This window comes from Helianthus annuus, chromosome 9 (assembly GCF_002127325.2).
Source record: "Helianthus annuus cultivar XRQ/B chromosome 9, HanXRQr2.0-SUNRISE, whole genome shotgun sequence".
Taxonomy (NCBI): domain Eukaryota; kingdom Viridiplantae; phylum Streptophyta; class Magnoliopsida; order Asterales; family Asteraceae; genus Helianthus; species Helianthus annuus.
The window spans coordinates 180718249-180788917 of record NC_035441.2 but is presented as its reverse complement, the minus strand read 5'-3'; the positions used below and the strand labels follow the sequence as shown (position 1 = coordinate 180788917).

Genomic DNA, 70669 nt, shown 5'->3' with positions numbered 1-70669 from the left:
GACAGGTGAACTAATCATCGAGAAGGCGAAAAAGTTCATGAAAGATATGTATCCAGTGGATACTCCAGACTTTACTTTTTCTATTGGTTGGCTTGGAAAGTTCATAGCAAGATATAGAATTAAAAATTTCCGGCGTTTTGGAGAGAGTGGATCTGTTGAAATGGAGGGCATGTAGGACAAATTAAAATCCATAAGAGACAAAGTTGATCAGTTTGAAATGAAAGACATCTTTAATATGGATGAAACAGGTTTGTTTTGAGAACTCAGATGAAGGTGGTGAAAGCACTCAAGAACTCCAGAATTTGATCAAAGAGTTGGGTTATCGCAATGCAATGGATGTCGAAGATGTTCTGACTCACCTAGAAGAAAATGTAGTTGCACAGTTGTTGACTGATGAAGAAATTATTGAAAGCGTTATTGGAATTAATAAAGATGATATCGATGAAGAAGATGATGAAAATTCTACAATGGAGCCCCCTTCGCGAAACGAAGCTATTAAAGCGGCAATCACATTGAACAATTTCTTGTTGAGCTATGAGAAAACAACACCAGAAGTTCTTACCATGCTAAGGAAAATTAGAGACGAGATTCAAGGGGAAATTGATTTCAACAAAAAACAAAAGACAATTGAGTCATTTTTCAAGAAACCTTCATAAATCATTCATATAATATGCTATATATAAGGAATTATTAATTTATATTTTATATGGGGTCTAAAGAAATTATAAAAAATGTATTATCTTATAATTTTAGCGAATTATTAATTTAGCACCCTATCCCCGAGTCGGGACTGGCAAAAAATATTATCTTAGAGAGTTTATTAAATAATCGAGTATTAATTTATCGAGTTTCTACTGTATTATAATACCCAGGTTTTATAAAACCCGACCCGGACCCTACCGGGACCCGGGTATATAGGGTATATATTTTTTTGTAGAAAACCCGGACCCGGACCCGATCCGGTTTTTAAAAAAAACCCGATTTTATAAAACCCGATCCTACCTGAAGGGGTATGGTCCCGAAAAGCCGCGCAGATCTTCTTCCAAGTCGCGCACAGGACCATACTCCTAAGTCAGCAAGATCTTCAATCTTAACCTCACACAGGTTACTTCACCAAAGATTGACATCGCGCGAGGTCTAACCAAGAAACAACATTAAGATCAACACTTTGCATTTCTGATAAGAGTCCTCAGTACCTATAAACCTGCGCAAGCTAGTTCAGTGCTCAGCAAGGGTCCAATAAAGGTTGTAGCGCATGACCAGATTTAGAAGGTACAAAAGGTACAAGTGGCAGATAATAGGAGCCAATCCGCATCCTCCAAGCTCTGCTCAATCGTGCTCCACGATCGTCTGACGTACAGGAGACGAAAAGTACCTAAGGACGCCTACGTGGCACCAATCAAAGGGCAGAGACACCTGCCCCACGATCTCCACTTGCCTGCTGATGGCAGAACAAGGCCGACATCAGCGACACGTGGCTCCAATCAAGGTGAACCAGCGCCTGAGAACTTCTAGAAGCCACTAACGGTCGACACCAGTGAGACAAAGAGCATATCCGCTATGTTGTCGCCTTCTGGCCCAAGGCCCATCAGCCCACATCCTCTTACACCTCTCCGGCTATAAATAGAGACCTCACTTCACCAGTTAAACATTCCATTCCCTCTACTCTCACTCTTAATACTTAATTATCTCCCCCAAAGCAGTCGCTTATTCTCACGCCGGAGCCCGGTTAAGAGGGAAACCCCCATATTCCCCTCTTAACGAGTAACGGTGTTCTGTTTTGCAGGATTAGACGTTCAGGACGAAGCTCAGAAAGTCATTAGAAGATTAACCTCTATGGCAGGAACATAAACCCAACTGATTAGTCCCATAATTAGTTCCGTGTTTCTTCATTGGCGCTGGACCTTCAAACCCGGCTTCACCTCAGAACGTTTCGGCGCTATTAGGGCTACCAAAGGGCGAAACTCCAGCCTCGTGGTACGCCAAAAATATTGCCACCATTAACGCGGCGTATCAATCTCTGATCGCACAGCAAGCAGTCTTAACGGCAGAACCGTCCTTGGTTACTCCCCAGGGACATTGTCAGGGAGCGCGCCAGATACCCCCACAACAAAACATCCAAGGCAGAGCTAATAGACCTCCCCCTACCAGACTTCTAAGCGTGCATGACACGCGCGACACACGGGGAGAGACAGAAAGCTACTATGACTATCCATCACACCTTCAAAGAGGTCCAGTTCATAGCCGGCTCACGCCGCGCAACATGAACAATGAATGGGATGATACTGACCCGAACGATCTAACTTGGCAAGATGATGAGGGTTCGTTAGTCTTCAATCGCTTGCAGAGGAACCATGAATACTACAAACCAATACAACACGTCGGGTACACTGAAGAGGCGGAAAGAGACTTTTGCCTCGCTTATCGACCAGCTGAAGCTGCAGAACATTCAAAGTTCATTCCAAAAATTGCGTTGGCGCCACTTTCAAGAGAGAAGTTACCTCCGACAGTTGGAAAGTTTAACGGATTGACTGATCCCGATGATCACGTCAGAATTTTCACAAGCGTAGGTTGCATGGGAGGATGGAATATGCCTATGTGGTGCCATCTGTTTATTCAAACTCTTACAGGGGCTGCTCGCGCCTGGTTCGACAACCTTCCTCCGGGAAAGATCAAGTCATGGGTGGATTTCAAGACGCAGTTCTTGAGTCACTTCAGTCAACAGAGACGTTACCAGCGCGACACAGCCGAGGTAGAAGACATCTGGCGCAGAGATAACGAGGGTTTGGAAGATTTCATCACTCGCTTCAACAAGGAGTGCTTGGAAATCGGTGGCGTAAGTGAACAACTCATGCGTTGTCACTTCAAGAAAGCCATTCGCTGTGATAGTCTCATCAGAACTATCACCGGGAAAGATGGAATGCCCAAAGAATGGGATAAACACATGGAAGCCGCGAAAATAGTCGCGCAAACTGAAGAGTCACTCGCCAGAAACAAGAACCATTATACTAAAGACCGATTTTCCAAGGGAAACTCGCGCGATCACAACAAGCGCATCAAGTACAAGGGTAACGACTGGAAATCCGGAAGATCAAGGGGCCATGAAGAGAGGCCGCACTATAGAGAAGATGCGAGCGACACAATTGATAGAATCGGCTATCGGAAAGCAGTCAGGGATGGTAACCGAGAAAAGCACTGGACTCCGCTCATAAAAACACCAAAGGAGGTGTTGATGACGGAGAATCATGATTTCAAGGCTCCAAGGCCTATGACAAACAAGAAGGGGCAAGACCCCAACCTGTACTTCGACTTCCACAAAGATACAGGGCACCTAACAGATGATTGCTTCAGTTTACGTCAAGAGATTGAGAGAGCGCTAAAAAGCGAGAAGCTAAGCCACCTGGTGAAAAACGTGCGGAAAGAAACTCGGCAGATTCAACGCCATGATGAGGGGAATCACAAGAAAGTCCGACGCCTAGAAACCCATATGGTCAATGGACCAAGATACAGCGCGAAAGAGAAAGGCAAGCGCCCTTACGAACCCTCATGGAAAGAGCAACAGGTCATTTTCCCGGTAGTGCGCGGCGGCCCGCGCACCACTCGACCCGTCGTCATTACCGGTATCATCGGCCATTATGAAACGGAGTATGTCTTCATTGACCGAGGAAGCACGACTGATATTATCTATGAGCAATGTTTTAATCAGTTTGACGAGGATGATAAAGCGAGACTTGAGCCAGTTGATTACACACTGTCTGGATTTTGCAACGAAATGGTCTTCCCGCAAGGCCAAATCAGCTTCCCCGTCACGCTCTCTGACGGGAAGCATTCAAGAACAACAAACGTAAACTTCATGGTGATGCCTGTCAAATCAAGGCATGATGTGTTGATTGGGAGAGAAACCCAAGGCGAGCTAAACATGGTAACTTCCACACCCCACTCAACGATAGGGTTTCCAACCAAGACGGGGGTGGCGATCATCTATGCCAAGAAAGAAGTGATGTCAACAGAAGAGATGCGCCCAACAAAAGCGCCGGAGGTTTCAACAACCGAGCCAGAGAAATGGGTGCTAAACCGCAAGTACCCAGAGCAAACGGTGACGATAGGCCATGCAATCTCACCAGATATCAGAACGCATCTAAAACAACTCCTATTCAAGAATATGGATATCTTTGCCTGGACCCCGGCAGACATGACCGGTGTCCCGCGCGACATTAACGAGCATTGTTTAAACACCTACCCCTCTGTTGAGCCGAAGGTCCAAAGAAGGCGCAGCTTAGGGGCAGACAAAACCAAAGCAATGAACGAGCAAGTATGCGAACTACTCAAAGCTGGAATCTTGCGAGAAGTACGTTATCAAAGTTGGGTCGCGAGCCCAGTAATGGTGGAGAAGTCTAGTGGAGGATGCCGAATGTGCGTTGATTATACTGATCTCAACAAGGCATGCCCTAAAGATTGCTACTCTTTGCCTGAGATCGACAAAAAAATAGACTCCCTCGCACCATACAGATGGAGATGCTTCTTAGATTGCTACAAAGGATACCATCAGGTTCAAATGAAGCTTGAAGACGAAGATAAGACAGCTTTCCGGACCGTTCTCGGGATCTTCTATTATACGAAGATGCCATTCGGTCTCAAAAACGTTGGCGCCACGTACCAGCGCCTGATGGACAAGACCTTCGCCGGGGATATTGGGAAGCATATCGAAGTTTACATCGACGATCTGGTGGTAAAAAGTCCTGAAGAGGACCAAATGTTGAAGGACATCGAGAAAACATTCAACTCATTGAGAAGCGTGAATATGAAATTAAATCCAGCCAAATGTTCTTTTGGTATGGAGGAAGGAAAATTCTTGGGCTTCATAGTCACAAATGGCGGATTTAAGGTGAATCCAGAAAAGGTCCAAGCAATAGAACGGATGCTATCACCAAGAACAATCAAAGAGATGCAAAGGTTGGCCGGCCGCTTAGCCGCGCATAACCGCTTCCTGTCAAATCACGCCGCGAAGTCATACCCTTTCATCAGCACTCTGCGCAACTGTGTGAAGAAACAAGAGTTCAGGTGGACGCCTGAAGCAGAGAGTGCTTTTCAGCAAATGAAGGAGTGTTTGATCGAACTCCCAACCCTGACTGCACCGTTCGAAAAGGAGCCGCTCATCTTGTACTTGTCATCATCAGACAAGGCAGTGGGTTCGGTATTGCTTGTAGAAAGAAATGGAGTTCAGACTCCAATCTACTATGTCAGTAGAATGCTCACAGATCCAGAAACGAGATATTCAACGATGGAGAAACTGGTACTGGCACTGCTACATGCCTCCAGAAGGCTGCGCCGATACTTCACAGGCCATGTCATCACCGTACTCACCAATTTCCACATTGGGACGATATTGCAGAAACCGGAGACATCTGGGCGATTAGCAAAGTGGGCGATCGAGCTGGGGGGCCACAACATTTTGTATAGGCCGCGCCCAGCCATTAAGGGTCAAGTCCTTGCAGACTTTATCACAGAAGTCCCAGCGGAAAAAATCAAGGATTGCGAGATTGTCGAAACTCCCACGAAAGATACATCTGATGAGTTATGGTTGCTATACACAGATGGGGCCTCAAACGAGGACGGCGCAGGAGCCGGATTACTCCTTGTGAGCCCTGAAAAACATGAATTTACGTACGCCATCAGGTTGGATTTTAAGAATACCAACAACGAGGCGGAGTACGAGGCATTTCTGGCAGGCTTACGCCTTGCCATAAAAATGGGAGCTAAAAATCTGCAAGCACACGTTGATTCACTTTTGATCGCCAGTCAAGTCAACGGAATCTATGATGCAAAGGGCGACGTTATGGCCTTATATTTGGATCAGGCAAAAGAGCCGCTTCAGAAATTCAAGTCATACAAGGTAGTACACATCAATCGTTCCGAAAACAAACAAGCAGACGCCTTAAGCAAGCTCGCTTCAACTTCCTTTCAACATCTCGCAAAAGAGGTAAGGATTGAAGTACTCAAGAACCCATCTGTAACACCTCGGAAATTCCTGTCCAATAAAATAAAGACACGTGTCATGAGAGACAAACATGTCAGGAAAACCGGATCAAATAAAAAGATGTATGGTAGGATTTTAAAAGAAAGCGCGTCATGTTATTTAAAAATACATCTGAACGGCCCAAGGGCGACATGTTATTAAAATACCTCTGAGCGACCCAAATTTATAAATCCCAAGATCCTCAAATCGTTTGATACACATCTTATATATTAACCGGTTGTTTCTAAATAAATAAAGTTCCATCTTTTATATGGAATTTGCATTGTTAGGATTGTTACTACTAAAATACTGAATAGAATCCTTGTATAAAGGGAATTGAAAGTAGTTAATTAGTTTGTTCAACCTTTAAGAGAATCCAAGATAAATTCTTGGTATTTTCCGTCAAATTAAAGCCTTCACAAGATGCCAAAGTTTCAAGAGCATGCTAGGCATGCAAAGGCTGAGCAAAATGGTCCCTACATTGCAGAATGTCATAAGAATTCGGACTTGTAAAGATTGCATGGTCAATGCATGGAAGTTCACAAAATTTTTGGTTCTGGTCATCGGTTACAGACCGTATGGCCCTAGGCTTACGGTGCGTAAGGAGGGTACCTGGGAGATTTCAGCAAAGGTCGGTTACGGACCGTAACTGTATCAGCATACGGTCCGCAAGAGGAGCTTACGGACCGCAAGGCCTTAAGCTTACGGTCCGTAAGGCTGTCGCTGGCAGCAAGTTTTGGACAGCTGCCTGTTCAGCCTGTTGCACCGACTTAGAATGGTGATTTTCGAAACAAGGGTCTTGCTAGGCAGTATTTAGCCACATAGGGACATCTGGGATGATCTTGTAACTATCCTAGACTACCTTGGCATGATCTTGAGCCTCTTGGTTCACTATAAAAGGGACTTGAGTTGTGACTATTTTCCTTGCTCACTTACATTACACTCAAGGCATTCTCTGGAGCATTTCTGGACAGCAAGCAAGTTCTCACTAAGTCCCTAATCCTATTTAGGATCTTTGTAAGTGATCCTAATCATCCTTAATCCCTTTTTGCTTAGTTAATTAGCTAAAAGTCAAACTATCGGAATCAAGGTTTGACTTCGAGATTAGTCCATAATTACTCAGTAATATCTTGAATTAAAAATACCTTTAAGAAGGTAATTATGTGGGTAACAAACCCTTAAAAGGATATTTCTAGATTCCCACTCTAACCATGTTAATTGTCGAGTCAAAGTATACTTTAAAAAGTCAACAGAATGTTTAAATCCAAATAAATGCATAATTAGCAATGTAGGATACATGCAACCTGTTTGGTCATTAATATAACATGGTAACCAATGTAAGGGATCTGTGGCATCCATGCAGGACCGCGCATGGTTGTCGCGAAGATTATGAACGCTGGATATTATTGGCCAGGGATGCATGTCGACGCCCTGAAGGAGCTGCGCAAATGCAACTCTTGTCAGCGGCATTCTCCAAAGACCCTGCGCCCAAAAAATGATCTTATCCCAGTGTCCACTGCTTGGCCTTTTCAACAGTGGGGGATTGATATGGTGGGACCTTTCCCAGACGCTCCGGGAGCCGTGAAGTTTATAATCGTGGCCGTTGACTATTTCACCAAGTGGGTGGAGGCAAAGGCTCTCGCTTCAACCACTGCAATGATGGTGCGCAAGTTTATCTGGGAGCACATCATCTGCATATTTGGTCTTCCACTCAAAATCGTCACAGACAACGGTACCAATTTTGCTTCTGAGGATCTTCAAAATTGGATGAAGGAAATGAAGATCGAGCATACCTTCCCGTCCGTTGCGCATCCTCAAGGCAACGGTCAAGTGGAAAGCATCAACAAAAGTATCGTCGAGGGGATAAAAGCCCGACTGGGCACAAAGAGAAGAGGCTGGGTAGATGAGCTCCCAAGCATCATGTGGGCTCATCGAACCATGCCGAAGACAAGCAACGGCGAAACTCCTTTCAGCCTAGTATACGGCTCGGAGGCAGTTATCCCGGCGGAAGTTGGACTCCCCTCACCGCGCTTAACAGCAGTCAACACGGTTGATAATGAAGCAGAGCGCCGTCTCGATTTGGATCTCCTGGAAGAAAGACGCGAGATCGCGCGTATGAAAGAAGCGAAATACAAGACACAACTGGAAAGGTACTACAATGCGAGAGTCCGCATTTGTACCTTCACTCCAGGAGAATACGCTTTCCGAGACAACGAAGCTTCAAACACCGAACGCCTAGGAAAACTAGCACCCAAATGGGAAGGCCCATACTTGGTTCACGAAGTGCTAGGAAAGGGGGCATACAAATTGCGCACATTGGATGGACACATCATCCTGCGCACATGGAATGCGCAACAATTGCGCAAGTGCTATATGTAACTACTCTAGGCCATGCGCCATTTCTCTCATGTTGGCCACGCGCCTGCTTAATTTCCTATGTTGGCTAAATGCCCTTTATGTTATTTATCCGCAACGTATGATTGGCCTAAGCGCCTATTTCCCAATTAATGAAAGCATACGACATGTTTTCTTTTTATCATATTGCTTCTTGAGTTACAAATGCATGTTAAACTTTTGATTAGCACGAAAACACTTCAGTGAATTACGAGCTCTTGAGTTATGCCTACAAGGTCCTCCGCGAACATAGCGCGAGACCGAGCAGTTACACTTACACAAGAGCTACACTTACATTTATTCGCGCTAACTTAACCAAAGTTTCTAACAACAGTGCAATAATTGTAACAAGACAGAATAAACATAAACATCATATTCAAATAAGCGCAAACGCGCAACGGTTACATAAAGCCTATCATTCATTTGATCTAAGTGAAGCGCAACCGCGCGACACACCATATTCAAAAACTAAACAAAAATTACAAGGCACAAAGCCTTCAACACCATCTATTCAACGCCATCACCATCACCATCATCGTCATGCTTATCGCCTTCACCATCATCATCGCCATCATCACCTGCAGTTTCCTCTTCATCAGATAATTCACGGTCTCTGGTGGGTCAAGAATAGTCTTTAGCCGGTGACACCAATCATCATGCTTCAGCGCTTCAGTAACCAAATCCATCACAAGTAGGGATAAATGGTCATAACCATGTTCAGCGCGGGTTAGCTCAGCCTCAGCTTGATCAGTCACTGAGCAGTGACTAGTGTCGAATTCTTGTCCAAGCATCTCTGTAGCATGTTTCGCACACTCAAGATAACCTCCACGATGGCCAACGGCGCGGGAAGCATCAATTAGAGCAGCAACAGCTTTGTCTAGATCCCCAGCATTCAAGATGGAGTTGGCCATCTACAACGAAGGCAATAAATAAGACACTAGCTTCCAACAAATATAGCCAAAGTCAAGAAAAATCATACCAGAGCTATTCCTCTGCCGCGAAGCCACTCAGCTTTAGAGACCAAAGTATCAACAACGCCTTGAGCTTTGGAGTAATTGTTTTGCGCCACATTAAGAGCAGTTGTGCTAATGTCTCGCGCCTCCTCAGCTTTTTGTTTGGCCTCTTCAGCAGAGGAAGCCTTACCCTTCTCGGCTTCAAGGTCAATTTCCAAGGACTCGCTTTTGTCAACCTGTTCTTGCAAGCGGCGCTTCAACTCCGCAATCTCGGCGTCCTTGGTAATCAAATCCTTGGCTTTATCAGATAGTTGCGCCTTCACCTCGGCCAGCTCAATCTACAAGGGATAAAAGGATCAGTTAATTCAGCCAACAAAAGCATAAACTAAAAGAGAAGTTTCTCGAACCTCAGCCTGCTCTTTAGCAGCTTGCGCAGCTTGGGCATCCTCAAGCTTTGCTGTCAGCTCAACAACTTTGCCTTCAAGCTCAGTAATCTTATTACGAGCCGCGAACACGCGTTGGTTATCTTTCTCGCATAACCTCTTAAACTCAGCTTTCTCCTTTGCTAAGAGGTCTTCCGCAGCGCGAAGCTTGCCCTAAGGCCTTCACGACCCCACGGCTCCGACTTCCTGTCAGCTTCGAACTTTGCCTTCTCTTCGTCAAAGGCAACTTTCAATTTTTCGAAGTCATCAACACGCCTTAATATCCGCTCGCGGTATTTAGCACGGGTGTTGGCCTCGCCAACAACATAGGTGTGATACAACCCACTGTGGGTTCGCGCCCTTTGACGGTCAACCTCGCCAGGAGGAATGGAATTCAGAAGCCAGTCGCGACAAGGCACGAACTCAAGGAAAGTATCTTTTTGCTTTAAACCCCATGGTGGTTGATGCGGAGCGTCACCACGGCTCTCCTCTGTATAAGACTTGTAATAAATTTCCCCCAAAGTATCCCGGGGGCCTATTGGAGAATACGGCGGTGCGCCTTGTTTTCCGGAAGCAGCAGAGCTTGATCCCCTCGTACCAGAGGTTGTTTTAACTGATTGCACCACCTTCTCAAATTCAGGTTCCTTCCTTTTTTCATGATGGGGCCGATCAAGCCCCGCAATATGCACGGTCCCGGACCTTTTCACGTCATCTCCAGAAGGTTTATCAGACGCTCTTTTCCTCTTCTCCTCCTCGGCTTTCTTTTTCCTCTCTTCCTCAACCTTCTTCCTCTTCTCTTCCTCGGCCCTCTTCTTACGCTCCTCCTCAACTTTGCGCTTGTCTTCCTCGGCTTTCTTCTTTTCCTCAGCTTGTCTCTTCTCAGCCTCAGCAGCTTTCGCCTTCTCCGTCTCAGCAGCTTGTTTATCCTTTTCAGACTCTGCCCCAGCAGCCTGGAAAGGTTTGATAGTAACCTTAGGCCTTTTCTGCACCGGCTCTGAAGGCTCTATAAATACGAAACCCTTCTCAGGCGTCTTCTTCTTGGCCTCTGCAAAAAGCTAAGTGATTAAGAGGAAACAACAACAAAAAGGAAGAGAAAATAAGGAAAAGCTTACCAGGAGAAAACCTATAAAGAGAGCCCAAGCTGCTCTGCTTCCCGATAAAGGGAACCGCACCAGCCTTCGGCGCAGTAGACACACCAGCTGTGGTCTCACTCCTATTTCTTTTCCTGCTGACTAACTTTGTAGCAGGCTCCTCCTCCTCTTCTGCTTCTTCTTCCTCCTCTTCATGCGCAACAGAGGAAGGAGTCGCACCAGCATCCGGGTTGCGAGAACCCGCGCTCCCTGAGCTCTTTGAACCACCTGCTCCAGTTTTCTTCTCGCCTATACGCGATAAACCTTCAAATGCATCACTGATAATAACGTAATTCTCCAAGTTACTTTGACGAAGGCGGAGAGTACCTTTGTCAGCAGCGCCAGCGGTTGCGCGACTACTCCCAGCTCCCTTCAAATGCATCACTGATAATAACGTAATTCTCCAAGTTACTTTGACGAAGGCAGAGAGTACCTTTGTCAGCAGCGCCAGCGGTTGCGCGACTACTCCCAGCTCCCTTGCTGGTCACCTCAGGATCCAACGTGATAACCTTCTTCTTTCTCACAGGTTTTTTCTTCTTATCTTCAGGGTCAATCCCCAAGTCGCGCAACACACCTGCAAAGATGTCAGACCACGAACTTAGCTCTCCATTTGATGATCCCACAGACTCCCCGCTGAAAAGATAGACAATCTATTTCCCAGCAGAAAACACAGAGCGCAAGGGACGAGGGTTAGGTATATGCGCACCTTCAGTTGCGGTAGGTGGATCGGCGAATGCATCAGCAACTGGGTACAGGAAATTAACCTTAATTTGTTCATACCAGCATTCTTCTCCGGCCCGGAGCGGGCGCACGCCCATGGACCCACAAAAGGTGGAGAAGGCAGCTTGATACAGAGGCACCTCTACACGTCAAATTATATAAATAAACACAAGTTACGAAATGGGAAATCAAAGAAACTAAGGAAATTACTAACCTCTATCGTCGATCATCAAAATGAGAACTTCCTCGCTGTCAGACAACCACTGATCACTCATGCGCGCAACAACGAGGACATTCTCTCCAAATACTCGGTTGGGGGTTGGAGTAAGCTTCTGATACCACGCATCATTCTTCGGAACCGTCAAATCCTCCTTCACAATCGGCTCAGACCAGACGCGAAAAGTCATGACGATGGGAATCACCTCTTCGCGAATGTAAAAGAATTTTGGTTTCCAGTCGTGGAAACTCTTGGGAGGGTTAAGAAGTATCTTCTTTGCAGCCCCTCGGCTACCAAACGAGTAGAACCCCATGTTTCGGATCAACGGGTAAAAGACTTTAAATCTTTCCACGGTAGGCTCAATGTCATGAGATCGACAAAGAAACTCGAAGTGTCGAACCCTGACCATCCCAGGAGGACTCAACTGTAAGATATGGAACCCATAAAACTGCAAAACATGGCCCAGGAAGCTTGTCGCCGGCAACCGGAAGTTGCCTTGATGGAAGAAATCCTCATACAAGTATACAACGTGATATACCCCGGTGGTGCGTCGGCGACCGTCTGATTCTGACCGGGGTACTTGGCATCCCATTCTGGTGGGAACCGAAAGCCACGTACTATCTGCTCAAAAAGACCTAAATCCCACCGGAGAATGGGAACAGGACCTTCTTCACCAGGTATGTCTTCACGAGGTTCTTCAGCCATGAATATTCGTCACTGAAACCTGGAATATTCAAGAAAGAGCTTGAAGATATAAAGAAAGCAACTTGAAGACTTGAAGATTCAAAGAAGGTGAGTAGAGAAAAAGAGGTAAAAACAGTGGAAGACGTGAGGGTTCTCCCCATCTCATCGGATATATACACCCATCGCATTTAATACGATGGGTAAACGTGCTGAATTCGCCGCGCACGTGACCAACCAGAAGACGCCACGTAAGGCGTGAAACCTGGAGTGACGGTTACCACGCGCGCGTGGGCCTCACTCGCCTGACAAAAGCCGAACCGTCAGAAACAACTTGATGACAGCCGTGTCAGCAGTCAACTCAAACGTCGCAATCAACGACATTTGCACCAACCCGTCAGAATTCAAATTTCGAGAGTTTTCCCGCCCAAAGTTACTACAAACTTCATGCAGAAGCTACTAAGGCCGCGCAGATGCGCCAATTACCCAATAACCCTGCGCGCCTGCGCCCAAAGAAATTTACCCACTTTGAGCCATATCTGGTAGTTGCGCCGTAGTAGCCAACAAGCAATAACATGCGCGCCACCTACCAAAATCAAGCAAGCATTTTTTCACTAAGCACTTCTTTTTTCTAAGTCCAGAGCTCCAACCACTCACTCCGCGCACGGTGCAGCACTGGACTGGGGGACTTGAAGGGGTATGGTCCCGAAAAGCCGCGCAGATCTTCTTCCAAGTCGCGCGCAGGACCATACTCCTAAGTCAGCAAGATCTTCAATCTTAACCTCACGCAGGTTACTTCACCAACGATTAACCTCGCGCGAGGTCTAACCAAGAAACAACATTAAGATCAACACTTAGCATTTCTGATAAGAGTCCTCAGTACCTATAAACCTGTGCAAGCTAGTTTCGTGCTCAGCAAGGGTCACATAAAGGTTGTAGCACATGACCAGATTCAGAAGGTACAAAAGGTAGAAGTGGCAGATAAAAGGAGCCAATCCGCATCCTCCAGGCTCTGCTCAATCGTGATCCACGATCGTCTGACGTGCAGGAGACGAAAAGTACCTAAGGACGCCTACGTGGCACCAATTAAAAGGCAGAGACACCTGCCCCACGATCTCCACTTGCCTGCTGATGGCAGAAGGACACAAGGCCGACAGCAGCGACACGTGGCTCCAATTGTCACACCCTGGCTTTGCGGAAGCGTGGTTATTTTGGTGTGACTTCTTAATACCATAGCTTAACCATAACAAAGCTATATGAAATAAAACCATGCAAGATCATCCATTAAATTGAGTTAGAAAAGTAAAATACCATAACATTGTCTTAACGGAAACACATCCTAACAACATAAACAGTGTTCAACAGACACAACATCAACATGACATAACACAGTTTAAGAACTGTGACTCGTCCAGGAAAAAGTCACATCCCTTAAACTCGGATGACCTCGTAACTAGTGCAGCGGGAAAACGTGCCATACCGTGCCAGATCCTTTTAGTTCCCTAAAATACATGTAAGTTGAAAAATCAACAATAATGTTGAGCGAGTTCATGTGTAAGTGAGTAAATAAACCTTTGTAAGTATGTAAAATCCTGGTATGTAGCAAATAAGGAAAAAGAGATCACCAATGGTTTGCAAGGCCATTGATATGTGTGAAGTGCAAGTAGGAAGACTCAAACCTAGCGGATTTATGCGTTGGGCACAAAGTCACCCCAAGGTCTGTACTGTTGGGCCTGGGGCTGGGCTCGCTACACCCAAGTAGATCTACCGCTCCTGTCCCTCGGTCCTACCCTGAGGATTAATGGCCTCAAGTTTCCGCCTACCCACTCACATGATCTAAGTAGTAAACCTCCTTACGCTAACCATACCATGTATAAAGTATTCGTAATCAAAGTAACATGTATTTCACCCCCGCAATTTAGAAAACTGAAAACAGTTAAGAGAAAAGGGGGACATGAACTCACAGTGGTGCGTTTCTACCAAGTATATCTCCTGATCAAGCAGCTGTGCGACGACCTACACGTACTAATTCTATTAGACGGACGGCCGTGCCTTAGCTTCATGGTTTATGTTTTTGGGAAATAGTTAGACAACTATTTCGTGTTTACATTTTGTAAATACTTGGTAATTATTTTCCTTCCCAAGGATGGGGGATTTAATACACGTGTGTTCGTATAATTTCAAAATATATTATTAAGTCTCACTTAAAATATATTTTAATCCTTTCTCCAAAATATAAATATTTTTCTCAAAAATATTATATTTTAACACATATGATTTTCCCAAAATAATACTTTGACAAAAATACGCGTTTATAAGTATTTTCTTAAAATGCGTAAGTTATGTCTTAAAGATCGGGTGGTATTAACTATACCGTCGTAACTTAAATATTTATCGTAAAGGCGTTAGTATTATTTTGGAATCGTTAACACGGTAATATTATTTTTACCCTAGAAATAATATTAGTATAGTTCACAAAATAATCATAAACACATAACAAGTGACGTTATGAAAATTATATACTAAATATATATTTACCAAGTTTTATTTTGTGAAATCCCACCTCCGATATTTTGTAAATAAAGTCGTGGCGAAATCTATAATTCGAAAACAAGTCAAAATGTATTTCTAACACTTGTAGTGAAAATATTTCTAAGTGTTAGGTTTTTGGAAAAATTTCGCCAGAGTTTCCCCTGTAACTGGAGGTGGCCACGCTTTCAAGCGTATCATTTTCTTTTAAAAATTCAATTCAACAATTTTCTCATTCAACCAAAACAATGTTCAATGCATCAAACCAGTCAAAATATATATAAATCGCATAAATTACATGAACTTGTGGTTTATCCAAAAATATGAAGTAAATCCCATTACTTTTAGTGGATCTTTGTATGTATCAATCCGGTTTCGTAACAACATTGCTTTTAAAGAAATTCCATCTTTACAACTTCTTGTAAAATTTGACAAAACTGGTTCTTTGTCGAAACTTAGTGTTACACAAGTGTTTACACACTTGTGTGTTTAAAAATCATTCTTGTTCATGTAAGATCCGGCTTTAGAAAAATATGATTTCTTTGACATTTGGTCCTTTGAAAATACCGCTTGTAGATCCGTAGATCTACTAGTTTTAAACACTATTTCGTAAGTAAAATCGTTTTTACACAAGTTCAAGTTTCTTGTGTGGTAGAGTTTCATCACTTAACCCTTGTTACACTTAAACAAGCTCTATGTCATGATCCATGATCATGACCAATCCGGGTTAAACGATGATCCGAGCTACCACAACATAGATCGGGCCGAAATAATTACACAAAACAAATTCTACATGATTTACACAACAATCTAGCTTTTAACCATCATTTTTAGCATTTTTAGTAGACCTTTACGCATCATTTTGTATGTTCACGAGTTTTAACCGTCATATATCGTTTTAACCACTTTAAAATAGATCGAGAGTGTGATTATAGTAACTTACTACTAGCTCGAGGCTAGGGAAGATTCTAGACGCAAAATGAGTGGATAAAAGCAATGAGATGAGGTCCTTCGCCTTCTGAATGCACCAAGCCTCCTCGTATGTGATCCTTAGCACTTGTAGTCACTTGGAATAGCAAGATCAAGATCGAATGATGGATGGTTGAAAGAGGGGTGTTCGGCCGTGAGTTTATAGAGAGGAGAGGGAGAGTTTTGTTGAGAGCTTAAGTGTGGGAATGTTATGTTGTGCCAAGTCTTGAACTTATAGACCATTCACAAGTTCATTAACCATTGGATGTAATGTCTCTTAGATATTAGACATAAGTGAATATAATAATCAAGATTAGGACAGAGTGGGGTCACCTAGTGACCGATTCGGTTGGGGGGGGGGGGTAATCTAGTTAGTTTTCAACTATTTAGTTAGTATATAGTTAGATTAGTTAAGTTAGTTTAGGGATTAACCCGGTTATTAGTGTGTTATGCATTACAGTGGGTGTTAGGGTATTCAGGGACCCTAACTGGCTCAGAAAAAGATAAACAATGTAAATGGCAATATTTTCATGTTCCGGGTAAAGTCCGGTTGTTTGGTTGGATAGTAATCCGTTAAAGCGCTTAACAAAGCTTTAAAGTGTCGTTATTATTAATTTTAGTGACACAACTTATTCCCGACACTTTGGAAAGTGTCTAGTAATATTTTCCTCATGTTTTGGCACTTTATTAGTTAACCAATTGCTGAATTTTTAGTTAAAGTGCTGAATTTTGTGCTTAGAGTACGTTTCAGGCACATCCTGTCACTGTAACTTATTCCTAGAGACGCAGTTCTACACCCCCTGTATCTCTACACTCACTATTAGTGTAGTAAACTATCTCGGGCTCATACAGGCTTTAGAGGCAGTGTCTGCCTGATGCTGGCTATATCAGCATGTTCAGTAGGTTATCCGTTCATTGTGCTACTGTGCTTTTGTGCATCATGTTTGTCACTAAGGTTCAGCATGTAAATAATGTAGTGACAGTAAATAAAGTATGATGCAGGTATGTGCATGTATCAGTAATCAAGTAGCAGTTTATCCACAATTTCAAGTAAGCACAGTAATTAAGCAGTAATTAATTATTAATTAAGTCGTACGGATACCTGGTTTAGTGAGGGTTGTCACACCAATCAAGGTGCACCAGCGCCGGAGAACTTCTAGAAGCCACTAACGGTCGACACCAGTGAGACAAAGAGCATATCCGCTATGTTGTCGCCTTCTGGCCCAAGGCCCATCAGCCCACATCCTCTTACACCTCTCCGGCTATAAATAGAGACCTCACTTCACAGGTTAAACATTCCATTCCCTCTACTCTCACTCTTAATACTTAATTATCTCTCCCAAAGCAGTCGCTTATTCTCACGCCGGAGCCCGGTTAAGAGGGAAACCCCCATATTCCCCTCTTAACGAGTAATGGTGTTCTGTTTTGCAGGATTAGACGTTCAGGACGAAGCTCAGAAAGTCATTAGAAGATTAACCTCTATGGCAGGAACATAAACCCAACTGATTAGTCCCATAATTAGTTCCGTGTTTCTTCACTACCCGAACCCGGTTCCATACCCGGAACTGGTTTTTAAAAAACCCGATTTGTGCACCACTATATAGTATATGTTCAAATGGTGGTTTAAATGGGCTGGGCAAAGTTGGTTGGGTTGAGTTAGGTAAGGTATTGCTACAAGATTTAATATTTGTGGATATGATTATTGATAAGCTTCTGATTCAATATTCGGCCATTGATTTATTCAAATCCCAAGTTCAAAAATTGAGAAGGGAAAAAAACCCTTTTCTCCATGTTCTCAATTCTCAAATAAGATTATTTGTAGGAGTTTAATTAACTAAAAATTTTAAAAATTTTTGTCATGTTAGTAACATATAGTTAATGAGCTTTTGCCACTTAGGGTAAGTGGAGTGGCATCAGTAATGTGCGGTAAATTTGGTTTACCGAGTCGGTAAACCACTGCCATGACCAACTTTACCGATTTTGCTTTGGTTGTTCGGTGAACCTACACCGATTCAGTGAGAGGGGGGGGGGAGATGGGTGTGTTGTGGGGTTCATTCCTTTTCAACCAATCACACATTTTTCCTTTTTTTCAAAAAAAAAAAAAAATAGTTCACCCATTAGGTAAACCACCGGCAACGTTTTTGAGCATTAGGTAACTTATTTAGGTGAATAAGTGAATTGACATGGCAATATGTAATTGGGTGAATTAGGAGTTGACCTATTCCAAATGTTTAACCACTCCCTTCCCCATTAGGTTATAGTCTACTGGTCAAGAGGAATTATATTTTGTGAGGAGACCAAAGTTCAATCCTTGGGAGGTGTAAGTATTTAAGGTGAAAAATTAGCCGTTCAAAAAATAAGTTAATAAGCTTTTAACTAATTAAACCCTCAAAAGTGTGTGATGCTTTAACTAAAAAATTAATATATGATAAAAAAGAAAGTGAATGAACAGTGTTTCACTTTCTTTTTTATCATATATTAATTTAGAATGGAATACATCATTAAGAGATTAGCAAATGGTATTGGGTATAGGTACCGGTCTTAAAGTTATCAAATCGGTGTATTTTCGGTACCGGTTCTGCACAGTTATTCACCGGTTTTTACCCTTAAATACCGGTGTCGTACCAGTATTGACCGGTACCAAACCGTACCGTACTAGGTATATTCGGTACCGGTACCCACTTTTGGGGATTTCGGTAACGGGAACAGTGCTTTATAATTTATTTTTTAAATTAAAATTAGAATGGAATACATCATTAAGAGATCAACAAATGGTATCGGGTATAGGTACCTGTCTCATATTTACCAAATCGGTGTATTTTCGGTACCGGTTCTGCATAGGTATTCACCGGTTTTTACCCTCAAATACCGGTACCGTACCAGTACCGACCGGTACCGAACCGTACCATACTAGGTATATTCGGTACCGGTACCCACTTTTGAGGATTTTGATAACGGTATTTTTGGTACCGGTTGGTACCGAGCACATCAAATCTTGTAGCAACGCAGCAATGCAAGTAATTACACCGTTTTGATTACTTTTCATACACACAGTAAGTAACTGTATTTCGTTTGAATGAGGTTTTATATATACAACAACTTATTTTGCTTTCTTTTTTGTCTTTTTTGTAATGAATGAATTATAACATGTAAAATTAACTTGCATATTTAGAATATTGATGAGCAAATCGTATCAAATCCTGTAAGCGAATCGACATCGTATCGGTACCAAATTTACTATACCAAATCATTTTCGGTACCAATTTGATACCCACCTTTGGCGTTTTCAGAATCGTTACTTTCGGTTCGACACCGGTCTAGCACCATACCTGTATTTATTGATTTTTACCTTCAAATACCATATCGTATTGTACCGAGCATTTTCGGTGCCGGTACCTAATTTTGATGATTTTTCGGATCGGTACTTTCGCTGCCGTTACCGGTACAGAGCTCATCCATATTTTAACGTGTTAGCACCGTAATAACTGAACTGAAAACAACCGAATTTCCAACGTGTAGGACGTGTGGATCCTATTATTATATATTAGGTTATTTAAAATTGTTTTTTATGACGGAGTGATTATCCTTACCACGTCATTTTATTTATGTTTTGATATTCGGTATATGTTTACCGTTGCTGACACGCCTTTTGTAGTCATTGGGTCCCGCCGCAACGCGCGAGCGGAAAATAACTAGCTAAATAAAAATAAACAAGTTGATTGTGTGTAATTTGGTGATTGGCTAAAAAATTTTAAAAATTTGTTTCTCCTCTCTCTTGCTCAACTCTCGTTACCACCACATATCCCTTCACGCTGATGCCCCTATAACGGTGTTACTACGTGGCGTGCCAAGTGTGACATCCGGGTATGGTGAGGTGTCAGTGGGGTAACACCGACTACATAGGGTACAAGGGGCACCGGTCGGATACTCCTTATAGATATTGTGGGTTTCTTGGTTACACCGTTGCAAGCCCAAACCCGCTAGCAATCGGGTAGCCCAAACAAGTATCATAACCCGCAACGGTAAGATACAGTTGAATGTTGTGTGGAAGACACGCTGGGGACAGGTTCCTGTGGGTTCACGAGAACACTGCTGTAAGTGGACGCGGGTTCCGATGAGTTTAAATCAGGATGAGATGTCACATGATGATTGGTTTATTGTATTTGTAAGAAGTTGACCAAGGCTGGTGGCTTCTGGAATATATTTAATAATTTAATTTAAAGAAGGGGAAATGTAAAACCCCAAAGGCCAAAACAACTAAATCGTGGGTGGGGTATCTATCAATCCGATCAAAATCCCCCATTCATTCCAATTAATCTCCAATCCTAGGGTTCCTTCCTTCCTTCCTTGTGGCTGGTGCGTTTTCTTCGTTGACTAATCGATTGGTAAGGATCCTGTTCATGTAATACTTGATCGCTCCAATATTCTTGGACTTTCATTTATTTACTATCATGTAGTTTTATGGTTTAATTGATTGATTGAAAGAGTATAGTATCATCAGCAGGAGGAGGTTGGGATGACGATTAACGAGACGACGACGACAGGTGCTTCATCACGAAGAAGTGTGGTATTGCCAAGGAAGAGTGATTCTTCACGAAGATCTCTTTCTTCTACTCCTCGTCCCACGTATGTTTTCTTTTTCTTGCATCCCTTAGTACTTTTTCGCTTTCATTAACTTCACTTATACGTAACCAATAGAATAAATACGTTGACCACAAACAATCTTCAAAACCACTTTTGTGCCTGCCTCCACCAATGATGGAAGGAAGTAGTAGGTTTTCGTTACAAATTCAAGTAAACTGTCTGTAGGTGAAAATAAGCAATAAGCCATTAAGTGTGCTGATTGCAGTATGCAATTTTTAAACAATCTCTCTGTTGAACCAGTATGCAAATTTTGTAGTTTAGTTTGTATTCCAAGAGTATATAAGTAGTGATCATTGAAGGTGGTGGTGTATCATGTATGATAATTTCTTATGTACATGGTCCAATTCCCTTGGATATATGTATCTTTAAGACTGCGGTATGTTTCTAAATATGTTTTGGGAAAGAGGGGGTATTTTATTGTTTCTGCTTATCTTGTACAGTTAAAAATGTATACCTTACTGCTTTTCGTTTTAACTTCATCTGCGCTAAGGACTTTTTGTTTTGCAAACGTTATGAAAGTTATCTACTGACTAATTGCTTATATTGTTCACAAAGCTTGATTCACTAATCAGTTGTTGTCATCTAACTCGTAACATAACACTCCAATTTTCATTTACTGATAGTCGATATAGAAAACACAAATCTGTCCCCAAGACAGAACAGTAAAAACTGTTAGAAATTTTTTGTATGCAGCAGAAAGAAATGCAGAATCTGTACAGCTTGACCAACCGTCTTGTCTTTAATAGCTAGTAGCTACCTTTGTGTTTTAACTAGTTAAAACACCTTGGTGCCCATGGATTGATGGCCTAGTGGCATGACTGGCACTAGGGGGTGGGATAAGGCTTTGGGACCAATAGGTCCTGGGTTCGGGGGTTTTTCCCATATTTATTGGATTTTCTCCTGAATTGGTGTATAGGCATTATGCCTAGTGGAGATGGATATGATCGGGTGGTTCCACTGGTGGCACGATGATAGTGGTCCGTCAATGATCCAAATTTGCTGTTCAAAAAAAAAAAAAAAAAAAAAAACTAGTAAAAACACCTTGGTCAGTAATCTATCTCTAGTTACTAGTTATATACTTAGTGTGTTCACGGTTCCATTATTCATGAACATTCTGTCCCCTGGTTTTGAACATTCAAGCGTAAAAACTAAAATATTTAATTTCTTTCGTATCATGCTTCTTTCAATCCGTTATTTTTTTCTCAAATTGCGCAACACATTCTTCTCTCATGACAATGCTTTTACATGCTGCACATTCTTACTTGCAGTCACGGTCACTTCTATGATATATTTGACCTCAAATCACCGTTACATTTACATCTATCAAAAACTTCTATAATCACATAACATTCACAAAGAATTGTTTCAAACTTTTATCAATGCATTCATGAAGAATCGCGTTCAGCTTCAATCCATACGTTTTTAAAGAACAATTAAAAAGTTCTATCACACATGTTCACACAAAAAACTTATTTATTTCTCTGTGTATTTTTTCAAGCACATTATGTTAGTGCATCAAAAAATTAAATTCATGCTTCAACAATAATCAGAAATTCTTGATTTTACTGTGATGCTTAAAATAAATTTGACCAACTTTGCAGATCAATGTGTTCATCAATTTGGCTGACAAAGTTTTATTTATTTATTTATTTATTTTTTTAATCAAACAGGGCCTTAACAGGAGAACGCACCGTGAAGCGACTACGTCTCTCAAAAGCCTTAACAGCACCTGAATCTACAACCATTAATGAAGCCTGCCGTCGCATGGCTGCTCGCAAAGTCGATGCTCTTTTGCTCACCGATTCAAACGCATTACTTTGCGGCATATTAACCGACAGGGTTGGTATTTAACTAATATTTTCGCCGTATAACACTGATTATTTAATATCATTTAATCACTAACCACCTTTTCGCAAACTTTAAGGATATCGCAACAAGAGTTGTCGCTCGTGAGCTTGATCGTGAGACCACTCCTGTTTCAGCGGTTATGACACGGAATCCGATTTTCGTAATTTCCGATACTCTTGCAGTAGAGGCCTTACAAAAAATGGTTCAAGGTTTGTATTAAACTATTAATTATCACAACAAAGTTTTATTCTTTTTTTTTCCTTCTGAAATGTGGAAATATACGAATTTGTTTTGTAGGAAAATTCAGACACTTGCCGGTTGTGGAAAACGGAGGGGTTGTTGCTATTCTTGATATAGCAAAATGTTTATATGATGCAATTGCGCGGATGGAAAGGGCTGCTGAAAAGGGGAAAGCGATTGCAGCTGCCGTTGAAGGTGTTGAGAAGCATTGGGGATCCTCTGCTTCTGGTTGGTTGACATTTTTTTAAATTATGTTATGAGTAAAATGTCATTTTCGCCCCTCAGGTTTGGCTAGTTTTGTGACTTTCGTCTTAAGGTTTGTTTTTTGGCATCTGGATCCAAAAGGTTTGAAATCTTGCCATTTTCATCCGGCCCTTGAACTCCATCCATTTTTCTATGTTAAGTCAGGGGTATTTTTGTACATAAAGTGAAAAAGACCGAATTGCCCTTTAAGTGAATACTTGTACATTATGCTAAATACTTGTACATAAAGTGAAAAAGACCGAATTGCCCTTTAAGTTAACAAAAAAGACGGAAATACCCCTGACTTAACAGAGAAAAATGGATGGAGTTAACGAGCCGGATGAAAATGGCAAGATTTCAAACCTTTTGGATCCAGATGCGGAAAAACAAACCTTTGGATGAAAGTCGCAAAATTGGCCAAACCTCAGGGACGAAAATGGCATTTTACTCTTGTGTTTTGCATGATTACGTGTTATTACATGTCGAAATACATATATGGATGTTTGGATGTCAGATGTCTTAACTATATACTAATTACTTATCATTAAAATAGGTTCCAACACGTTCATTGAAACACTTCGAGAGCGACTGTTCAAGCCCTCTTTATCGACCATAATCTCAGGAAATCCAAAGTAGGTAATAGTTTTACTTGCATATAAAATAATACGTTTGTTTGTTTTTAGGCTGTTTTCTTGATGCATTACACAGAGTAATAAATAAATTGGTTATTTTTTAAAATCTCAGGCTTGTGACTGTTTCACCATCGGACACAGTGCTAATGGCAACAAAAACGATGTTGGAATCTCACACTAGCTCCGCCATTGTAACAGTTGATGGCAAACCACGGGGGATTTTAACGTTAGTGTCTCAGTTGTATATTATATTTGTTTGTTTTAGCTAAATATATCATAAAAACATGATTTTTATGTATAATAGCTCTAAGGATATCTTGATGCGCGTTATAGCACTCGGTCTTTCTCCTGAATCTACCATAGTGGAAAAGGTGAACTGAGTTTTATCTTTTTTGTTTGTTTTTACTTTTTACACTGTTTTTTGAATATTTTCTAATGCTTCGTTTATTATTCAGGTGATGACTCAAAATCCTGAATGTGCTGCGGTTGATACACCGATCGTTGAGGCCCTGCATATTATGAATAAAGGAAAGTTTTTACATCTTCCTGTTATTGATAAAGGTAAACGTTACATCATAATTAAGCTTTATTTATTTATTTTTTATCTGGTTATATTCATTCTTCACGAGCCTTAATTTGTGCAATTCATATGTAAAAGTGGCTTATTTTTTTGTTCAGATGGAACTGTCCTTGCTATTACTGATGTACTCCAGATCACTCATGCAGCTGTAGCGTCAGTAAGTTAACATCTCTCTGGGTCGGATTCAGTTTTTGAAACGTCTGATAAACACTACCTTGGTTTTAAAAAGCGAGAGGCGCACAAAAGCGACAAGGTCTAAAATTGAGGCGCGAAGCGCAAAGCGCAAAAGCGGTGGGCTTTTCGTACCCGAGGCGCAAGATGTTTATATAATTTTTTTTATATATCTCATACATATCCCATAGGTTTTTAGCTTCTTTTAACCAAAATATAGCTATAAGTAAGGCTTTTATACCATTTTAATTACATGTACAAGTCAAAAAACCCAAGGTACAACATTTTTATGCATTAAAACGCCTAAGTTACATGAGGCGCGCGCCTCAGGCCAAAAAGCCCACAAAAAAACATCAAAAAATGCGCCTTTTGGTCGCTTCCTGTAATTACACAAGGCGAGAAGCAAAAAAGCCCCAGGCCCTGCGCCTTGTCGCGCCTTGCGCCTAGGCGCGCCTAGGGCGCGCTTTTTAAAACGAAGAACACTACGTTGATTCATGTTCACAAACAAACATAAACAATAATGTTGTTAACTTTCTATTGCATGAATTAGGTTGGAAGTACCGCAGGAATTGATAGTGATGCTGCGCATTCAATGATGCAAAATTTTTGGGATTCTGCCATGTCCGCACCACCTGCAGACGATGATAGTGATACCCGAAGGTAACTATTAACAGGCCATGTATGCTGTTATTATGTCACTATGATTTTGACTTATTGTTGGTCAACCTAAACATAAACGGTGATATTGCAGTGAGAGTTCGTTAAAATTAGCATCTGAAAGTGGGACGGATATTGGAAAAGCTTTTTTTCCGTCACCTACACTACCAAATACGTTTGCTTTCAAGATACAAGATAGAAAGGGTCGAATGCATAGATTTATGTGTGGTACGTTTTGTTATTATTTTTATTTCTACTACAATTATGATATAGTTTGACGTCACAATGGTTAATTTGTTGTTTTTGTGTTGTGGTTAGAAACTCATAGTTTGACGGAGCTTATAACTGCAATACTTCAAAGAGTTGGTGGTGAGATTGACCGCAACAACCTCCCGCAAATTCTGGTATTTCTCATCCAATGAAGTGAAAATTTTCATGATTGTTGACTTTGACTTTTAGGATTAATATTGGTTGTGTATTTTGTAGTATGAAGATGAAGATAAAGATATGGTGATACTTGAAACAGATAGTGATCTTGTTGCAGCTGTGGAACATGCAAAATCAGCTGGTTGGAAGGTGTGTGTGCTATCCCTCGTCCTTTATTTGCGTGTTGAATGGGCGGGATTGGGCTCACCCAGTGGCGAACATAGAAAATCCTTATAGGGGCAACGTTTCAAAAAAAAGGGGTAACGAAATTGAAAAAAAAGTCAAAAATTACACTACCATTGGCTACCCCTATTTACAAGCTATATCCGCCCCTGGGCCCACCAGCTGTCACCTTTTGTTTATTATTTCCCTTTAAAGTTTATATTTTTAGTGATATGCCATTTTCGTCCCTGGGGTTTGGCCAGTTTTGCGACTTTCGTCCAAAGGTTTGTTTTTCCGCATTTGGATCCAAAAGATTTGAAATCTTGACATTTTTATCCAACTCATTAACCCCATCCATTTCTCTCCGTTAAATGAGGGGGCATTTCTGTCTTTTGGCCCCCATCGTCTTTTTTTCTAACCATTTTGGCCCCTAAAAGTAAATGGATGGGGTTAGTGTTAGGAGCCAAAAGGGTTAGAAAAAAAGACGTTGGGGGCTCAGATGTTAAAAGATTCATTTTTGGGCTAAAAGGTAAAAGTGATGTAACCAGAGGGGCCAAAATCGTAATTTACTCTTATTAAAATAAAAATAAAAAACACTATAAGAAATAAAGATCCATCTCTGTTGACTTTCTCCCCACCCAAACCCTTTAATCATCACAAAAATATGTCTAAAAAGACAAAAATGCCCCTGACTTGACGTTAAAAAGTGGATGGAGTTCACGAGTTGGATAAAAATGGCAAGATTTTAAACCTTTTGGATCCAGATGCGGATAAACAAACCGTTGGACGAAAGTCACAAAAGTAGCCTAACCTCAAGGACCGAAAATGACATGTTCTTATATTTTTTAAGTAAAATGATTCAAGATAAATATAACATGTCAATGAATATGAACAGGGATTAAAGTTGCATCTAGATTACTCAGGGATGCCTAGAAATCGAAAAGGTTCATCACGTGGTGGTGGTCTGGAGCATGCTCATGCGGATGCATGGGCATCGGCATACAGTTCGGTTGCAGCCGGAGCTGCATTAGTTGCTGGTTTAGGTGTGCTAGCCTTCTTAAGAAGAGCTGGCAATTGACACCTTGTGTTCCTTAGTAACCCTTAAAGGGTGACACGTCACAGCGAACATTTGAGTTAAAAGACTCGAAAACATTGATAATGTCGAAAATTTTACTAGTATACATGAAAAAACAAAAACAAGAATGTTATTTGAGTTGCTCTCTACTTGAGAGTTGAGAGTGTGTATTGTATGTATGATGATTGATTCATTTCGGGTTTTATTATGGACCAACTATTTATTGTAATAATTTTTCACATATGTAACAATTAAATAATGTATTTTCTAGAATTTAATCATATATGTGTTGCAATGAAGACCACAAGTCGGTTGAACTTTGGATGTAAGCATGTGGGCCCAACGATGAGGTGTGCAATGCATGTCGGTGTTAGTGTCGGTGAGGATCTACTGGGCCTAACTTTTACGTAAATGTCACCATGTGACATTGTTTCTGATCATTAATTTTTATTCCAAGAGTCAATATGTTCACTCAAGGTGTTGGGTAATGATGTATGGAGCAATGCTAATATGATATATATTTGGTACTTAATGTAATAATTAATAATATACATAGAGTACGGATTAGGATCAAATACAAAGGATCCTAATTGTAAGAAGTGTAAGAAGGATTTATAGAGTGACAAGTGTCCAATAACCTAAAAAAACCCACTACACAAAAAAACCCACTACAAAAAAAAAAAAAAAAACCTTAAACATTCACCACCACCAAAAACCTAACCCCCCCCCCCCACATCACCCACCCATTTTTTTTTTTGCCGAAGGGGTGAGGGTTGGGGGTTTAGGTTTTTGGGTGGGGGTGGGTGTTTAGTTTTTTTTAGATTTTTTTAGGTTTTTTGGGGGTGGGGAGGGGGGGGGGGGTTAGGTTTTTTTAGGTTTTTGGGGGGTGGGTTAGGTTTTTGGGGGGTGGGGGGGGGGTTAGGTTTTTCAGGGTTTTTTTTGGTGAGGTATAGTTTTTTTTGCCCGGGGGGGAGGGGGGTTAGGTTTTGGGGCGGGGGGGGGGGGTGGTTTAGGTTTTTGGGTGGTGGTGGGGTGGGGGTGGGTGTTTAGGTTTTTGATGGTGATGTAATGGGTTTAGTTTTAGCTTATTGGACACTTGTCACTCTATAAATCCTTCTTACACTTCTTACAATTAGAAGCTTTTGTAGAATAACTTGACCCCATAGAGTACAATATGAAACTAAAAAGTTGTTTTGGATGAAACTGGTAAACATGTTCAAACCTCATGGACGATTTTGACAATTTACTCATATAATATAACGTAATAGAATTCGTGTTACTACTATAGTTCTTTGGCTTTGAATATTACTAATATAATTCTTTGTTCTTTGGCTTTGAATATTAATTATTTTACAATGTTGTCAAATTATTTATTATCTGTTTTGTTTGTTTTGTGAAACTTATGTTGTTGATATGGAATTTTGCCAAATTCTTTGTTTGCTCATCTGGAATCCAAAATATTATTTGATTTATACCTACCAATAACCAAAGTTTGAGCACACCACTATGACTTTGTCCGTCCATCATCCACTTCCAAAAAATATGCATATAAAGTATTTGTCAAGTTTTTTTTGTATAAATTTACTGAAATGTATGCCGTGTTACATTACTTGTAATCGCGTTTTCTATAAACTGTGAATTCTAAAATCAGTAACACGTGATGATCGAAATTTTGGGGATTTGTTTTTGAAAGCGTTATAGTTACTTGAATGGTTGTAAAACAACGTTTTCAAGGCCAAGTACTCCCCAAATAGACGCTACATGGTAGGCTGCCGAGGAGACTTTCTTCAACACCGCCTAATTACTTGGAATCGATCAAACGCGGTCAACCTCGCCCAGAATCGGATCTAGGTCAACTCGGGCCGAGTACGACTTAGAAAAAAAATAAAACATAATTTCTATGTCTATCATATTAAAGAATGAATATCATTTTCACGTATCTTATTATAAATATTTGTAAATTTATGTTATTTGACATATATTTAATTTCTGAAATTAATTTCTTTATAATTTAACATGTCCGAGTATTCACCGAGTCCTCTGTGCCTAGGCCGAGTACTCTCAACTCCCCGGTTGACGGACTATGGAGCGCCTAACTACTTTTGCAACCATGGTTAATTGATTTATTATATATTTAAATACTAGGTCAGAAACACGTGTATAACACAAGTTTAATAAATGAAATATTACATAGTAATGAAAATTTATAAATTATAAAACAATATTTTGAGATAAGATATGATAATTAAATTTTGTAAGTTAAAAATTAGAATACGAATTGGTGAAATATGATAAACGAGAAAAAGAAGTTTGTGTTCATAAAATTGTGACATGTGATGTAACCAATTACTTTTTTTTTTTGGAACAACAAATTTCATTAAATAGAAAAAGAGAATCAGTTACTTATATATTAGATATAGATTGTGAAGTATTTATTTCACAGGAGACTCTTTCCCAGTAACTCTTTATTATGATAATTAATGTTAAAAACATGAAACGCATTGTACAAAAAAAAAATCTCCATAAGTATCCAGTTTTGAGGCTAATGGTTGTTTGTGAGTGCAAAAAGTCCAAAGTGTTGTATCATGTGTAGGTTTTGTGTGCATACGGCAGCCTTGTTGTCCGCAAATGCTTTGTTAAAGTGAGGGAGGGATACACAAATCATTTATTTATTTATTTATTTGTCAACATTTTCACACTCACATGCATACATACATCCATTTTCTTCAATTTGCACTTGTGATCATCTTTGGCCCCATTTCATGTCTTTTATTGCCTTATAAAAGTTAAAAAATAAAGGCCATAATTGTGCCAATCCAAGGGTAATTTTGTCAAATTCACACACATTCTAATCAAAGTAAATCTTGAGTTATTATACAAACAAATAAAGATTGTTTCATGAAGTTATGAGTGTGTTTTTGTATAATATAAGATATTAATAAAGATCATTATTTAAATCTCTCCCTCTAAAATTAAAGCTTCCAATCACTCTTTCCACTTCTTTAGCTTCCATCTAGAATTAGTGATAAAGCTTCAATCTTTACCAAAAACTATCAAAAACCCACCATGGAAACAGCCAGAAGAACTTCATATGCATCCATTTTCTTCATCTTTCTCACTCTTTCTTGTGTTCTTGACCCGACCCGTTTAGTTCAAGCATCGGGTCAAGACAACCAGCAGCAACCCATCAAGAGGATTGTAGTGTTGGTTCTTGAAAACAGATCTTTTGATCACATGATAGGGTGGATGAAGAAATCAATCAACCCAATAATCAATGGTGTCACAGGTAACGAATGCAACCCATTTTCAACCAACTTGACCCGGAAAAATACCCAACAAACACCACAAGAATCATCCATCTGTTTCACTGACGATGCCCACTATGTGGATCCGGATCCGGGTCATTCTTTTGAAGATGTGGAGAAACAGGTATTTGGGTCCAACCCATTTCCTTCAATGACTGGTTTTGTTGAACAAGCATTATCAGTTTCAACAAACCTTTCCGAGACTGTTATGAAAGGTTTCAAGCCTGAAAATGTGCCAATTTTTGCTAAATTGGTTCAGGAGTTTGCAGTTTTTGATAGATGGTTTTCATCTATTCCGGGTCCAACCCAGCCCAATAGATTATTTGTTTATTCAGCCACTTCTCATGGGTCAACAAGCCATGTGAAAAAACAGTTAGCAAAAGGGTATCCACAAAAAACAATCTTTGATTCACTTCATGAGAATGGTAAAGATTGGGGGGTGTATTTTCAAAACATACCCACAACTTTGTTTTATAGAAATATGAGGAAGTTGAAATATGTGTTCAAGTTCCATCAATATAGCACCTTTAAACAACATGCTAAACAAGGTAAATTACCAAACTTGAGTGTGATTGAACCAAGGTATTTTGACATAAAGGGGTTTCCTGCAAATGATGATCATCCATCACATGATGTGGCAAATGGGCAGAAGTTAGTGAAGGAAATTTATGAGACATTGAGAGCAAGTCCTCAATGGAATGAGAGTCTTTTGGTGATTACTTATGATGAACATGGGGGGTTCTTTGATCATGTCAAGACTCCTTATGTTAATGTTCCTAGCCCCGATGGGAACACGGGTCCAGCTCCGTCGTTCTTTAAGTTCGATCGGTTGGGTGTTCGGGTTCCTACCATAATGGTCTCTCCTTGGATCAAGAAAGGCACAGGTAAAATGCAAGATAAATATAACATGTCAATGAATATGAACAGGGATTAAAGTTGCATCTAGATTACTCGGGGATGCCTAGAAATCGAAAAGGCTCATCACGTGGTGGTGGTCTGGAACATGCTCATGCGGATGCATGGGCATCGGCATACAGTTCGGTTGCAGCCGGAGCTGCATTAGTTGCTGGTTTAGGTGTACTAGCCTTCTTAAGAAGAGCTGGCAATTGACACCTTGTGTTCCTTAATAACCCTTAAAAGGGTGACACGTGTCACAGCGAACATTTGAGTTAAAAGACTCGAAAACATTGATAATGTCGAAAATTTTACTAGTATACATGAAAAAACAAAAACAAGAATGTTGTTTGAGTTGCTCTCTACTTGAGAGTTGAGAGTGTGTATTGTTATGTATGATGATTTATTCATGTCGGGTTTTATTATGGACCAACTATTTATTGTAATAATTTTTTCACACATGTAACAATTAAATAATGTATTTTCTAGAATTTAATCATATATGTGTTGCAATGAAGACCACAAGTCGGTTGAACTTTGGATGTAAGCATGTGGGCCCAACGATGAGGTGTGCAATGCATGTCGGTGTTAGTGTCGGTGAGGATCTACTGGGCCTAACTTTTACGTAAATGTCACCATGTGACATTGTTTCTGATCATTAATTTTTATTCCAAGAGTCAATATGTTCACTTAAGGTGTTGGGTAATGATGTATGGAGCAATGCTAATATGATATATATTTGGTACTTAATGTAATAATTAATAATATACATAGAGTACGGATTAGGATCAAATACAAAGGATCCTAATTGTAAGAAGTGTAAGAAGGATTTATAGAGTGACAAGTGTCCAATAACCTAAAAAAACCCACTACACAAAAAAACCCACTACAAAAAAAAAAAAAAAAAACCCTTAAACATTCACCACCACCAAAAACCTAACCCCCCCCCCCACATCACCCACCCATTTTTTTTTGCCGAAGGGGTGAGGGTTGGGGGTTTAGGTTTTTGGGTGGGGGTGGGTGTTTAGTTTTTTTTAGATTTTTTTTAGGTTTTTTGGGGTTGGGGGGGGGGTTAGGTTTTTGGGGGGTGGGTTAGGTTTTTGGGGGGTGGGGGGGGGTTAGGTTTTTCGGGGGTTTTTTTGGTGAGGTATAGTTTTTTTTTGCCCGGGGGGGAGGGGGGTTAGGTTTTGGGGCGGGGGGGGGGGGGTGGTTTAGGTTTTTGGGTGGTGGTGGGGTGGGGGTGGGTGTTTAGGTTTTTGGTGGTGATGTAATGGGTTTAGTTTTAGCTTATTGGACACTTGTCACTCTATAAATCCTTCTTACACTTCTTACAATTAGAAGCTTTTGTAGAATAACTTGACCCCATAGAGTACAATATGAAACTAAAAAGTTGTTTTGGATGAAACTGGTAAACATGTTGAAACCTTATGAACGATTTTGACAATTTACTCATATAATATAACGTAATAGAATTCGTGTTACTACTATAGTTCTTTGGCTTTGAATATTACTAATATAATTCTTTGTTCTTTGGCTTTGAATATTAATTATTTTACAATGTTGTCAAATTATTTATTATCTGTTTTGTTTGTTTTGTGAAACTTATGTTGTTGATATGGAATTTTGCCAAATTCTTTGTTTGCTCATCTGGAATCCAAAATATTATTTGATTTATACCTACCAATAACCAAAGTTTGAGCACACCACTATGACTTTGTCCGTCCATCATCCACTTCCAAAAAATATGCATATAAAGTATTTTTCAAGTTTTTTGTATAAATTTACTGAAATGTATGCTGTGTTGCATTACTTGTAGTCACGTTTTCTATAAACTGTGAATTCTAAAATCAGTAACACATGTGATGATCGAAATTTTGTTATAGTTACTTACTTACTTGATTTATTATATATTTAAATACTAGGTCAGAAACACGTGTATAACACAAGTTTAATAAATGAAATAATAAATAGTTAGTAACAAAAGTTTATAAATTATAAAACGATATTTTGAGATAAAATATGATAATTAAATTTTGTAAGTTAAAAGTTAGAATACGAATTGGTGAAATATGATAAACAAGAAAAAGAAGTTGGTGTTCATAAAATTGTGACATGTGGCATAACCAGTTAGTTATTTTTTTTTAGGAACAACAAATTTCATTAAACAGAAAAAGAGAATCAGTTACTTATTTATTAGGTATAGATTGTGAAGTATTTATTTCAAGCCCAGTAACTCTTTATTATGATGTATAACAGGTAAATTAATGTTAAAAACACGAAACGCAATGTACAAAAAAAATTTCCATAAGTATCCAGTTTTGAGACTAATGGTTGTTTGTGAGTGCAAAAAGTCCAAAGTGTTGTATCATGTGTAGGTTTTGTGTGCATACGGCAGCCTTGTTGTCCGCAAATGCTTTGTTAAAGTGAGGGAGGGATACACAAATCATTTATTTATTTATTTATTTGTCAACATTTTCACACTCACATGCATACATACATCCATTTTCTTCAATTTGCACTTGTGATCATCTTTGGCCCCATTTCATGTCTTTTATTGCCTTATAAAAGTTAAAAAATAAAGGCCATAATTGTGCCAATCCAAGGGTAATTTTGTCAAATTCACACACATTCTAATCAAAGTAAATCTTGAGTTATTATACAAACAAATAAAGATTGTTTCATGAAGTTATGAGTGTGTTTTTGTATAATATAAGATATTAATAAAGATCATTATTTAAATCTCTCCCTCTAAAATTAAAGCTTCCAATCACTCTTTCCACTTCTTTAGCTTCCATCTAGAATTAGTGATAAAGCTTCAATCTTTACCAAAAACTATCAAAAACCCACCATGGAAACAGCCAGAAGAACTTCATATGCATCCATTTTCTTCATCTTTCTCACTCTTTCTTGTGTTCTTGACCCGACCCGTTTAGTTCAAGCATCGGGTCAAGACAACCAGCAGCAACCCATCAAGAGGATTGTAGTGTTGGTTCTTGAAAACAGATCTTTTGATCACATGATAGGGTGGATGAAGAAATCAATCAACCCAATAATCAATGGTGTCACAGGTAACGAATGCAACCCATTTTCAACCAACTTGACCCGGAAAAATACCCAACAAACACCACAAGAATCATCCATCTGTTTCACTGACGATGCCCACTATGTGGATCCGGATCCGGGTCATTCTTTTGAAGATGTGGAGAAACAGGTATTTGGGTCCAACCCATTTCCTTCAATGACTGGTTTTGTTGAACAAGCATTATCAGTTTCAACAAACCTTTCCGAGACTGTTATGAAAGGTTTCAAGCCTGAAAATGTGCCAATTTTTGCTAAATTGGTTCAGGAGTTTGCAGTTTTTGATAGATGGTTTTCATCTATTCCGGGTCCAACCCAGCCCAATAGATTATTTGTTTATTCAGCCACTTCTCATGGGTCAACAAGCCATGTGAAAAAACAGTTAGCAAAAGGGTATCCACAAAAAACAATCTTTGATTCACTTCATGAGAATGGTAAAGATTGGGGGGTGTATTTTCAAAACATACCCACAACTTTGTTTTATAGAAATATGAGGAAGTTGAAATATGTGTTCAAGTTCCATCAATATAGCACCTTTAAACAACATGCTAAACAAGGTAAATTACCAAACTTGAGTGTGATTGAACCAAGGTATTTTGACATAAAGGGGTTTCCTGCAAATGATGATCATCCATCACATGATGTGGCAAATGGGCAGAAGTTAGTGAAGGAAATTTATGAGACATTGAGAGCAAGTCCTCAATGGAATGAGAGTCTTTTGGTGATTACTTATGATGAACATGGGGGGTTCTTTGATCATGTCAAGACTCCTTATGTTAATGTTCCTAGCCCCGATGGGAACACGGGTCCAGCTCCGTCGTTCTTTAAGTTCGATCGGTTGGGTGTTCGGGTTCCTACCATAATGGTCTCTCCTTGGATCAAGAAAGGCACAGGTAAAATGCAAGATAAATATAACATGTCAATGAATATGAACAGGGATTAAAGTTGCATCTAGATTACTCGGGGATGCCTAGAAATCGAAAAGGCTCATCACGTGGTGGTGGTCTGGAACATGCTCATGCGGATGCATGGGCATCGGCATACAGTTCGGTTGCAGCCGGAGCTGCATTAGTTGCTGGTTTAGGTGTACTAGCCTTCTTAAGAAGAGCTGGCAATTGACACCTTGTGTTCCTTAATAACCCTTAAAAGGGTGACACGTGTCACAGCGAACATTTGAGTTAAAAGACTCGAAAACATTGATAATGTCGAAAATTTTACTAGTATACATGAAAAAACAAAAACAAGAATGTTGTTTGAGTTGCTCTCTACTTGAGAGTTGAGAGTGTGTATTGTTATGTATGATGATTTATTCATGTCGGGTTTTATTATGGACCAACTATTTATTGTAATAATTTTTTCACACATGTAACAATTAAATAATGTATTTTCTAGAATTTAATCATATATGTGTTGCAATGAAGACCACAAGTCGGTTGAACTTTGGATGTAAGCATGTGGGCCCAACGATGAGGTGTGCAATGCATGTCGGTGTTAGTGTCGGTGAGGATCTACTGGGCCTAACTTTTACGTAAATGTCACCATGTGACATTGTTTCTGATCATTAATTTTTATTCCAAGAGTCAATATGTTCACTTAAGGTGTTGGGTAATGATGTATGGAGCAATGCTAATATGATATATATTTGGTACTTAATGTAATAATTAATAATATACATAGAGTACGGATTAGGATCAAATACAAAGGATCCTAATTGTAAGAAGTGTAAGAAGGATTTATAGAGTGACAAGTGTCCAATAACCTAAAAAAACCCACTACACAAAAAAAACCCACTACAAAAAAAAAAAAAAAAAACCCTTAAACATTCACCACCACCAAAAACCTAACCCCCCCCCCCACATCACCCACCCATTTTTTTTTGCCGAAGGGGTGAGGGTTGGGGGTTTAGGTTTTTGGGTGGGGGTGGGTGTTTAGTTTTTTTTAGATTTTTTTTAGGTTTTTTGGGGGTTGGGGGGGGGGGTTAGGTTTTTGGGGGGTGGGTTAGGTTTTTGGGGGGTGGGGGGGGGTTAGGTTTTTCGGGGGTTTTTTTGGTGAGGTATAGTTTTTTTTGCCCGGGGGGGAGGGGGGTTAGGTTTTGGGGCGGGGGGGGGGGGGTGGTTTAGGTTTTTGGGTGGTGGTGGGGTGGGGGTGGGTGTTTAGGTTTTTGGTGGTGATGTAATGGGTTTAGTTTTAGCTTATTGGACACTTGTCACTCTATAAATCCTTCTTACACTTCTTACAATTAGAAGCTTTTGTAGAATAACTTGACCCCATAGAGTACAATATGAAACTAAAAAGTTGTTTTGGATGAAACTGGTAAACATGTTGAAACCTTATGAACGATTTTGACAATTTACTCATATAATATAACGTAATAGAATTCGTGTTACTACTATAGTTCTTTGGCTTTGAATATTACTAATATAATTCTTTGTTCTTTGGCTTTGAATATTAATTATTTTACAATGTTGTCAAATTATTTATTATCTGTTTTGTTTGTTTTGTGAAACTTATGTTGTTGATATGGAATTTTGCCAAATTCTTTGTTTGCTCATCTGGAATCCAAAATATTATTTGATTTATACCTACCAATAACCAAAGTTTGAGCACACCACTATGACTTTGTCCGTCCATCATCCACTTCCAAAAAATATGCATATAAAGTATTTTTCAAGTTTTTTGTATAAATTTACTGAAATGTATGCTGTGTTGCATTACTTGTAGTCACGTTTTCTATAAACTGTGAATTCTAAAATCAGTAACACATGTGATGATCGAAATTTTGTTATAGTTACTTACTTACTTGATTTATTATATATTTAAATACTAGGTCAGAAACACGTGTATAACACAAGTTTAATAAATGAAATAATAAATAGTTAGTAACAAAAGTTTATAAATTATAAAACGATATTTTGAGATAAAATATGATAATTAAATTTTGTAAGTTAAAAGTTAGAATACGAATTGGTGAAATATGATAAACAAGAAAAAGAAGTTGGTGTTCATAAAATTGTGACATGTGGCATAACCAGTTAGTTATTTTTTTTTAGGAACAACAAATTTCATTAAACAGAAAAAGAGAATCAGTTACTTATTTATTAGGTATAGATTGTGAAGTATTTATTTCAAGCCCAGTAACTCTTTATTATGATGTATAACAGGTAAATTAATGTTAAAAACACGAAACGCAATGTACAAAAAAAATTTCCATAAGTATCCAGTTTTGAGACTAATGGTTGTTTGTGAGTGCAAAAAGTCCAAAGTGTTGTATCATGTGTAGGTTTTGTGTGCATACGGCAGCCTTGTTGTCCGCAAATGCTTTGTTAAAGTGAGGGAGGGATACACAAATCATTTATTTATTTATTTATTTGTCAACATTTTCACACTCACATGCATACATACATCCATTTTCTTCAATTTGCACTTGTGATCATCTTTGGCCCCATTTCATGTCTTTTATTGCCTTATAAAAGTTAAAAAATAAAGGCCATAATTGTGCCAATCCAAGGGTAATTTTGTCAAATTCACACACATTCTAATCAAAGTAAATCTTGAGTTATTATACAAACAAATAAAGATTGTTTCATGAAGTTATGAGTGTGTTTTTGTATAATATAAGATATTAATAAAGATCATTATTTAAATCTCTCCCTCTAAAATTAAAGCTTCCAATCACTCTTTCCACTTCTTTAGCTTCCATCTAGAATTAGTGATAAAGCTTCAATCTTTACCAAAAACTATCAAAAACCCACCATGGAAACAGCCAGAAGAACTTCATATGCATCCATTTTCTTCATCTTTCTCACTCTTTCCTGTGTTCTTGACCCGACCCGTTTAGTTCAAGCATCGGGTCAAGACAACCAGCAGCAACCCATCAAGAGGATTGTAGTGTTGGTTCTTGAAAACAGATCTTTTGATCACATGATAGGGTGGATGAAGAAATCAATCAACCCAATAATAAATGGTGTCACAGGTAAAGAATGCAACCCATTTTCAACCAACTTGACCCGGAAAAATATCCAACAAACACCACAAGAATCATCCATCTGTTTCACTGACGATGCCCACTACGTGGATCCGGATCCGGGTCATTCTTTTGAAGATGTGGAGAAACAGGTATTTGGGTCCAACCCATTTCCTTCAATGACTGGTTTTGTTGAACAAGCATTATCAGTTTCAACAAACCTTTCCGAGACTGTTATGAAAGGTTTCAAGCCTGAAAATGTGCCAATTTTTGCTAAATTGGTTCAGGAGTTTGCAGTTTTTGATAGATGGTTTTCATCTATTCCGGGTCCAACCCAGCCCAATAGATTATTTGTTTATTCAGCCACTTCTCATGGGTCAACAAGCCATGTGAAAAAACAGTTAGCAAAAGGGTATCCACAAAAAACAATCTTTGATTCACTTCATGAGAATGGTAAAGATTGGGGGGTGTATTTTCAAAACATACCCACAACTTTGTTTTATAGAAATATGAGGAAGTTGAAATATGTGTTCAAGTTCCATCAATATAGCACCTTTAAACAACATGCTAAACAAGGTAAATTACCAAACTTGAGTGTGATTGAGCCAAGGTATTTTGACATAAAGGGGTTTCCTGCAAATGATGATCATCCATCACATGATGTGGCAAATGGGCAGAAGTTAGTGAAGGAAATTTATGAGACATTGAGAGCAAGTCCTCAATGGAATGAGAGTCTTTTGGTGATTACTTATGATGAACATGGGGGGTTCTTTGATCATGTCAAGACTCCTTATGTTAATGTTCCTAGCCCCGATGGGAACACGGGTCCAGCTCCGTCGTTCTTTAAGTTCGATCGGTTGGGTGTTCGGGTTCCTACCATAATGGTCTCTCCTTGGATCAAGAAAGGCACAGGTAAAATGCAAGATTTTTTTTTTGTATAAAGGCTCAAGATTTATTGATTCTAGTGCAAACGAGCCGAGTACGAGCTTGACCAGGCTCGAGCTCGGCTCGTTGGTAATTTCTCAAGCTTGAGCGCAACTCGGGCTCAACTCGTTTATTATCTATTAAATAAAAATAATATAAATAATAGACTTGTTTAGGCTCGCTCGCGAGCCTGATAAGTGAAGCCCGGTCTCGTTTACTAAACAAACTTATTTTTAGGTTCGGGCTTGGCTCGTAAACAAGTTTTAATAAGCGCGGCTCGGCTCGTTTACTAGACCACTTTAAATAAGGGGTAATTGTTATTAGATATTAATAAAAACTAATATTACACTAAAGCTCGACGAGCCTAACGAGCTTCTCGAGCTCGGGCTCTATAAATAAACGAGCTTTGTTTTAGGCTCAAGCTCGGATCGGGCTCGATAAGGCTCGGCTCGTTTCGAGCTTTTTCTCGAGCTGCTCGGCTTGTTTGCACCCCAAATTCTAGTGATGTTTTTGTGTGTTTATATGGTGTTATATGTGTTATGCAGTGATAAGTAGCCCAAAAGGACCAGCACCCAATTCAGAATATGAACATTCTTCAATCCCTGCTACCATAAAAAAGATGTTCAACTTGTCATCCAACTTTTTAACTCATAGAGATGCTTGGGCCGGAACCTTTGAACACATCGTTAGCCAACTTAACGCTCCAAGAACCGACTGCCCGGGTAAATTTCATTAATTTAACACACACCCAATTCAATGTCTGTATGTTATCTCATGACTATAAACATATGTTGGTTGCAGAGGTCTTGCCCGAAGCTGCACCGTTGCGAAGAACCGAGCCAGACGAAACAAAGGGCTTATCCGAATTTCAGAGTGAAGTGGTTCAACTAGCGGCGGTTCTAAACGGTGACCATTTCTTGAGCAGTTTCCCAGATGAAATGGGGAAGAAAATGAGTGTCAAAGAAGCTCACACGTATGTTCAAGGTGCGGTTTCACGCTTCATAACAGCTAGCAAAGAAGCTATCAAATTGGGTGCAGATGAATCAGCCATTGTGGACATGAGATCCTCTCTCACCACCCGAACCGTGATTCGCAACTAACCATAAGTAAAGATTTAGAGTATATGTATTTAGTATTGTTTGTCCTGGTTGTAAGCTAAAAGGTTGGAACCAGATGAATGAAGTAAACCAAAATGGTTTGTATGTAAACTTTTGCACCATTTGAATACAAGCTATAAGAAAGCAGTATTTCACTAGAAAGATCAAAATATGTATCAGATTTCATTCATTGTTGTGCAAATTTCTTGTTATTTTGATATAGAAACAGGAGACAATTTGTGATGATATTAATGCATGTTTTTAGATGACACAACGTATGATACATCCTTTACTTGCCTTTGTTTTTAGTGACTTTTTGGACATTCGTCTTTGGACATACATGGACACTAGAAATTATATAATAGTTTTAACAAGTTGTGTTTTTTTATTTAACTATTAGTTAAGCTTTGAATTATGTATTATATTTAGTTAATAATTTATTCGAGCCCCGGGGTCTCACTGGAAGCAACCTCTCTATTCCTATGGGGTAGAGGTAAGGCTTTCTACATCTTTACCCTCCTTAGACCCCACGTTAGCTTTGCTATTGGTGAGATTTACTGAGTATGATGATGATGATTTAGTTAATAATTTATATGTGAAATATTAAAACCTTATTAATAATCAACTACTTTGTGCATATGATAGTTGTACTATTAGCTTTGGGAGATTTTCAAAAAAAAAATGGAATTTTCCTTTTTAACCTTAAACTTTTAATCTTTGTCAAGTTAAGTTTAAAGTTTTAATATTTGTTTCCTTTTTAACCCTAAAGTTTTAATCTTTGACAATTTAAGTTTAAAGTTTTAATCTTTGATAACATTTGTTTCCTTTTTAACCCTAAAGTTTTAATCTTTGACAATTTGCGTTTAAAGTTTTAATATTTGGTAATTCAACTCCTTTAATTAATTTGATTTTTCACTTCTAATTCAAAAGTTTCGATTTTATACAATTTAACCCCTTTAATTAATTTGATTTTTCACTTCTAATTTGATTTTTTACTTATGTGTTATAATCTTGGCTTTGGGGGGTTTTTTCAAAGAAAAAATGGTTATGCATATGGTTGTTGTAACCTTCGCTTTGGGGGTTTTGCAAAAAATAATGATTTTTTTACTTTTCACCCAAAAGTATTTAATAAATTACTTTTAACCAAAAACTATTTGTTTTTTTTACTTTTAACACAAAACTTTTTATCTTTTGCAATCTATCCTCACAACTTTTTTAGCTTTCAACTTTGGTCCCTTATAGTTTTCATTTTCTGCAAATTTTTATGTTTATGCTTCGTTCTAAATCTTGTGACTTAACACATCGCAACGTGCGTCTTTGGTTTAACGTTTTTACATTTCGTTCTAAATTTTGCGAGTTAACACGACACAACGTGCATGTGTGTGTGGATGAACGTTTTTACATTGTCTATTTTTTCCCGTTTGACAGGTTCAACATAACGTGCGCGTCCTAAATCGACTTAGTTATAACTAAAGAATTCCCGCCGCATTGCGGCGGGTCGTAATTCTAGTTAATATAAAAACCGAATGATCTCAGGGACCATCAGAGGGTACAAAATCCTTATAATAACAGCAACAGCAAAAAAAAAAAAAAAAAAAAAAAAAAAGAAACCCTTAAAAAAGAAAATGGTCGTCGACAGCAGGGTTCGAACCTGCGCGGGCGAAGCCCAACAGATTTCAAGTCTGTCTCCTTAACCACTCGGACATATCGACTTATTTGTTTTCATTTGATATTTAATTGATAATGTATTTAGCACTAAATACTTACAACACCTCCAATAATCTTTTTCCTGAGATCACAAGACTGGCCATTTTGTTTGGTTTGATATAGTAACAGCTCACACACCCATCTAAGCTAACGGGACTTCAACCATCGACCTCTAGTGGAGGGGACACCAGTTAACACACTAAGATACCATTGAGCTAAATGCCCTTTGGTAATAATTACGTAGTTAAGCGAGGTAAAAATAACGTCTATATTTACTTTTACTTGGAAAGGTTTATGATGTTATCAACGAACACACCAACATCCAACATGTCTCTCTGGACTAAAAACGGGTCAACATGTTGCTAAAATCGTCCAACACATCACATCCCCCTATGTACTTACCAATTGTTGATATTATAACATTTGCATAACCCAACAGTCTAATATACTGTGAAAAATATATATATATATACAAAGAGTTTTATAAACATATTATTATGTGAGAATAACAAGACAATACATGAAAGAAAATGAGCAATGGACTAGATACTGTAAAATGTGGCCGATACATGAGTTTGAGTAGTAAAGTATTATGAAGCCTTAATAAAAAGGTGGTTTCTGATGTTGCATGAGTGAAAAGTTGATACGCGGGTGTTGGTTGTATAGAACATGAATTTACGATTTTACTTATGGCATAAAGTGTGATATACAAGCTATGTCAATTCGCTTTAATGGGTTCACGTATCACATGACTATACATTTGGTGCAATTTCTTAAGTTACACGAGTGAAAAGAGTCAAAGACGATGAAAGGTCACATAATTAAAATCGAACCGAACCAAACCGTAAAAACTGTTTTACTTATTGGTTTAAATCGTACCATGACACTGGCATGACTCCATGAAAAAAAACTAAAAAAAATACATGAAAACATATAACAAAAAAGATAACGTCGACAGCAGGATTCGAACCTGCGCAGGCAAAGCCCAACAGATTTCGAGTCTGTCTCCTTAACCACTCGGACATATCGACTTTTGTTGAACAACTTTAAAATAATCTATTTACCAAATTGCTAAAGGCAGTGCAATGTTAGTGGATCTTCACAGCATTTCAATTAGCAATAGATCTTTTATCTTTAGCTTTAATAAAATAGGATTCGAGCCAGTCCTTAGCCACATTAGCTCTCCATGAACCGAATATATGGATAGCCAGCAGTGGCGAATCCAGGAATTTTTTTATGGGGGTGCGGAACATTTTTAAAAATTTTAGGCCCCAAGGTATATAAGTAAAAAAATTGGTTCGTATCGGGTCGGTTCGAGTCGGGTCGGGTCATGTAAAACAAAAGAACATCAAACTAAATGGTTGATATGGTCCTCTTAGTAGATATGCCCTTCTAATCTCATCTCGTTGATTATATGATTCAATCGGCTTGCGATTATAAGGATCCGAAGGAAGAGTATCCACATCAACGAATTCGGAAGATGTATCAACTTTCCTCTTGAGAAATCGCGCCATAACGTCCCTACTCATGGTTCCTATTGGCTGTCACAGACAAATTGATCTATAAGTTCATGGCTCCATAACATATTACATAATGTATCAAGTATTCAAACACTAGAAATCATAATGTAAATCACACTAAAAATCATCTAAACATCATATACACCATTAAAAAAAAACCCAAACATTAGGTCTGATCGTATATAACCCACTTCAAAAAACACAAAATATCATCATCATCATCACTAACAAAATATAAATATATAATTCACCACAAAATAAAATATCATCACTAACAAGAAGCACATGTCTCCTACCATCAAAAAATCACTTCCGGTGGCTACCGGTTCCGTCATACCCACCAAAAATCATCAAAAATAACAAAGAAAAATACACGTGTTCGATCGGCAGTGGTATGATGGCTGATTACGGTGGTATGCGGCTGCTGTTGTCGCTGATGTTCTGATCGCTGGCGTGCGTGCGTGCAGGGATGATAGAGAGCGGGAGAGAATATGTAAGGGTTTGGGCTTGTTTATTTTATTTTAGTTAGAAATATTGTTGATTTCTTGGGTTTGTTTATTGGGCTTAGACTTAGTAGTGGGCTAGTTAAAGGTATTGGCTATTTGACTTTAGTTATTTAGGTATTAAAAGTTATATAATTTAGGTAGTGTTTTTAAAAAAATAAGAGTTTACTAAAAACAATTTAAAATATAAATTGATAACACTTTTTACCTAAGGGGTGCGGACAAAAAATTCCAATGGGTGCGGATGGAAAATTCCAAGGGGTGCGGACGAAAAATTTCAAGGCGTGCGGACGGGATTTTGGACGGAACTTAGCACTAAAAATTTTTTTCCCAGGGGTGCGCCCGCCCACCTTGGGCAAGCTTTAAGTCCGCCACTGATAGCCAGTATAGGTGATTAAACAACCCGTGATTTTGAATCAACCGACTTGAACTATTGTTAATCCGTAACAAGTATAAAGTTAATTTAGATAAATAACATGAACCTGTTAAAGGTCATAAAAGCATATATTTTAGTGCCTACGACATCTGAAATTTCTTAACCCTTAAGAGTCACTTCGTCTTTAGTAGGATCGGTTTTGCAATTAAAAAAGTGGTTACGGTGCAGCTTGTTGCCCGTTTAACTGCCGTTTGTTTGTAATTTGTTGTTTTGGCATTTTATAAAGTATTAATATTTACCTTTTAACTTTTAAGTCAATTTTTTTTCTATGTTTAAAAGTTAGATCCCTATTGTAATAGTATAGTTATTTTACTCGTACTTAACGTACTAAATATATATTGAAGCATTGAACGACAAACTTTGCTTATATGCTTATATTATTTACAATAATCCTACAGCATACATAACAAGCATACTAGCAATAGAGAGAACTCTACTTATGATATATGTTTCAATAGAAACGTTAGGAAAATTACATAACAATAAAAGATAAACAATGAGAAGTGGAAAAGAAACATCAAGAAGGAAAGCTTAAATAACTTTCTGTCGAAAATCTAACGATTTTATTATTTGAACAAGAATTACAAGAACAAAGACACTGATCATAAGTCGGACATAATCAAACAAGTCTAATTGAAACAAATCGACAAAGACAAGATGAATACAAGAGAACCAAACTAGAAGAATGATCGACTTATTGATTACCGATGCTTCAACGGGAGAAGAACAAGGCCTTATATACGCGAGGCTTGAACAGGTTAACGGCTAGATGACGACTTTGAAGGGAAAATGCGCGTTTGGAAGAAAGAGCGGCCAAAACATATTATGAACAAGGCTTATAAGATTTAGAAGCCCAAGGACGTTCAAGATCCAACTAAAGTAAAGTAAAACCCAAAGAACAAGACACAAAGTTAGAAAAAAATTATAAAATAAAACTTTTAGAAAAAAAATATAAAATAAAACTTTTCAGTTATAAATTGAGTTATGTATTTTAACAGTTTCGATCAGATACGAAGAAGCAATTATGTATAATGAAATAAGCATTGACATTGAAAGAGGATACTGATGTTAGAAAAAACGAAACCGTCGACAGCAGGGTTCGAACCTGCGCGGGCGAAGCCCAACAGATTTCAAGTCTGTCTCCTTAACCACTCGGACATATCGACCTTGATGTCTAGCTTCTGTATGCTAGTTTATTTCAACTATGTAAACCCATTCTAAGACTAAAGGGTATGGAGAGGATGGGCTTGGAGGGGATGAGCCGCCACGTAGGCTCGGCTTGAAGGGGATGAACCTAGGGGGTGGGGGATGAACCCCTTTATATATATATATGTATGTATGTATAGATGTATGTGTGTTAGGAGAGAGGAGAGAGGATGGGCTAACCCGGCTGTGGGGAGCCGCTTGAGCCGGGCCGGACATGAGGGGGGTGGTGTGGGGGACCCGCGCCGGTCCTAGCCGGGCCTCAGCCGGCCCCCATACCCATTAGTCTAAGTAGCCTTAAAGATGCTGTTATCATTAACTTATTTACTTTTTTTTTTATGAAAAAAAAAAAGTCTATCAACTTAAGACAAATTTATCTATTCGAAACTGCAAGGGGATGATCAAAGAAAACAGTATCTTTAATGCTACTTAGAATGGGTTCCGCAAACCCACTCGACAAGCAAGCGGAAACATTGGCAAGGTGGTAAACCCACTCCGTGGGTCGCAGCATCTCTCGGCAAACCCTTGATTGGCAAGCCCTACGTGGCATGTGGTGTTGGACGAAGACATTCCCATTGACTAGGAGGGATATCAATCGTAGGAGTGGTGTATCGGACGAAGATGTTCTCATTGAGTCGTTACAAGAGTTTAAAGGTCTTAAAGACAAAAGAGCCGCGCAAAAGAAGCCATTACGGCATTACCCACGATTCCTATTTGATTTAAAAGACAAAAGACGTTCCCCACACCCTTCCGTCTCATAGGGATCATAAGAGGCTGCTGTTATACATATAGAAATTCTGAATTTTCAAGGGGCTGTTGTTATACATATAGAAATTCTGATTTTTCATGGCTCGAAATAGTTTTGAAACAAATCAACCTTTCATGCAGTCGGGTCAAAGGGAGCTACTATTCTGGAACTCACAATGGAGTTGTGAATCTTATCAAGAATCTTCATGATAGTGAATACACAATAGATTTAACTTTGAGCCTTTGCAATGATTGGCAAACTCCTGTGCAGAATTTCTCTAGTGCTCATGTTAAAGCTGAAAATGTTTCTTTTGATAAATCTTCTGAACCTTGGTCAAACTCTTCAAATATGCCATGCAATGTGTACTTGATAAAAACCTGTGTTTGGGTTCGGCATCAATCGACAAGGATCCTATCGATGAAATGAATTGAACCCTTTCCCTCTCTGTTCCTGTTCTTTCTTTTATCGTAGTAACATATTGGCATCAAATCAAAGCAACCTAACTGAATCTTTGGCGTTATACAAAGATTATGAACACACGCGATAACTTTAGCTGATATATACCCCTATTAAATGGGTCCATCAGGTTCAACGTCTTATCTCTAATGGGCTGAACATCCATACTCCCATCACGAAAACATGACTCATTTTGGCCCGCAATAAAAAATGGACAGTTCCACCAAGCCCGTTTTGAACCCAGCCTGACCCATATCTGAATTTTACGCATTCACTAGCAAACAATAAGCACCATCAAAGGTTTGGCACATAATTAGGTATTGTTTTCCTTGGTTATAAAACTAAAACGGTCGATAGATTAGCTTTCATGTAAAAACTAATTTGGTAATAACTGCTATATCATTACAGGTTGCACAACTTAAAATATTAAAATAGCAAAGTTTCACTACACATACAAAACCGCAAAAACAACTTGCCTATCTATTAGAGTTCAACCATTGTTATAAAAAAGGCATATTAGCTTCATACTGCTACAGGACTTTGCCAAGTTGAAATGTCTGTAATAAGCTCTCGAAGCTGATCTATGAGAAGCTTTAAATACTTGTTTTTATCCTCAAGCTCCTAAAATGTATACGCATATAAAACATGTGTTAGAAAATTTTGAAGCATAAGGTATGCTTTTTTTCTCTATTATTGTTTCCAAGCTCTTACGATGTGACATACCTTCCTTAATTCAGAAGCCCGTTCTTCCAGCTTCTCGGCATCCAACTCATCAGTTGACATTGGATCATTATCATAAGCCTTGGCCTTCATTAGGGTGAAAACACATGTTAGGTCAGTTACCACATAAACAGCCAAAAAAGATGTTTTCACAACATAACTTAACCGATTGGTACATCCAAAACAAAGGGAAAATTAAATTAATTTGCATCATCTCCACCATTTCTCAAAAGCCATGAAAATACAAGTTCCTATCATTACTCAACACCATCACTAGTTCCTAAAATATGAGCATAAAAAGCCCCTTAACTGGTGGAAGTCGGAAATGACATTAGACCATATGGAGTAGGGGTGGGAACACGGCGTGGAAGCCCCTCCACGCCGGGCACACCGGCCCGCATACAACGTAGAAGGCGGCGTGGGGTTGGAGGCGGCAAGTTCTTCACTGGCGTGGTGAAGCTTTGGTTGGCGACGTGGCTCATTTTGATTGATTCGTGGCTTATAGCCCCCCCCCCCCCACACACACACACAACAGACACACACACGGTTTTTTTTTTTTAAACTACTTATACAAAAATTAACCTCCTCCTATATAATCTAACCCATTCTAACAATTTTACCACACAAAAACTCCCATTTCATCTCATTTCTCTCTTCAAAAACTTATATAAAATAGCCACGATTCCATGAACCGAAGAAGAGGACATTGCGTTGTGTGAATCTTCGCTCGCAACCCTTACCAACCATAGGCCTCGTGAGTCGTGATCCCTCGGGTCCGTTTTGGGGACGGATTATCCAACAATTTTGTATTTATTGGGCGGACACCACCCGAACCGGGGATGCACCTTCTTCACGTTTCAGGAGTATTCGTTCGAACAATTAAAGATTTGAGACGGTTTTCAACGCTGTGCAAAACGACGATGATGAGCTCACAAAAGACGACATGATTCAAGTGGTCCTCGTCAACTACAAGCATACGTGCGGCCGTGACTTCAAACACGTTTTGGCGTGGCAAATAATAAGATTTTTTGTTTAATTATGTTTTTCCGTTTATTTATGTTTAGGTTTAATGTTTAATTTTCATTATGTAATGTTTAATATTTAAGTTGAATTATGTAATTTCTATTTTCTATGTTTTATTTTATTATTATTATTAATGTTTTTTTTTAATTTAATAGATTTGTTATAATTTTTAAATATAGAATAAATGAATAATAAACAAAAAAGTGTGTGCCACGTGTCACGCCACCCTTTCACGCCCCATCCCACCCCGCCCTTTTTGCACCACGCCACTTTTCTGACGTGTGTTGACGTGGCTACCACATGGCGCTTCACGCCCCCTTTTCAAGCCCTCCCACTCCGTATAGTCTTACGGTGAGGGGAATCATTCCACATCCACCTCCGGGCGTGATTTCCTGCTGCAGCACCACAAAGGGTGGAGCATAGTGTTCCCGCTCATCCCAGCCTCTCAATGTCTTAAATTTTAACCATTAACAAACAAAACATTCAACAAAATTCAAGGTCAAACATAACCAATCATCCAGTTCTCTAGCAACACATAAAAAGCCCTAATCATTCTCAACTACAAGCATTGTAATCAGTTCAATAATCACATAAAGGAACGTATAATACAAACAGAAAAGAAAAAAAAAACATTCTTATTAAAACAAGAAAAAAGAATAAGAATGTACCTTTCTAGAATTGGGAATAGCATTGATAACGGAGCGCAGAGCGGCAACAGATGACCTGTGCCGGATACGTGCTTCATCGAGAGCTCCACCACCAGTCTCAGACTGATGTGTGGTGTCAGATGACGTGGCATCGCCGTTGTTTGGCGCGTGATGATGGGCGTTAGGTGGAGATGCAGTGGACCAGAAATGAGGGTTACAGAGTTCATCGTTCATGGAGGATAAAATTTGAAAAGCTGACTCTATTGTATCTTCTAGATATTTTTGCCCCTCAATTGCTAACTCTTGTGTCGATTTGTTGGTTTCTTCCATTGATTTGGAATCTGAAGAAAGAAAATTTGGGGATCAGAAACTCAATTGGTAAGGTGGAGTGTGATCCAAAATTTCAGAGGGTAAAGAGTGCACAAAACCCTAAAAGTCGATACTGATAAAAATTTATTAAAAAAAAAAAGCGAAACTATTTTGATTAAAAACAGTTTCGTCGACAGCAGGGTTCGAACCTGCGCGAGCGAAGCCTAAAAGATTTTCAAGACTGTCATCGACTTTAGGGTAAATTACTTTTTGAGTCCCTGTGTTTTATGGGTTTTAACTAGTTGAGTCCAAAAGCAAAAAGTTTAACGACCTGAGTCCCCATAAGCATTTTCTTTAACCATTTGAGTCCAAATTTCTAACACTGTTAGAATTTTTTGGTTAAGTATTGTTAAATGACCAAAATACCCTTATAATTAAAAAATAAAAAAAATCTCTGTATCTGTTATATTCCTTATCTCTTCATCTCTCCCTCTCATCTTTCTTTCTCCCTCTAGACCACCATCAACACAAAAAGGCTCAAAGCTCGCCACGAAACAGAGACACCGAGCAGAAAGAAATAGATATATATATAGAGAGAGAAAATAAAGAAATTGTGTAAAGACGATGACAGAAGTTCGATTAAACATCGACGATCAGTTTATATATTCAGCATCAGAGGTTATATGCTGCAGAATTTGTGACGAAGCAGAGTTCGAAAGCTGTAAATCATGAGAAACTCCATGTTCATGTTCAGGAACCGTAAAGGTACGTCCTCTGTTCCCAAATACAAAGGAAAGCAACAACAAGATTGCAATTAACCAAATTCTTCTAACAAGAGTTCAACAATTAGGATATCAACGTTTTTATCAATGGTTTTCCAATCTTAGCTTTAGATTAGAGTGTAAATACAGAATTAAAATCACCGGAAAACCAGAAAATCAAAGCAATTTTGTGTACAGGTGGTTCATTCCAAAAGAACTACCGCAAAATCTAGCATAAACATGCAAAATTAGTTAAAAATTAGAGGTTTACATACTGATTAAAGCTAAATTACAGTTGCACAAATCATAACATACGCAGAATCACAAGAATTAAAGTGTGAATCAAAGCAATTCTGTCTACAGGTGCTTCATTCACAAAATAACTACCGCAAAATCTCTCATAAACTTGCAAAATTAGTTAAATATTGGGGTTTAATATACGAATTAGGGCTAATTACAGTCATGCAAATCCAAATAGACGCAGAATCAAAACAATTCGAGTGTAAATCATATCAATTCAGTGTACATGTGGATCATTCACAATGAACTACGGTAAAATCTCTCATAAACTTGCAAAATTAGTTGAAATTAGGGTTTTACATACAAATTAGGGCTAAATACGGTTACACAGATCGAAAATAGATGCAGATTCATAATAAACTAAACAAATAAAGATCAAGTGAAAAGGTTATTTACCTGATTTCGTGTTTGATTGACGAGATTCTCTTGTGGCTGTGGTGGTGACGGTAGTGGTGTTAATGGTGGTCTAGAGAGAAAGAAAGATGAAAGGGATAAGGGGATTTTTATTTTTTAATTATAAGGGTATTTTGGTAATTTAACAATACTTAACCAAAAAATTCCAACAGTGTTAAAAATTTGGACTCAAATGGTTAAAAAAAATGCTTATGGGGACTCAGGTCGTTAAACTTTTTGCTTTTGAACTCAACTAGTTAAAACGCATAAAACACAGGGACTAAAAAAGTAATTTACCCTCGACTTTATGTGTGAGGTACATAGAGTTTTATTTATTTTTTAGAGTAAAATGCACGGATAGTCCCTGTGGTTTTGTAAAATAACACCTATAGTCCCCAACTTTTGAAAATTACACCGGTGCTCCCCGTAGTTTGACAGTTTGTTACTCGGATAGTCCTTGGAGTGGATGGAGCTTAGTTTTTGATGTTAAGTGAAGATAAATTGACTAAAATACCCTCCATGAAAAAACAATAAATGTAAAGAGTTAATTGCTCGGATGGTCCCTGTGGTTTCACGTTTTTTCACGTTTAGTCCCCACCTTTTGAAAATAGCATGTATGCTCCCTATGGTTTGTCATTTTGTTACTCGAATAGTCCCCCAACATTTACTCTGGGGACTATCCGAGTAACAAAATGACAAACCATAGGGAGCATACATGCTATTTTCAAACTAACTGACATTTACTCAGGGACTATCCGAGTAACAAAATGATAAACCATAGGGAGCATACCTGCTATTTTCAAAAGGTGGGGACTAAACGTGAAAAAATTTGAAACCACAGGGACCATCCGAGCAATTAACTCAAATGTAAATATAAAAAGAAATACCCTCATCTTATCTCACTTCCTCACATCATCTCATCATCTGCAACTCCCACCACCACCTACACCCCCCATCCTCTACAGTCACCACCAAACCACCGGCAACCAATAACCCGCACCGATATACCGGCGAACCACTGTCACCACAAGTCACAACCACCATCACAACCTTCGATTCCGACGAATCTGATGTTAACCAAGATGAATGATTTCGGCGAATCTGATGTTGGTCTAGTTTGAAGGTACATCGGAAACATCAGATTGAAACCACATGGACTAAAACTGGACCCGAATGCCATTAGAATTAGACAGTGCTAGGCAGCAGGGTCATTGATGCAATTTGAAACAAAAATGTGAGAGACTAGAACTTATAGAATTTTGAAAATTGGGTGTAAAAATGTCAATTGAAACCACATGGACTAAAACTGGACCTGAACGCCCTTTTAAACCTCACTTACACATCCCATGAGTACCTAACCTTACCTTCTCTACATCTCTACATCCATCGTTGTTGTATGTAATTCGGTTCCTCAGTTGCAATGACAGTAGTAACACTACCATATCCACAATTAGTTTTCAATCGCTTCGACAAAAATGCAATCACACCTCCAGATTATCACACCCCAGGATTACATTTCACACAAGCTGTTTTGATGGTACCTAAAAAAATGGGAAAAATTGCTATGGCGAACACAAATTCAAGTATAGTAATTGACAAAGAACAAGAATTCAAACCTTCGTTTGAGGAGTATTTGAAAGCCATGGAGGCCGTTAAAAGCCGCGGAGAAAAGCGTAAAACTTTAATAGAAACACCACCGGTACGTGAAATTGAGGAAGAAAGTGGTGATTCCAGTGGTTTTGAAGAGGGAATTTTAGTGTGCAGAAAGTGGGTATTTCTTTTTATATTTAAATTTATTGTTTTTTCATGGAGGGTATTTTAGTCAATTTATCTTCATTTAACATCAAAAACTAACCTCCATCCACTCTAGGGACTATCCGAGTAACAAATTGTCAAACCACAGGGAGCACCGGTGTAATTTCCAAAAGTTGGGGACTATAGGTGTTATTTTACAAAACCACAGGGACTATCCGTGCATTTTACTCTATTTTTTAATTTTTAATAGTAACGGGTATATATACTTTTCACACATACTTAACATAAAAGTTTAATAAACATTTAGTGTAGGAACCATTTGTATTACGCTTGAGCAAAGAGTGAGGATCAAATGTGTAAAAAATAAAACTTAGTGATTATATCCGTTGGAAATATTAATGAAAATGGGTTTTCACTATATTTTGGACACAAATAACTATGTGTATATGTGTTGTATATATAATTATTTCTGGGTTTGTGTTCTTCTATGTGAAATGCCGATGCTCAAGGTCTATGGTTTGAACAATCAAAAACGAAAAACATGGAAGAAAATATAATAACCAAATCAGAGATCAGATATAAATATCAAACAGAAACATTATTCATTTGCCTTGGTTAATTAACAGATAGTAATAAGCCTTGTCAACTAATATGTCTTAACTCATATCATGAATAACAACTTTGTTGACCATTTCAAATCCATTTTAATACAATTAAAACTCAATTATTACAAGATTAATTATTTTGTTTATTACAAGGTTAATGAACATGGTGGTTTATACTCGATAAAAGGATGGATTGCACTCTTTTTAGTTTCCATAACTTTCCAACAACATGAGAGGCCCTCAAAAACTATTTCACAACTTCATATTTTCCACAAAAACAAGAACACCGGATAACCCGGTGGAATCTTAGGTGCAAGAGCCATATCCAACAATACACATATTGTTCCGATTGTTGTATACTGAGAGATATATGTATTCGGCTAAGAAGAAGGGCGAACTCTGTTTTAAAGGACCCATGTCAAACACAATACCCAACCAAAACCATCAACAACAATAGTTTTATTCTTACAGCGGACGACCGCACATTCGTACAAACAGGAAAGGTAAGGTTGAAATTATTCTAAAGACGTTGGGCATATGGTTTTGTAATAAGCAAGAGCATCTTTATTATATTTTTAGTTATTAATTTTAATCGAAAAGTATACCTAGTTCCTACATCTCTAATATAATCATCCACACAATTAGTTTAATTAACTCTTGGGTGAATTACGCTTTTCGTCCTTTATGTTTGTATCGAATTGCAATGGATAGCCTTTAACTTCAATAACTGTAGTTACAATCCTTTATTTGAAAAATTTGTTACACCTTTCGTCCTTTATCACTAACCAGGTTAAATTTTCAGTTAACTTTGGTCACATAAGGTTAATTTAGTCTTTTAACTTTAAAATAATTTTAATAAATAAAACAAAAATAATTTAATCACCACCAACTCCTAGTATTTACTAATAATTAATCTAAAAAATAAAAATAAAACACATAAACTGAAAGAAATCAACCTTGATGATTATTCTCATTTACAATAGATGAATATATACAGCAAGTAATAACAGAAATCAAGGAGAGAAATACTCCTTTCCATACATACAACATTGACTAGAAATTATATATAAAGAATACATAATTATTGGCTAATCATCAGCTGTTACCCCCCTTCAATCGAAACGGTGGCAGTCCAAGACGAAGCATGTTGCGAAAGACTTCAAATTGAGCACGTGGAAGACTTTTGGTGAAGATATCAGCCACCTGAAGATTGGTCGGAACGAACTTAGTGTAAAGTTTCCCAGAGTTAATAAGTTCCCGAATAAAATGATAATCCAAGTCGATATGTTTTGCACGCTTGTGAGAGACCGGGTTTTGGGTCATGAATAAAGCGCTCTTGTTGTCACATAAAAGCGTAGGGCGAGTCGGAGGGAGAGCATGTAATTCACGCAGTAGATGAGTAATCCAGACAAGCTCTGCAGCAGTGTTCGCCATGGCACGATACTCAGATTCACAACTGGAGCGGAAGATAGTAGGTTGCTTCTTTGCACTCCAAGACACTAGATTCCCACCAAGAAAAATGGAATAGCCGTAAGTTGACCGACGGGTGTCTAGGCAACGCGCCCAATCGGCATCAGAATAACCAATGACACAAGGTTTGTGTGGGCGGCTGTAAGTAAGACCAAAGGAAAGGGTCCCTTTAACATAGTGAAGAAGACGCTTCACTGCCCTGAAGTGATCAATAGTGGGATTTTGGAGAAACTAAGAGAGTTGATTCACTGCGTAAGACAAATCTGGTCTAATAATCGTTAAGTATTGCAAAGCTCCGACTAATGATCGATATAATGTGGGATCCGAGAATGGCGTCCCATGAACAGTAAAGGACTCGTGTGGAGCCAATGGGGTGCCTACGGGTTTAGAGTCATATATCTTAGCACGAAGAAGTATATCAGTGGCATACTTAGCTTGTGTAAGAAAAAGACCAGTGTCAGTGTAAAGAACTTCTAGACCCAAAAAATAGCTAAGATCCCCAAGATCTTTAATGGCGAACTCACGGTTCAAACGAGAAATAAAATGGCGAATCTCAGTTTCATCATTACCTGTGAGTATGAGATCGTCTACATAGACGAGTAGATACATGATGTGAGAATCCTTTTTGAGAACAAAAAGAGAGGTGTCGGCACGACTGCAAGTGAAGCCATATGAAAGAAGAAACGTGCTAAGACGTTGAAACCACGCTCGAGGGGCCTGCTTGAGGCCGTATAAGGCCTTAGATAATTTGCAAACATGATTTGGAAGTTGTGAATGCACAAAACCAGGTGGTTGCTCCATAAAGACGGTTTCCGTTAGATTGCCATTTAAAAATGCGTTCTTAACGTCTAGTTGATGCAATGTCCATTTGTTAAGCACCGCTAGTGATAAGACAATGCGTATCGTGGAAGCTTTAACGACGGGGCTGAAGGTATGAGAAAAATCCAACCCCGGTACTTGCGTAAAACCTTGAGCCACTAGACGCGCCTTGTAACGTTCAATGGAGCCATCCGAATGATATTTCACACGAAACACCCATTTTGAACCAACTACATTAGCAGAGGAGGGTCGTGGAACTAATGTCCATGTGTTGTTTTGATGAAGCGCCTTTATCTCCTCATTCATAGCTTCCATCCATTTTGGATCTTTAGAAGCCGACTTGAAGCCCCGGGGTTCAACAATAGAAGTTAAAGCCACATGTAAAGCATGAGAGTGTAGGGAAGCTAGGTCCGCTTGATATTTAGGTTTATAAATACCCGCCTTGGCTCGTGTTTGCATAGGGTGAGTGTTTGAGGTGGATGTATGTGGGATAGGTGCAGGAGGATTGATGTGCGGTTGGGATGGTTCGGTGGGTTCGGTTGGTGTAGGAGTAGGTTCGGGTGATGTAGGTGTAAGTTCGGTGGGTGTAGGTGAAGGTTCGGTAGGAGTAGGTTCGGTTGGGGAAGGCTGGGCTTGTTCGGTACTGGGCTCAGATTCAGATTCGGTGGGTGTAGGTGAAGGGGAGTGTGGGCCGGGTGGAAGAGGTGTAGAGATGGGGCCGGTTGGGTTTGTAGGTAGTGGATCAGTTGGGTGGGACAGTGGACATGTGGTTGGGCTAGGATTAGGAAGTGGTGTGTGGAAGTAGTTTGGGTCAGTTTGAGTTGAAGGTTTTTGAGGTGTATTGAACACAACAGGTGGGATGGATATATCATCGCAAAAGGAAGTAAGGATCAAGGTGTGAGGTGGGGATGCGGAATTAGTGGTTTTAAAGGGAAATAAGGTTTCATTGAAGCGAACATGGCGAGTAATAAAAACCCGATTGGAACCCGGATCCAAGCACCGAAAACCTTTGTGTGTAGAGCTATAACCAATAAACACACACGGGAGGCTTCTTGGCTCAAGTTTATGTTTTGCATAATTACGTAGATATGGAAATACTTGGCAACCGTAGACCCGAAAATTAGCATAACACGGCATATGATCGAATAATAATTGAAAAGGAGACTTGTTGTCGACTAGAGGACTTGGTACTCGATTAATAATGTAGGTAGCCGAAGTAAATGCATCGGTCCAATATTGAGCCGGAACATGTGAATTAAATAACATAGCCAGACCAGTTTCTACAATGTGTCGGTGTTTCCTTTCAGCACGCCCATTTTGTTGGGGCGTGTATGGACATGAGTATCGATGAAACGTGCCATTGTCTTCAAATATTTTGCGAACTGTGTGATTTACAAACTCAGTGCCGCTATCACTTTGAAAGACCTTTATTTTTCTGGAACACTGAGTTTGGACAAGGTTGATAAATGCAGATAAAACTGCGTAAAATCCTGTTTTGCTTTTAAGAGGATAAAACCAAGTGAACCGTGAGTAATCATCGACAAAAATGACATAATAACGAAATCCATCAACATAAGTAATAGGAGCAGGGCCCCACAAATCACAATGCACCAAATCTAATGGAAAAGAGGCACGTTTGTCATTAGAAACAAAGGGTAATCTATGTCCCTTAGCAAGTTGACACGATGTGCAAATGTCAGGTTTTGGTAACAAAGAATTAACTGATAAAAGACCACATTTATTCAAAATAGAAATAACGTCAAAAGAAACGTGGCCCAAACGGGCATGCCATAATTCATAGGAGGCTTTATTGGAAACATCCGCAACAAAAACTTGTGGTCCATCGTTTAGCAAATAAAGTCCATCAACGCACCTCCCTGTTGCAAGAACCTGTCTTGTCTTGCGATCCTGAATATGAAAATAATGCTGAGAAAATAAGACATCAACAGAATGATCGGCCGTCAACTTGCTTATAGATAACAATTTCTTTGTGAGATTTGGAACAACAAGCACATTACGCAGATTAATATTGTTGCAAAGTTTATAAGACCCTGTATGAGTAATTGGGAGTTTCTTACCATTACCAAAAACAACCTGATTATTACCTTTGTATGGAGTAGAGTGATGAAGACACTCTTCATCAGGTGCCATATGATCAGTTGCGCCAGAATCCCCGGTCCAATCAGGGGTGTTATTGTGAACATGACATTGGGCATGAAACGCCTTAGCTAAATCATCATCTATATTAGGAGCTTGAGTGGCGAAAGTATGAAGTTTTGGACATGAGGAAGCATAGTGACCGGTGGTTCGGCATAACTGGAAATGAGGAGGTCATCGATTACCACGACCTCTGGTAGTAATACCCTTAGAATAATTGCCCCTGGACGAAAACCCAGGACCTCGGCTGTAACACCTCGGAAATTCCTGTCCATTGAAATAAAGACACGTGTCATGAGAGACAGACGTGTCAGGAAAACCGGATCAAATAAAAAGATGTATGGTAGGATTTTTAATAAAAAGGGCGTCATGTTATTTAAAATACCTCTGAACGACCCAAGGGCGACATGTTATTAAATCACCTCTGAGCGACCCGAATTTTATAAATCCCAAGATCCTTAAATCATTTGATAAACATCCTACATGATAACCGGTTGGTTCCAAATAAATAAAGTTCCATCTTTATTATGGACTTCGGATTAGTAAGGTTTGTTACTACTGAAAATACTAAATAAAATCCTTGTAAATGGAATCAAGAATAACTATGAAGCTTGTTAACTATAATGGGAATCCAAGACTTGTTCTTGGTGTTTCCGTCACTTTACAAGTCCCATAAAAGGTCACATGAAGGAGGAAACATGTAAGACCTATCCAAGCATGCAATGGCTGAGCCAATGGCCCCACTACTGAAAAAGATGGACTGAATTCGGAAATGGTTTGATTGCATGGTCAAGACTTAAAAGTTTACAAATTTTTGTCCTCTGACCAACGGTTACGGACCGCAAGGCTCAAGGCTTACGGTCCGTAAGGAGGGTACCTGGGCGATTTCAGCAAAGGTCGGTTACGGACCGTAACCAATTCAGCATACGGTCTGCAAGAGATGCTTACGGACCGCAAGGCCTTAAGCTTACGGTCCGTAAGGCTGTCGCTGGCAGCAGGTTTTGGACAGTTGCCTGTTCAGCCTGTTGCACCAACTTAAATGGTGGTTTTTCGAAACATGGGACTTGCTAGGCAGTTTTTAGCCACATAGGGACACCTGGGGTGATCACACATCAATTGTAGACTTGCATGTCTTGATCTTGAGCTCATGGGTGCACTATATAAGGGTCAAGAGTTGTGACCATTTGATCATTCATTTGCATCTTCACTTCTGGAGCTCCTGGACAGCTATCAAGTTTTCTTAGGCTCCATAATCCTTCTTAGGACTCTTGTAAGTGTCCTTAATCCCCTCTAATTACTTTTAGCTTAGTTAATTAGCTAAAAGTCAAACCATCGTAATTAAGGTTTGACTTCGGGATTAGTCCATAATTACTCACTAATATCCCGAATTAAAAGTACCTTTAAGTAGGTAATTATGTGGGTAACAAACCCTTAAAAGGGTAATTCCAGAATCCCACTCTAACTATGCTAATTGTCGAGTCAAAGTACATTATAAAAAGTCAACAGAAATGACTATTTGCGAATTAATGCATAATTAGCAATGTAGGTTACATGCAATCTGTTTGATCATTAAAATAACTTGGTAATTAAAGTAAGAACATGTTCCAACATGTTCAACTCGACAATTTTCTGTTTAGGCTCGGGTTGGAGCCGAAAGTCGCAAAGTTTGACTTCTGCTTTGACTTTTAGTTCTGACCCGTTTAAGCCAAGATTAGGATTGCCTTAGAGCTTCTTTTGAACCTATTTACATATTAGTATAACTCTCTGAGATTATACAACTTGGTTCATTGGATATCCTATTCACATGCATGTTTCCGTTAATCGCTTATATGTTGACCATTATGCCCATTTGACCTTAAAACGTGATTTTTGAAAATATAAAAGGGTAGGCACCTTAGCTACTGATTTATAAACTTGCACCCAAAATTTGAAGTCAGTTTGAGGTCTAGATTAAGAGTTATGCTCAATAGCGTAATTAAGAGCTTCTTTACTAATTAAATGGCGTAAATTACGTATAACCTATTAAAACCCAAATTTTTATACCAAACTTTTTACCCAATGTTATAAATTAATATTTTGGGATTTTTGGTGATTTTTAATTATTTTTAGGCTGAGCATAACTTAGTGTTCTAAGATTAATTCGGTTTATGCCGGTTTTGCCCTTTTTAGCCATAAATTGAGTTTTACAAATCCTTTTGACCTCAAACCAATTCCTGCTGATTTGTTATGAAAAATAAATTATTTTGAGCCTTCTGGAATATTAAAAATATAAGCTTTTTTACAGAAAACCCGGAAATGGCTCCAAATCGCCTTTTTAGGCATTTTTAACGCATAAGTGTGCACTAGAACCTTATTTAGCATAAGGGTTTGAACCTACTGATGTAATTAGTATACTTGTATATTTTAAATAGTAGGCAAATGTTTTGAACTCAGAATTTCCAGAATTGACCTTTTAGGCACATGTGAAATTACCAAAATGCCCCTACGGTGCATAGTAAGGTTAAAGATAATAAATTTCACATAAATTTGATACCCTACTGTTATAACTTAGTAAATTAAATATATTTACTAATGTAATCAGACCTGTAACTTAGGTTATCATTTTAATCCTTTTTCACCTTTTAAAATGACCAAAACGCCCTTTTGAGGCATAGTTTTGGTTTATAATCATTTGGGGCATAATGGAAGATATCATTCTGATATCACAACATATTTTGAGCATATTGACTTCAGAAACTTGTATTTGACTCTTATGGTTACTCGTTACGCATTATACGCGTTCGGATCGGCTTAAGTGACTAGTTTGGCCATTTTAGCCGAAACGGGTCAAACCATATCTTTTTGGTCTCAAAATTCAGAATGTGATTATATTACCCATATAAAACAAGTGTGCAAGCTTGTTGGGTCAAAACCACATTCTTAAACGGTCTTCGCCTTATTGTGCGTTTAAAACCGTAATCTTTATATAAAACTAACCGGTCTAAGCTTAAGACCCGTTAGGATTCTAATAGGTTATTAAAACCTTAATTTCCAGATCTAGGAGCTCAGTAAAAGCTACTTGCACTTGTTATATTTGGTTTATACTTTGCTCAGGTAAATACGTTTAACTTATTTTCCCTATACGGGCTTGGGGTACGGTATATAAAATACCGCTTGGTCGGGAAATTGACCATAACCGGTCTTGGTTATGTGCAGTCAAATGAACCCGTTTGAAAATGCTGTTTTGTTTGTTTAACGCCTTTGGGGGCTTAATGACCATGTCCCGGATATCATTGGCATCATTCAAAGAATGGCCACGACCTTAGCACTCGGGTGTAGGCGTACACCCGTAGCTCTGTATAACATGTATAATCGTCGGTACGAGAGAAGTCTCGCGGCGGAATTATATTAAGTGGTGTGTCTATTAATCCTTAACCCGGAACGAACCCGGGCTACTGAACGCAGAACGAACATGTAATTCTTTTACAAGATTATTAAGCAAATAATTGTCCCAAGTTATAAAAAGTTTTATGCCACGTGCATTTAAATCAATTTTAAACATTTTCAAAATGAGTCAGTTAAATTGTATTTACCAGTGTAAACTGACGTATTTTCCAAAAAGACTAAGTGCAGGTACTACGCGTAATAGGCTGGTCACTCCTTAAGCATCCATAGAAGTCTCGCAAGCTTAGGATGCATGAAGTCTGTTGAAATGAAGTTTCCTGTTTATTTGATTCTGCCTGTGGATTCTATTTCGACATTTTGTGATACTCGAATATTACAATAAATTAAGTTGAAATGAATCTATCTTTGCTTCCGCTGTGCAATATAATTTGTGTTGTTTGACTATGATGATATCAACTACGTCACGTTAATCCCCCACCGGGCCCACCGGTGACATGTGGAAATTAGGGGTGTGACAGGTTGGTATCAGAGCCAACACTGAGTGAATTAAACACTAGTCTTTTGTGTTTAGTCTCAGTGCACGAATTGCACATTCTTCGAGTTCCGAGTCTAGACAAAGAACATAGGACAAACTCTGTTTTGTTTTATTTTTGGGTCTTATTATATGTTGTTGTTGTTATCTAAAACTTGTATGCAGGTCAACATGCCACCAAGATTTTTTCGCGGACGAGGCAAGGCCCCTGTCACCGGTCACGACCACGAAGCCGGGCCTTCGCACCGGCGTACCCCGTCCATCACCATGAGCACTAGTCCACAAGAGCCGTGGAGGCTCTATGTAGAACCAGGGAGACGGTCAGTCTCCCTTAGCTCTTCACCTTCTTACCAGCATTCATTTGGGCCCCAGTCAGAAAATGAGCCCAACGAGCAACCACCCTCTTTTATACCTCTGCAGAGATCCAACTCTCACCACTCCTTTGGTGACCCAACTCCAACCTTCCAGAGCCGGTTCAACCCGGCCAACATTTTCCAGAACCTGTGGGTTTTAACCCACTTGGACCGGAAGACCACTTCTCTGAGGAAAATGACATGGACGAGGATACTGACCCCATGGAGCCTGCTACAGGAACGCCGAACCACCCCATCGAAATCTCGGATGGGTCATCATTCCACGGATCGCCGTATCGCAGTCCGGACAGTTATCAGGAAAGATTCAAGCAGTAGGACTGGTACTTCACGTCTTCTGAACACTCGTCCCCGTATCAGCAACAGCAGCAACAGCAACAGCAAGATCCTTCTGAGGATCAACGATTTGTGGCAGTCACTCCGCCACCACCACCACCAGTGGAACAGCAGCCGCCTCCGGAGCCACCGAGGCGGAGGAGGTCGAACGCACGGATGTCCGTGCGAGGGGGTGTCCGCATCAGCACACCCCAACCATCAAGTGGCAGCCATTATCCGCCACTTCAGGAGGAAGAGGAAGAACCACAAATGGGGGGTCCATCAAGCCCCATTCCAGAAATTAACTCAGTGCCTATGGCACCTCCGTTGGGTTTTGACAACCCGATCCCTGCATACGCTGGTTCAGCAGCGTATAACCCCTTTGAGCAGCCAGCGCATACTCATTACAACTTCGGCTATGCGGAGGTCGATCCATATCAAGTAGCTCGGGACTACAACGCTCTTCACCCTGAAGGACCATATGGAGGACCATGGACCACTGGTTACCCGACTTATGGGTACCAGCATCCACCACCTCCACCTATGTACCAGCCGCCACAGCCACAGCTGATTCCGCCAGAACGTCAGTAGGAGGTTCTTGATAGGTTGAACCAGGTCGAACAAGAAGTTCGAGAAGACCGCAGAGAGCGGCAAGGCTTCTTCAAGGGTCTGTCAGACTTGCTGAAGGGGAAGTCCAAGAGGAGGGGTCACTGAAGACCTTGTTGTTTGTTGCTTAGTTGTAATCAGTCCCTGCGTGGACTTGTTGTTTCTGTATTCAGCTCATGCGCGAGCTTGTTGATGTGTGTAAAATGCAACATATAAATCACATCAATTAAGGCATAAAACTAACCCTTTTTAAGTACTAATGTTGGAAAAAGAGTGTTTTTGTCTTCCTTTTGTATTTTCAGGATGAAATGAGCTCAAAATCACAAAAGAAGCAAAAAGACAGCTAATTCTACCATAAATACAAGAAAAGGAACAAAAGTGGACTGCCCGGACCCTCAACGGCACCTCCCAAGGCAAAGGAGAAGAAACAGAGTCTGAACACGCCCCGTGTCCAGCGAACACGGGGGCGTGCCCAGGAAGCAGCAGAAAAGACAAACCAGTAGAAGCTTCCATTGCCCACCACGGGGCCGTGTCCAGCGAGCACGGGGGCGTGGTGAAAGTACAGCAGGCGCATTAATTGTAATTCGCAATTACAATTAATGAGGAGAGAGAGTGCCAGGCGGGCACGGGGCCGTGTCCAGCCTTCTGTTCAGCCTATAAATAGAGGAGCTTGGCTTCATTCTCTCTCATCCCTTGGCACACCACCTCTCTCACACCTCATCCACCACCCACCACCACCATAACACCATCATCCACCACCATCATCCATTGTCCATCGTAGAGTGTGTGAGTCGTCTCGGGATCCAAGATTGATCATAAGAGTTCTTGACAATCAAGGCCATGTTTGCCTAAGTCTCTTACATCACTTGGTGAAGACAAGTGTTTAGTATAATACTTTTTATTTTTAATCTTTTGCACTTTTTATTTGGTTTTGTATTAATGACTTTAATAACTAGTTACTTATGTTGAAGGTGATCTTTCCTTATCGTTTGTCCGTGGTGTCTTGGCATTATTTTACTGTCTATATAAAATAAAAGATTTTCACCATTCATATCTCCACGGTCTATATGGAGGTATGTTGGCTACCTGGTCGGGGGTTAAGGGAACGGTTTGGTAAGGGTCTTGCCCTTGTTCAGCGTTTAGAGGTCCTGCTTGGGACCTGGGTCAAATTTAGTAGGATCTCCTTCAATGCCCATAGGTATTGGATGGCGGGGATCCAAACTCTTTGACCCCCTCATAAGTTAACTACTATTAATACTATAACCCGGCTATTTAGGACTGTATCCCTGCTGACTCAGACTACTTAGCCGAGGGTAACGTCACCGCCAAAAGCGGGGCCTACCACAATTTGCATTAATAACTTAATTCATTATCTTTCAATAATCCGACCCTTTAGGATTGTATCCTTGCTGACTCAAACTACTGGGTTGAGGGTAACGTCGCCTTCAAAAGAGGGGCCTACTACAATAACTAAGATAATCTCTTAAACAAGTGCAAAAGTGCAAAAATAATCAAAGGTTATACTAATACACGTGTCGGATCCAAGTGATTCATCTTGTCTATCTGTTTTTATTATTTTATTTTTCAGCATTTAGTTAGTTTTTATTTTCTTAGTTAAAAACATTTTTCTAACCTTTTGATTTGATTAGACGTTGAGGATAAACCGGTATTAAAAGCTCTTGTGTCCTTGGACGACCTCGGTATCTTACCAACACTATACTACGTCTACGATGGGTGCACTTGCCCACATGTGTGTTTAGTGTTAGTAAATATCGTGTTTTATAAATTTAAAACTTGGCTAAAAGTGTAAAAGGGGCTTAAATATACATCAAAAATATAACACACTTCACGCACATCAAGTTTTTGGCGCCGCTGCCGGGGACACAAGGATTTTAAGAAAGTTAGGAATCAACGGCCTAATCATATTTTTATTTTCTTTAATTTTTTTAGGATTTTTCTTAGATTTTCAGCTTCTGCAGAGCTCAGCACGGGGCCGTGCCTGGTCGGACACGGGCCGTGCTCAGCAACGTTACTGGCAGTTTTTGTTTTTCAAGTTAAAGAAGGCTGACCACGGGGCCGTGCCGGTGCAACACGGGGCCGTGTCCAACTTCCAGTAACTGGGATCTGAAAAACAATCACTGTAATTCCGACCACGGGGCCGTGTTCGCTCAACACGGGGCCGTGGTGAACCTTCTGACCAACGTTCTTTTCTGTTTTTATTGCAGGACTTGGAACCCGACGCCGTCCTCACATAGTGTATGAGCTCCAGTTCCAATAAAGACATAAAGGAACCGCTAGAAGAACCCGAACGCTTTCTCAGAAAAAGGTTAAAAGCCAAAAACCAAGAGAAGGTTTCGGGTGATCCACCCCCAATGGCGGACCAACGTACCCTTATGGATTATCTACGGCCCACCGTAGGTAATCTAGGCGCCGCTATCAATGCTCCGAATGTCGAAGCCAATAACTTCGAACTTCGACCGCATTTGATACAAATGCTCCAAAACTCCGCAACCTTCCATGGGCTTGCGGACGAGGATCCTCATCTACATATAACTAATTTCTTAGAAATATGTGATACCTTTCGGATCAATGGAGCGTCAAACGACGCCATCCGCCTCCGTATGTTTCCATTCTCACTAAAAGACCGAGCGAAAGCTTGGCTCAACACCCTCCCAGCTGGATCGGTAAACACCTGGGATGAACTAGCCCAAAAGTTTCTATATAAGTATTTCCCTCCTTCTAAAACTGCTAAATTAATGGCTGAAATTAATACATACTCACAAGAGGACGGGGAATCCTTATATAAAATATGGGAAAGGTTCAAGGAGCTATTACACAAGTGTCCCCATCACGGCCTCGCAATATGGCAACAAGTATCCACTTTCTACAATGGATTGTTGCCACACACTAGGCAGACACTTGATTCTAGCTCCGGGGGACTTTTAGGTAATCAACGCCCACACGAAATATATAATCAGATTGAGGAAATTGCTCAAACCAATTTTCAATGGCACACTCCCCGGGGAAATAAGTCTATCGCCCCGGGCGCCCATAAGGTCGACGAAAGCACCTCTTTACAAGCCCAAATCGAGGCCCTTTCTTCAAAAATAAAAAAATTAGAAATGACAAAAACAGTCTCGGTTATGGCTTGTAAAGGGTGTGGTGGGTCACATGAAAATTGGAGTTGCATGAAAGAAACGGACGATCAACAAGAAATGGTAAACTACATTGATAATAGACCTAGGCCGTCGGGTCCTCCAACGGGAACTTACAACCAAGGATGGCGAAACCACCCAAACCTTGGTTGGAGGGAAACCGGCAATAGTAGTAACCAACAAACCCAACGAACAAACTTTCAGCAATCAAGAAATGAGTCATAAAATTTCACTCAACAACAAGGTGGACGAGAAAGGCTCGAAGATACTATATCTCGCCTCGTCTCCGACACTGATAAGAAAAACTCGGAAAGATTTCTACAATTAGAATCTAATTTTAGGAATCAACAAGCTAGCATTCAAAACATAGAAAAACAAATAAATCAACTAGCACAAAATTTTTCCGAGAGACCGCAAGGCGCATTACCTAGCAATACCGAAACAAACCCAAAGGCGCAAGTTCACCTCATCACACTACGAAACCGCACCGTGGGGCCTGCAGAAGTACCTCCACCAACGGAAGAAACAATGCCAACACATCTGCAGGAAAAGAACTCTCCCCCATCACCAGAGCCTACCAAGGCTCCTCGAGTTCCGTACCCCGGTAGGTTAATTCGTCAAAAGACCAATGAGCAATTCGCAAAATTCGAAAGTCTGTTAAAACAATTGCATGTCAATATTCCTTTTATCGAAGTCCTAACCCAAATGCCCAAATACTCTAAATTTATGAGGGACTTCCTTACACATAAAAAGAAAATTGAAAATTTGCAATTAGTTAATTTAGGCGAAGAATGCTCTGCCCTCGTACTCAATAAACTACCCCAAAAGAAAATCGATCCCGGGAGTTTCACGATTCCATGCTCAATAGGGGAATCACCCGTTCGCAATGCCTTGGCCGACTTAGGGGCTAGCATTAACCTCATGCCCTCATCGATGTTCAAAAGGCTTGGCTTGGGAACCACGAGCCCTACAAAAATAAGCATACAACTAGCTGATCGATCAGTCAAGTTCCCACAAGGTGTCATCGAGAATGTCTTGGTTAAGGTAAGCAGATTCGTTTATCCAGTTGACTTTGTCATACTCGACATGGAGGAAGACACCGAGGTCCCCCTTATCCTAGGGAGACCCTTCCTTGCCACAGCACAAGCAGTGGTAGACATGAATGACGGGACACTGACTTTGAGGTATGGGGACGATGAGGTGAAATTCGGAGTTGGGAAGAAAATAGAGGACGACGACCCAGTCAATTACATGAAGGTTATTGATTCAAGCTTGGATGCCGCTCTCCGACGGTGTAACTTGGGAAGCAAGGCACTCCACTCAGAAGATATATAACCAGGAATCGGGTCTAGCCAAGGACCCTTATAAACGTGGCGCACCACGGAGGCATTCCGCGGATCTATCCTTAGTTTAGTTTAGTTTAATCTTTTAGTTTTTGCAGAATAAAACACACTCATGGTGGTAATGGATGAAAAAGGGAACGAGGAAAATGGAACCATGCACAAAGAACAGAGCAACCCGACAAAAATCTCCATCACAGAAGGCTCAACACGGGCCGTGCCCAACCAACACGGCCCCGTGCTGAGCCCCTGCAGAAAATCACCCAGTTCAGGTAACTGGACACGGGTCGTGTTCAGCGGACACGCCCCCGTGTCCAGGCTTCTGTTTCAATTCTGTAATTTTTGTTACTGGCACTTGACCACGGGGCCGTGCCCGGTGAACACGGGGCCGTGTCCAGGATGCCAGTAGCACAAATCTTTGCTTTTTAACCCACTTTTATACATTCTAATCAACCAAAAACATTATTTTTTGGACACATTGAGGACAATGTGTAATTTAAGTGTGGGGGGGATGCTAAAACCTTGAAATTTTGCAAAATCCTAAACACAAGCCTTACACAAAACTCTATTGGAACCGCTAAACACCCCAAATTTTTTCAAAAACTTTTTCAATTTTTTTTTATTTACTTGTCTTAGTTTAAGTTGGGAATAACAAGTTCTAAAAAGGTTATATTTTTATAAGTTTACAACCGATAGCGTCATGATAAAAAAAAAAGGAACCAACATAAGAAAATTATGAAACGGTATAACAAGTCTAGTTAAAAATTCGATTATATATGCTTGGTCACATTAAAAACCCATTCCCACAAAAGTGAGTTTTGAGCCTTTATTGAGCACAAAAATACACATATTTAGATTAAATGCTCATTTTTCGTTTCTTGTGTGAATAGCCGCTCGGTCCTTACAAATCTAGAACTTGCCACGACGATACATTCCCGGTCCTTACCAACTTAAACCCAAGTAAGTAAATGATGGAGGCATTAGGACTAACCAATTTTTTCTTTCAAAACCATTATTTTTCATTTTTTTATTACCTACCCAAAATCCCCCTAGATAGCCCCTTTGAGCCTAAACCTTTCATTTCATTACCCCAAAACCCTTTTTACCCACCAAAAACCTTTTTATTTATTTTTTTAGTAACAAGTTCGCTTTTTCGTAAACTCACCTTTTTATGTGACGGTTGAAAAAAAAAATGGTGATGAAGTCAAAAACAAACAAAAGCTACGAAAGCTTGTTTGGAGAAATACTTCAAAATAAAAAGTCACTAAAAACAAGGTACTTCACGAAAACCGACGCTTGTTACGATTTTCGCCCTTTTTACTAACCACTAACCAACCACCCACCTTTAAACCCAAGCCTTCACCCAAAAAGTCCTCTTGATATTTACAAAGGTAAAAAGTTAAAAAGGAGGAGGATTGATTGCTTGGCAAGCCTATGGAAGACGTAAGTTCCGTGCCGCTCTCGAGTGATTCACTAAAATATACACCCTCGGCCGAGTGTTGAGTGATCTCCCGTGAGGTATGTGAACTTGTATATAAATGGAATTTTAATAAGGCATGCTATGCCCAAATAAGTAATTCATCTTATGAAACGTTCAAAATAAATCATAACGAATAGGATTGTAAATAAATAAAAATAAAACCTATAAAAACCTTGGATTCCCGACACTCTAGGACAAGCTAAAAAACTTCTCTTCTACCCATTCCATTTGGGAGTGTAAGCCACATTTAAAGAGTTTTGCTTGAGGACAAGCAAAAGTTCAAGTGTGGGGGTATTTGATGTGTGTAAAATGCAACATATAAATCACATCAATTAAGGCATAAAACTAACCCTTTTTAAGTACTAATGTTGGAAAAAGAGTGTTTTTGTCTTCCTTTTGTATTTTCAGGATGAAATGAGCTCAAAATCACAAAAGAAGCAAAAAGACAGCTAATTCTACCATAAATACAAGAAAAGGAACAAAAGTGGACTGCCCGGACCCTCAACGGCACCTCCCAAGGCAAAGGAGAAGAAACAGAGTCTGAACACGCCCCGTGTCCAGCGAACACGGGGGCGTGCCCAGGAAGCAGCAGAAAATACAAACCAGTAGAAGCTTCCATTGCCCACCACGGGGCCGTGTCCAGCGAGCACGGGGGCGTGGTGAAAGTACAGCAGGCGCATTAATTGTAATTCGTAATTACAATTAATGAGGAGAGAGAGTGTCAGGCGGGCACGGGGCCGTGTACAGCGGACACGGGGCCGTGTCCAGCCTTCTGTTCAGCCTATAAATAGAGGAGCTTGGCTTCATTCTCTCTCATCCCTTGGCACACCACCTCTCTCACACCTCATCCACCACCCACCACCACCATAACACCATCATCCACCACCATCATCCATTGCCCATCGTAGAGTGTGTGAGTCGTCTCGGGATCCAAGATTGATCGTAAGAGTTCTTGACAATCAAGGCCATGTTTGCCTAAGTCTCTTACATCACTTGGTGAAGACAAGTGTTTAGTATAATACTTTTTATTTTTAATCTTTTGCACTTTTTATTTGGTTTTGTATTAATGACTTTAATAACTAGTTACTTATGTTGAAGGTGATCTTTCCTTATCGTTTGTCCGTGGTGTCTTGGCATTATTTTACTGTCTATATAAAATAAAAGATTTTCACCATTCATATCTCCACGGTCTATATGGAGGTATGTTGGCTACCTGGTCGGGGGTTAAGGGAACGGTTTGGTAAGGGTCTTGCCCTTGTTCAGCGTTTAGAGGTCCTGCTTGGGACCTGGGTCAAATTTAGTAGGATCTCCTTCAATGCCCATAGGTATTGGATGGCGGGGATCCAAACTCTTTGACCCCCTCATAAGTTAACTACTATTAATACTATAATCCGGCTATTTAGGACTGTATCCCTGCTGACTCAGACTACTTAGCCGAGGGTAACGTCACCGCCAAAAGCGGGGCCTACCACAATTTGCATTAATAACTTAATTCATTATCTTTCAATAATCCGACCCTTTAGGATTGTATCCTTGCTGACTCAAACTACTGGGTTGAGGGTAACGTCGCCTTCAAAAGAGGGGCCTACTACAATAACTAAGATAATCTCTTAAACAAGTGCAAAAGTGCAAAAATAATCAAAGGTTATACTAATACACGTGTCGGATCTAAGTGATTCATCTTGTCTATCTGTTTTTATTATTTTATTTTTCAGCATTTAGTTAGTTTTTATTTTCTTAGTTAAAAACATTTTTCTAACCTTTTGATTTGATTATGTCACACCCCCAAAATCCACCCGCGGAGTACCACCGCTTGGGAGCGTGACTGACCAGGATCAAGCCATCAATCATATCAAACATAGCATTTAATATAAAAGTAAATAATGTAAATCATCATGACATGATTGATGTTTCAAAACCAACATCGTTTAAGTAGCGGAAGCATAGTAAGTAATCTCAAAATAGTTATACGAGTAATAAATT

The 70669-nt window shown here is 39.6% G+C and overlaps 6 protein-coding genes and 4 non-coding genes across 15 annotated transcripts in view; 5 read left to right on the top strand and 5 right to left on the bottom strand.

The window, feature by feature from the left end:
• The window catches only part of LOC110876896, a 2058-nt gene extending 266 nt beyond the window's left edge, over positions 1–1792 (top strand). The window contains exons 1-3 of the mRNA XM_022125052.1: positions 1–167; positions 268–554; positions 1787–1792. The exon at positions 1–167 is cut by the window's left edge and continues 266 nt beyond it. Of these exons, the coding sequence (XP_021980744.1) occupies positions 1–167; positions 268–554; positions 1787–1792 (460 nt within the window). The remainder of the gene's footprint in view (positions 168–267; positions 555–1786) is intronic.
• An 18467-nt stretch (positions 1793–20259) lies between these two features.
• On the top strand, positions 20260–31318 carry LOC110879925 (CBS domain-containing protein CBSCBSPB1). 4 transcript variants are annotated; one of them, XM_022128472.2, is made up of 15 exons: positions 20260–20416; positions 20533–20657; positions 22346–22514; positions 22600–22732; positions 22821–22991; positions 23560–23638; positions 23751–23864; positions 23943–24009; positions 24094–24199; positions 24317–24375; positions 24940–25049; positions 25141–25274; positions 25365–25450; positions 25533–25622; positions 30942–31318. In XM_022128472.2, exons 2-15 carry the CDS (start codon positions 20548–20550, stop codon positions 31122–31124), a joined length of 1611 nt encoding a protein of 536 aa, XP_021984164.1. In that variant the 5' UTR covers positions 20260–20416; positions 20533–20547; the 3' UTR covers positions 31125–31318. The 4 variants fall into 4 exon arrangements, with proteins under 4 accessions (XP_021984164.1, XP_021984160.1, XP_021984161.1 ...); XM_022128468.2 differs by lacking the exon at positions 30942–31318 and adding an exon at positions 26530–26992; XM_022128469.2 differs by lacking the exon at positions 30942–31318 and adding an exon at positions 26530–26992 and having other exon boundaries at positions 20524–20657.
• LOC110877004 (non-specific phospholipase C6-like) lies at positions 29452–30936 on the top strand (the record flags this gene model as incomplete). The annotated part of the gene is made up of 2 exons (XM_022125162.2): positions 29452–30733; positions 30776–30936. Coding segments are annotated over exons 1-2 (1119 nt in total), but the record flags the coding sequence as incomplete, so codon positions are not given.
• Positions 31319–33430: 2112 nt separating the features above from the next.
• On the top strand, positions 33431–35390 carry LOC110879923 (non-specific phospholipase C6-like). 2 transcript variants are annotated; one of them, XM_022128467.2, is made up of 2 exons: positions 33431–34714; positions 34757–35390. In XM_022128467.2, the coding sequence occupies exons 1-2, from the start codon at positions 33757–33759 to the stop codon at positions 34927–34929; spliced, it is 1131 nt and encodes a 376-aa protein (XP_021984159.1). In that variant the 5' UTR covers positions 33431–33756; the 3' UTR covers positions 34930–35390. The 2 variants fall into 2 exon arrangements, with proteins under 2 accessions (XP_021984159.1, XP_021984158.1); XM_022128466.2 differs by having other exon boundaries at positions 33442–35390.
• A 1838-nt stretch (positions 35391–37228) lies between these two features.
• LOC110879922 (non-specific phospholipase C6-like) lies at positions 37229–40219 on the top strand. 2 transcript variants are annotated; one of them, XM_035977947.1, is made up of 4 exons: positions 37487–38697; positions 38740–38862; positions 39420–39596; positions 39676–40219. In XM_035977947.1, exons 1-4 carry the CDS (start codon positions 37740–37742, stop codon positions 39972–39974), a joined length of 1557 nt encoding a protein of 518 aa, XP_035833840.1. In that variant the 5' UTR covers positions 37487–37739; the 3' UTR covers positions 39975–40219. The 2 variants fall into 2 exon arrangements, with proteins under 2 accessions (XP_021984157.1, XP_035833840.1); XM_022128465.2 differs by having other exon boundaries at positions 37229–38862.
• Positions 40220–41601: 1382 nt separating this feature from the next.
• TRNAS-UGA lies at positions 41602–41683 on the bottom strand. The gene has a single exon. It is a non-coding gene; the product is annotated as a tRNA-Ser (tRNA).
• Positions 41684–42627: 944 nt separating this feature from the next.
• TRNAS-CGA lies at positions 42628–42709 on the bottom strand. Its single transcript has one exon. It is a non-coding gene; the product is annotated as a tRNA-Ser (tRNA).
• A 2512-nt stretch (positions 42710–45221) lies between these two features.
• On the bottom strand, positions 45222–45303 carry TRNAS-UGA. Its single transcript has one exon. It is a non-coding gene; the product is annotated as a tRNA-Ser (tRNA).
• Positions 45304–46880: 1577 nt separating this feature from the next.
• LOC110879921 (mediator of RNA polymerase II transcription subunit 30) lies at positions 46881–50806 on the bottom strand. The gene is made up of 4 exons (XM_022128464.2): positions 50701–50806; positions 48956–49275; positions 47268–47351; positions 46881–47165 (listed from the first exon to the last, which is right to left on the bottom strand). The coding sequence occupies exons 2-4, from the start codon at positions 49262–49264 to the stop codon at positions 47067–47069; spliced, it is 492 nt and encodes a 163-aa protein (XP_021984156.1). The 5' UTR covers positions 49265–49275; positions 50701–50806; the 3' UTR covers positions 46881–47066.
• A 14655-nt stretch (positions 50807–65461) lies between these two features.
• Positions 65462–65568, bottom strand: LOC118482522. The gene has a single exon (XR_004868556.1). It is a non-coding gene; the product is annotated as a small nucleolar RNA R71 (small nucleolar RNA).
• Between the last annotated feature and the right edge of the window lie 5101 nt (positions 65569–70669).

Excerpts from the sequence above, each read along its gene's own strand:
- LOC110879922 (XM_022128465.2), top strand. The coding sequence starts at position 37,740 with ATGGAAACAGCCAGAAGAACTTCATATGCATCCATTTTCTTCATCTTT. Across the intron at positions 38,863-39,419 it reads TTGGATCAAGAAAGGCACAG|TGATAAGTAGCCCAAAAGGA; the intron begins GTAAAATGCAAG and ends TGTGTTATGCAG. Across the intron at positions 39,597-39,675 it reads TCCAAGAACCGACTGCCCGG|AGGTCTTGCCCGAAGCTGCA; the intron begins GTAAATTTCATT and ends TGTTGGTTGCAG.
- LOC110879925 (XM_022128472.2), top strand. The coding sequence starts at position 20,548 with ATGACGATTAACGAGACGACGACGACAGGTGCTTCATCACGAAGAAGT. Across the intron at positions 22,992-23,559 it reads TTGGGGATCCTCTGCTTCTG|GTTCCAACACGTTCATTGAA; the intron begins GTTGGTTGACAT and ends TCATTAAAATAG. Across the intron at positions 24,010-24,093 it reads AATCTACCATAGTGGAAAAG|GTGATGACTCAAAATCCTGA; the intron begins GTGAACTGAGTT and ends TTTATTATTCAG.
- LOC110879923 (XM_022128466.2), top strand. The coding sequence starts at position 33,757 with ATGGAAACAGCCAGAAGAACTTCATATGCATCCATTTTCTTCATCTTT.
- LOC110879921 (XM_022128464.2), bottom strand. The coding sequence starts at position 49,264 with ATGGAAGAAACCAACAAATCGACACAAGAGTTAGCAATTGAGGGGCAA. Across the intron at positions 47,352-48,955 it reads CTATTCCCAATTCTAGAAAG|GCCAAGGCTTATGATAATGA; the intron begins GTACATTCTTAT and ends ACCCTAATGAAG. Across the intron at positions 47,166-47,267 it reads GGGCTTCTGAATTAAGGAAG|GAGCTTGAGGATAAAAACAA; the intron begins GTATGTCACATC and ends TATACATTTTAG.